This window comes from Nuphar pumila, chromosome 2 (assembly GCF_984573655.1).
Source record: "Nuphar pumila chromosome 2, dmNupPumi1.hap1.1, whole genome shotgun sequence".
NCBI classification, from domain to species: Eukaryota; Viridiplantae; Streptophyta; class Magnoliopsida; order Nymphaeales; family Nymphaeaceae; genus Nuphar; species Nuphar pumila.
The window spans coordinates 40,033,353-40,105,441 of NC_143250.1; the positions used below are offsets into that span (position 1 = coordinate 40,033,353).

Here is a 72,089-nt window from a genome sequence, read left to right on the forward strand (position 1 = left end):
TTTTCGCATATAAATACTTTATTTTGGAGCATTTTTTTTGTTTGTTTTTTGAAAGCAAGTTGAGGTTTGATAATCACATGGAGAGTCTAAGGCAAATGGAGTCTCATAACCGAATATGCGATAAGGAGGATCACGATGACGTGGCTAAGAGGATAAGGCAAATGGAGTCTCGTAACCGAATATGCGATAAGGAGGATCACGATGAGGTGGCTAAGAGGCTAAGGCAAATGAAGGTTATCAATAATAACCAACTCCCAAGAGAAGTTCACGTTAAACATAAAGAGCGAGAATCTAAATATTATGAGAAGAGTTCACAACAATGATAGAAAGAGAGAGAGTTCAGATATGCTTAAACTATCTACTTATAAAAACTATATAAAGACTCTCAATAATGAAACATACTTAAGTCATCGAATTAAGTAGAGTATTTGGCCTGTGGACGTAGGTGATCATAAACACTGAACCACGTAAATCGTGTGTAGTAAGTAGCTCTTTCTATTTGTTCTTGTTTGTTTTCTTGGTATCAGTGCTCTCTTTCTGGTGAGGGTATCTTTTTTTCATTCATATTTTTTTCTCATTATTATGGCTGCCATCTCAATCGAGTCGACTTCATCGGTGAAATATTCGTACATGTTTAACCTGAATGTCACTAATTTTGTGACAATCAAACTTAACCATAACAACTTTCTATTATGGCAAACTACATTTCTTGGTCTTGTTGAAAGCCAAGACATGGCAGGCTTCCTTAATGGGGAATACCCCACACCACCTCAATATATGCAGACTTCAATGGGTGCTGCTATGAGTCCTGAATACATGGCATGGAGGAAATCATATTGTTTACTGTGAGGATAGATCACTGCTACTCTTGCAGAAGAAGTCCTTGGAATTGTTGTTGGATTCCAAACCTCTCCAGAGGTATGGAATGCTCTGATAACCTCGTTCACCCATGTATCTAAAGAACGAGAGTTTTTGCTTGTTCAAAAGTTACAACTGCATCAAAAGAATGAAATGTCTATTTGATTATATAAATAGCTTCAAAAATATATGTGTTGAGCTTGCGGCCATAGGCAAGCCTATTGATGATGACACCAAGGTGTTTTGGTTATTGAATGGGCTTAGAGCTGGTTATGAATCATTTGTTACAATCATACTAAAGCCACCAACCTCGTCATATGAACAAGTCATCGGGTTGTTACAAAAGTCATCAAATCAGATGTGATCTTTATGAAGGAGTGAACAACCACTTGGCATTTTTTAGTCAAAGAACTGGAAATCAAAAATATCAATACTCCAACAAAAAACAACAATTTTCTTTAAAAGGTCGTGAGTTTACTCAAGCAAGTCAAACTATAAATCGTGAAGATAATTCAGCCCAAAAGAAGCCTTTTAATGGTCAAGCAGGAAATCAAATTCAACCAAAAAATAAAGAAAAGGGTATGACCTGTCAAATTTGTTTCAAGCCGAATCACAGTGCTATTAATTGTTGGCATCGATTCAATCAGGCATTTCAGGCAGAAGATATTCCTCAAGCGCTTGCAGCATTAAAACTCTTTGATAGTCAAGATAATGCATGGTTTCCAGATATAAGAGTCACTGCCCATGTTACTTTAAATGCAGGTAAACTTGACAATCTTAACAAGTTTTATGATTCATAAAAAAAAATATGATTGGTGACTGCACTTTGTATAAAAGTCTAGTTCGAGGGTTACAATATTTGACATTTACTAGACCAAACATCTCATACAACGTAAATTATGTTAGTCAATTCATGCAAAATCACATTGAGTTTCACTTTCAAATGGTGAAAAGAATTTTGCGATATATTCATGGCACCATTGAGTATGGAACTCGGTTATTGACTAATACTTCAATTCAGTTATATGCTTTCTCTGATGCGGATTGAGCATGTTGTCCTCTTACTAGAAGGTCCATCACAGGCTTTTGCACATTCTTTGGTGCCAATTGCATATCTTGAAGTGCTAAGAAACAACACACAATGGCTCCTTCCCTTCCTGCACTGAAGTTGAATATAAGGCAATGGCGTCGACTACAATAGAACTTACATGGTTATTATTTATTCTTCGAGACATTGAGATATATTTATTTGAACCGCCCATTCTATTTTGTGACAATCTTTCAGTTCTTCACGTGACCATTAAACCAGCATTTCATTCTCGCATGAAGCATGTTGATATTGATTTTCACTTTGTTCGAGAAAAGGTAGCTCGTGGCAATCTTATCACTAAGTTTGTTCCTTTGTCACAATAGGTAGTCCCTCATATTATCTTTGATCGACTTCGTAGCAAACTTGGGTTGTGAATTCACCACAGCTCAAGTTTGAGGAAGAATGATAATCACATGAAGAGGCTAAGGTAAATGAAGTCTCATAATTGAATATGTGATAAGAAGGATCACAATGAGGTGGCTAAAAGGCTAAGGCAAATGAAGGTTATCAATAATAACCAACTCGCAAGAGAAGTTCACGTTAAACATAAAGAGAGTCCAAATATTATGAAAGGAGTTCACGATAATGATATAAAGAGAAAGAGAGTCCATATATGCTTGAATTATCTACTTGTAAAAACTATATAAAGACTCTCAATAATGGAACCTACTCAAGTCATCGAATTGAGTAGTTTTTGGCCTGTGGACGTAGGTGATCATAAATACTGAACCACGTAAATCATGTGTAGTAAGTTGCTCTTTCTATTTGTTCTCGTTTGTTTTCTGGGTTAAGATAGACCCCTACCAGATATCTATTAAAGCCCCATGTGGCAGAGGGATTCATACCTAGGCCTTCAACGTAGCACAGGACCCCGCTCACCACATGGGATACCACCTTGGTGGTTATTTTGGAGCATTGTTATTAGTTTTGATGAATGATTATTCTAAATTGATTGATTTTTCCTTTCCTTTTCTCTAAACCTTTTTTCCTAGTAGTTTGATAGCATAGACATTTCATACCTTGTAATTTGGTAGATCTTTGTGAATAGAGCAACCAATTTGCATTAAGTGGTATCATAGTTTAAGATCATCCACTTGGCGATCGTAATGGTGCAATTGGAAAAATAATCTTAGATAATCTATTAAAGCGTCTCGATCAAAACATGTAAGATCTGCATAAAAGACTTGATTGCGTCAAGAAAAAAAGTTTGATTGTGGAACAAAAGATCAATGGATTGAGTTACGGTTCAACGTGATGAATCAACAGTTTGATGCAATGGAGCGGGACTTCATCACGATCATGGAGATGTTCACAAGGCGCAGTTTAGGTTGTGCATGGTGCCACAGATGAGCAGCGGTGATCAAAAGTTGGTGATCCAAACAAGAGTTAAGGTTAGTGAACATGTGACGGATTACAAATTTATATGCATGATTCCAAACGAGAGCAGCGGTTAAGGTTCCTTCTTTCTAAACCCTTCATTCTAAATACTTTATATGCATGATTCATAAATCTTCGCAAATCAGGCAACCTTACACTGTCAAGATAGCAATGATATCTTAGGCCTCATAGTTTCTTCAGGCATTATATATATATATATATATATATATATATATATATAGTGAGTGAGAGGGAGAGAGAGAGAAATGGGTAGGTGCCAAATTGACCCATGCTAAATGGGTTTTTCTACCCTTCTGGTGTTTTGTTTTAGTTCTAGCCCCATAAATATGTTATTTACGAGGAATCCACACTTGGATCATGTGTTTTAGATGAAAAAAAATGATATATGGAGCCTCAAAAATTTACAAAGATTTTGGACCGTTGATTTTTTGAACCTTATAAAAACCCACCCATGCTTCGGAATCAAACATTTCAAGAGCTGATCCTTATAAAATCAAGTACATAGATCACATTTGTTTTGTCATAATTTAAAAATAAAATGAAAAAAATCTGAAGAAATAATTTAGCGCCAATCATTTCACATTTACCCATAATGTGTTTTTGATGAAAAAAAAATGATATTTGGAGCATCAAAAATTTACAAAGATTTTGAACCATTGATTTTTTGAACCTTATAAAAACCCACCCATGTGTCGAAATCAAACACTTCAAGAGCTAATCCCTATAAAATCAAGTACATAGATGTACGAACAGAATTTAAAAATAAAATGAAAAAATCTAAAAAACTCATTTAGCACCTATCATTTTATACTTACCCTAGGTAAGTGATAGGTGCTAAATGAGTTTTTCAGGTTTTTTCATTTTTTTCTTAATTCTGATGGTACAGATGTGATCTATGTACTTGATTTTATAAGGATCAGCTCTTGAAGTATTTGATTCCGACACATGGGTTGGTTTTTATAAGTTTCAAAAAATCAACAGTCCAAAATCTTTGTAAATTTTTTAGGCTCCAAATATCATTTTGTTCATAAAAAACACATGATCCAAGTGTGGATTTTTCGTAAATAAACCATGCCCAACACATTTATGGGGTCGAAATTACGAAAAAAAACACCACAAGGGTAGAAAACCCCATTTACAATATATCAATTTTTTCTTTCTCTCTCTCTCCATATATATATCAAGGTTGTTAAATGCGATGAGGGCGTACGCCTCAGGTACTAAGGCGTACGCCTCAGGTACTAAGGCGTACGCCTCTCACAACGTGTTGTAAATGCGATGAGGCGAAGCGAGGCGTTGAGCCTGAGCTTCGCCTCTCAGGCGTAAGTACGCCTCTCACAACACTGATATATATATATATATATATATATATATATATATATATATATATATATATATATATATATATATATAGAGAGAGAGAGAGAGAGAGAGAGAGAGAGAGAGAGAGAGAGAGAGAGAGAGTCATCTGCTCTGCTATCTCTAGGATGGACGTGGCCATGTGCTTATCTATACGACTTTCAAAGCCGTGTTGGAACTTGAAACTTGGAAGGAATAAATAGATCATTACAAAAGCCTTTATTCCAAAACTGAAGAGAGCCTCCTATTGGTTACCAATAGGGGCATCAATGGTAGGGTTTGGTTCCGACCCAGGTGGAACCAGACTTGGACCAGATTTTTTGATATGGTATTGGGTCTGGACCTAGGTTTAATTGAGTCCATTATAAGAAAAATCATAGTCAAACCCGATAAGAACTACATGAACCAAACTCGGATCATACCCGGTAAAACCATATTTTTTAACATTTTTACATTGAACCAAACTCAGGTTGGGTATAAAATTTCATAAACTATACCGGGGTGCATGTATTAATTGGTCCTTTGGGTTTGGACCTGAGTCTTAATCGGGTCTTCTTATTTATCACCATACCCGGACCCTATAGGGTTTGGTTCGGGTAGGGTCCGGGTAAACCAGACAGGTTGACATCCCTAGTTACCAATGCCACTTCTCTTATTTAGACTTGAGAAAATTCCATTTAGGGGGTGGACCTTCTCCAAAATATGTGATTTTTTTTTTTTGGTTTTCTATATTGTCCTTTGAAATTGAAAAATATCCATTCTTCCACAAAAAAATTCTGCTTAACAAAATGTTCTTTTGTCATCGTGGGGGTCGCCCAGGTGGCCAACAGGGTTGTTACGAGGTTGCTGAGATGAAGGCACCGTATCAAACCGTGCTGGCACACAGGTGTGTCCATAGCTTTTAGAGGTGAGCCATGTAAGGCAGGGTGGTCTTGGGGCCCCACCCGGGGTTTTTCTTATGAGGGTTTTTTGTCATAAAAAAATCTTTTACAAAAAATAAATTGAAAAATATTCATTGGTCCTCAAACGCTTTGAACCTTTGATTACAAAGATTATTATTACAATTTGACTTAAGTTAATTAACTAAGGCTTTTGTTTGGCAGCTTTCATGAAAATAGAGGCCCATATCAAGAAATTTAAAAATCTAAGTACATTTTTAAAATTACGAGCAAAAAATGAAAAATTTCCTTCATAATTTATGTCACTTGCTAGAGAGAGAAAAAGAGAGAGACATAGGGCTGCAAACAGATAAGATATGGTTGGATATATAGGATATGGTTGGATATCTGATCTGAGTCTAATCTATTTTTTTTTATATAGATTCTTTAAGTAAAATTCAAATGTGAATTAGGACTGTATTTGAATATAATCAATCAGATTACTTTCAGATTAGGGTCGGATTCAGATTAGCATTTAAAGTCAGATCTGGGGTTGATCCGAATCAAAATACAACTCAATGCATTTTTATATGTAAATAGCTTGTTTTGTTTTAGTTTGTTTCCGGTATTACCATATGTATATCAAATTCGGATCCAATCTAACCTTCTCGGATCTAATTCGGACCCGGATCCAGATTCGGATCTACTGTTTGATTTTCGGATTCATATTCGGATCTGATAGGATCCGGACCGAATCCGACCCGTTTTCACCCCTAGAGCGACGTCTCTCGTTCAGATTTTATACCACCTTGCTATACAGACGAATTTGTGGAGAGAAAAGAGCCGAAAGAAGATCAACATTACCACTCATGAAGATCAACAAAATGTTGAACCCATGAAGAGAGAGAGAGAGAGAGAGAGAGAGCTCCAACAATGGTTAATGATATCAAGGGTAAGAAACTAGCTCCCTTACGTTTCTTAGCCCACCACTATTCTCTTGTCAAGTTCCAAGCCAACTTCATATTCTTCTGACAGGATTTCTTGTTTGTTGAAAAGAAGGAAAGCAAAAACGAGTTTCTAATCTACAAAGAGTGACCAAAACTGATAGAAGAGCCTTAATGGCGTTTCTATCAATTGATTCTTCCAAAAGAAATTTTTGGGTATTTGTTATTTGACGCTTTTGAGTTAGTTTTCTTCATCTTCCTCTCATCAATCTTTGGTATCTCAGGACTTGCCATTGTTGTCATGGGCGTCAGCGGATCCGGCAAATCGTAAGTCCTTTTGTGCTTAATTCTTGTTTGTTTTGTTTCCTATAATCATCTTGTTTTCTACATGTTAACTGATCCAGTTTGGGAATTGCCAATTACAAAAACAAAGCAAGATGATCATAAAATACAACAATAGAATCCAATTAATCCCCAATCCACACAACATATGAAAGGAGAAAATATTTATATTCTTTCAACTTTGCAAAACCCCAAATTGGCGAAACACACTGCTGAAAATCTAGCAAATTCTCTCTAGTGAGAGAAAGAAAAGATTACAAGAGAAGGGGTTTTGATTTTATGCATCTTGAGATGACTTCCTTGAAACAAAGATGTCGTGTTTCCTGCACCCTTCAATCTTCTTCTCTTTTTGGTGGGAAGCATGCCTTTCCCTCAAGGACTTCATAGAAATCTTATGGCTTCCTTCTTCATAGTCCTCTCTGTTTTTTTTCTTTCTATTTTTCTTCTCTTTTTTTTAATTCAGATCTCCAAACCAGATGGGCAAAGAGGGATGCTTGGGACAGTTCCAAGCTCCAACAACCATTTAAAAGAGCATTTTGGGATTCCCCTCTATGATACCTTTTATTTTTCATTAAAGGGGTGTTTGGAAACACCCACTTATCTGGAACGATAGGATAAGTTAGGAACTTGTGTTATGGAGTGCGATGCAAATTTCCAACTTTTCCCACTTTTCTGGATAAGTGATTGCATAGTTGGAGTAGTTGGATCCCGAATCCCTTTAGGAATAAGAGTGCATGCAGGAAGCAGATCAGGTCATGCTGAACATGAGCTTTTTTGCTCATGCTAACATCGTGGCCGTCCGTTTTGTATTTTGAAAAGTTAAAAAATCAAGAGAACAGTTATATGCTACGTGGCATTCATCCAAAATGCAAACAGACGGCCACGATGTTGGCATGAGCAAAAAGCTCATGTTCATCATGACCTGATCTGCTTCCTAAAGTACTTGGCCCCGATTACTGGATCTGCTGTTGTGCAGAGGGAGGATCAAGTGAGATGTGATTGCACAATTTTAGTGGTGCTGCTTCACCTGATCACTCACAGTCTTTGAGATACAGCCTGTTAGCTGTGGGGCCCAACAGCAGATGGTGGGTGATGAGGTGCACGCACCTGATCTCTATTACGTTATGATCACATGGGACGTGTTTGTTACACTTCCATCCAAGGGAAACCACTTTCTCTTGAAAGAGGCACCCAGGAGGGAAAGCGCTTCCCCACGGGAGGAGGCGTGAACTCATTTTAATAGGAAAGAATTGAAAAATGCCTTTTTCATTTATTATGTGAGTCCCACCACATTTCTCATGGATATGTTTGTTTCATCCTCCTTAACAACGACCCAAGAGGCCATGTTTCCTATGAAAGAGTCTAGTCAAACATCTTGGCTACCTGCTTTGGTTAAAATAGAGAAGACTTTGCCAGAGGGAAAACAAAATTTCATTATCATGTCATGCTTTGGATTATGGCTATGCCTGTGACAAAGACCATGTCATGCTTTAGAGAGGCCAAAATCAAGCCTCTCTTTAACTCTGAGAAAAATTCTGATCTCTTTTTAATCTTAAACTTTATTGTAATTGATAGCTTGAGGACGAAAGGATGTCCACTATTCTGGCCTTCATGATTTTGCATGACATAGAAGAAATAATCATTGAACTTCTCATGCTATTAAATACTCGAAGGATATTGATCACTAGTATGATATTTGAAATCATTAGATAGTCTTACCATATTCATATTACTGTGTTTTTGTTGCATGTATTCTTTCTATATATTCTTGACCTCTGCTATGTTTCTATCTGAAACTCTAGTTTTCTTGTGCTGCCTGATTCATAGGACAATTGGTGGGCTGCTTGCAGAGAAAATGCATTGTGATTTTCTTGATGCTGACGATTTTCATCCGAAAGAAAATAAAGGTATTACATCTCTATAAAACCCTACAGAAAGGTCTAAAAAACTTTCAAATCGACCAACTTGGTCTGCGCTGCGCCATTCAAAATAATCAAAGTTTTGTTGAATTCCTACCAAGCTGATTGAGCTACCAGGCCACATCGGCTGGGGAGATCAGAACTTGAATCATGTCGAATATGACCAACTACTTGGTTGGATGATCAAGTTCAGTCCTCATATGAATTAGCTGACTTTAGTATGGAATCAAAAGGACTAGGCCAGTTTGAACTCCACAGTAATTGGACTGGAGTAGTTTTATATTGTGATGAATCGTCCCAATCACTAGTGGAATGTTTTGACTGAGATTTCTGAATTGTATAGTGAAGATGATGATGCCATATTATGATGAATCATCTCAATCAATTATGGAATCTTTAGGCTGAGGTTTCTGAAATATACAGAGAAGATGAGCAAAGGGGTGCCACTCACTGAAGAAGATCGGATTCCTTGGTTGGAAATTCTTCGTGATGCACTCAGAGAGGTGATCGATAATGGGAAAACAGTTACTCTGAGCTGCTCTGCTCTGCAGTTTAAATACAGAGAAATTCTTCGACAAGCGAATCCCACTCATGGTTCTGACATAGTGAAGTTTTTCTGCCTTATGGCACCGGTAGAAGTGATCGAAGCCCGGATGAAGCAACGTGAAATTGAAGGCAAGCACTTCATGCCTGCTAATCTGTTACAGTCACAGATTGATTTGCTTGAGATTCGTGAAGATGAGGGCGTACATGTACTTGATGCAAATCTAAGCCCGGATGTCATTGTTGCTAATATTCAAGCATTGCTTTCTTGTATTTTGGATGGAGGAAAAGCAGATGATAATTAATATTGGAATTGATGAATGATCTTGAAATTTCTCTAGCCAGTGTGATGCAACTGTGTTGCTTACTGGGTCTATGGCATGTGTTCTGTTTTTTTAATTATGGTATTCTCTGCAATCACATTGAACAAGCACAAACTATGAGTAATCTCGGACAGATGGTGCTAAATGATGTTAATATGCTACAAATAGCAGCCTATAGAAAATTAATACAGCAACACAGTATCCTCGTTGAGGTTTTATACTGAGCACCATTGTGCATCATTTAATCGTAACCAGTTGCATGTACAGACATGAACTAGATGCCCTTTTTGGACTTGAAAGTGGAGCTAGATGACTTTTTCAGTAAATTATTATCTTTATCTCAAATCTGTGAGCTTTCTTTCTTCATTGATATTTTTTATTAAGGCTAGTCTCAAGGCTGATTTGCATTCCCTTATGGTATTCCATTTATAAACATCCCTCTCCAATGCCTACAAGGGCTCTATACACCTGACTAGGTGGGTCAGCTTAAGGCATTAGTTTGATACCCGGGGTGCACATCCGTAGCCTAAAGGCCGAAGCAACGAACTCTTTGGTGAACGAAGAAGTGGGGCCAGCCATGGGGTTTTTAACTTTTAACTGCTTGAGAGTGGGTCATGTGGCAGGGTGTCAATCTCTGCAGGCCCCATCACTTGAACCGGGGTGTCAAGAAATCAAATTAAGATTAGGTGCAATGTGATTACACACTTTTAGTGTGCTGCTGCACTTTTATCACCCACTATCTATCGGATACAGCCTGTCAGCTGTGGGGCCCAGCAATAGATGGAGGGTGGTCAGGTGCAGCCGCACGCTAAAAGTGTGCCATCACATTGCACCTGATCTTCCTCAAAGAAATCCCTCTTAAATTTTCTCTTTTTTCTGTTCATTTGGTTATCCTTGCCCTGGTTCCTTCAAGCTGTATGGTTATTTACTTTGCATATATGATGATCTAGGTCTTTCCAGGAAATACCTATCCTCCGTTTCAAATAAGCATCTCAGAGATCTTTTTAGTGCTATCCAGTGCTCTCTTTGTTGTAAGACATTATTCCCTTAGCTTTTCACATAAAACTATATATCTAGCTAAAACTCATTTAGTTTGTTTTAATATGTATTTTCTTTACTTTCCTTTCCTTGAATTTGTCATTTGGCATTTTTAGTTGGCTGCATGGTTCAGCAAAGCGGCTTGTACAAAATGTTCTAAAATTATCTTACAGATGGGAAAACAATTGATGTAAATATTTCATGGAAGGTTTACAAGACCTTGGCTTCCAAACAGTCAACCTTTTTCATAATTAGGGCATGGGCCATTAGAATATGAGAACGAGAGTGTGAACTAGGGATTTCTGATACTTTTTTGCAAATCTGATACAGTAGATTTATTTTAAATGGTCATTTGCTAGGATCATGTTTTTTTTTACAAAAAAACATGGTTTTTGGATGTTTTAATATTTACAAAAATTCTGAGCCATTGATTTTGAGCCTTCAAAATTCTTATGCATCGCAATCAGATTATTCAAGAGTCTATCCCTTTAAAACCAAGCATGTATATCACACTTGTAGGGTCGGGCTTACGAAAAAAACCCCACCATAAATCAATTTACACTCTAGTTCTCATATTCTAGTGGTCCTCAAGGCAATGTTTCCAATTGATACAAAAATTATTATGCAGTCACCAATTATAAGATCATTTTACAAATATAATTGAAGGTCATCATCAAATCCCCTTCAGTACACTTCTAGGGGTGAAAATACTATCCTGAAAGCTGAAGTCCGCTCTTATTATTATTATTATTTTTTAGAAAGGAAGTCTGCTATTACTAAATCAATTAGGTTATTCACATTTAGGCTATGTTTGAAAGCCGGAGATGAGACAGATAAGAGTGGAGATGGCAGCCGAGGTAGAAGTGGGAGATGAAAGCGGATTTGTCAACTAAATCCCTTTTAGGATGTAGTCGAAAACGTGAGATGGAAGGCCATCCCCACTCCCATCTCCCAAATACAGAACCCCAAACAGCAGGGAGTTCAGGGGTTCTCCATCTCACCTCTCATCTCCCCATATCCGCTCTTATCTCTGGCTCCCAAACGAGCCTTATTTGTTTTCCTTGTCTCGGCATACTTAAAATAATAATGAAAAATTTACATGGATAGCTCATTGACATTGTCTGTTCCATACATTTATAATATTTTAGCATATAAATAGCTTGATTTATCCTACGCATAAAGAAATAGCATGTGGCCCATCAAACACCAATTCCATCCACTCAGAATTGTACCAAATATGATAAAGGAGACCTAGGAATTCACCAGAACCCATCAGATTCAGTACCCCATCATATAAAAGGAAAAAGGCCAACATAAATAAATAAATAGTCCAAAAAGAGAACCAACATAACCCACAAAAGCTACTAAAACACAAAAGGAAAGAAGAAAAAGAAAAAAGTGCCTAAGCCATCAACACACTAGAATGGATTTTTCATCAAACTCTCAACTTTTAAGAACAGCTTACAGCTTAAATAGGCTTTCTGAATACAAATTAAAAATAAACAAAAGCCTGATAGGTCAATTGCTTTTAGACATTTTGTTTGGAATATATATAGAGAAGGAGCAGGAGGCTGGACTTGCATTCTTTCCACTTTTTTGTAAAGTTGTCTGGCAGAACCTTTCTACCAGGGGAAGCCACTTTCTCATTGTTTCTCCATGAAAAGTTTGCCGTTGCTGCGAAACTTGGCAGAATGTGGATAGTGCACAACCATCATGGCTTGTGGATCAACCATCATGGCTTGTGGATCTTGAAACCAAATATTCTCGGAACATAGCTCTGTGATGCCTTCTGTGGCTTGAGATTTCCATATGTCATCAGAAAAAGATGTGGGAAGGTTGTTCCGAAATAAGCTCCATCGATGTCTGGATTTGGTTAAGAAAATTTCACTAATAAAAAAGAATACTAGGATAAACAGATAAGACAGTTCTGAGAATAGGTTGAAAAGTGCAAAAGTTTCTCCCCCTTTCCTATATTAGCCAAGTATGATTCAAGAAGCAGAGGCGGGAGAGATCAAGGATTGTAAAACCAAATTCCTAGAGGTTTAACAGATAATAAAGACAATGAGAATAAACAGGACTGCAAAAGCTTCTACCCTTTTGCCATCTTAGCCAAGTGTACTTCAAGGAGCAGAAGTAGAAGAGATCAAGGATTGCAGTAGGCAAAACATTCATAAAAAGAAGTGTCTTTCCTCCTTTACACTGGATAAAGACATGAAGCCCTACAAATGAATGAGTGGAAGCGTGGAAGCTATACCTGCTTCCAGTAGGAAATTCCAACAATGTTCTATCTGATCCATAATATGGGATACGCATATGGCCTTTTGTTCAATTATGCATTTTCTACTAATTTGTAAGTGGATTTTTCTGCATTATGCATGTGTTCATAAATGTGTGGGCAACACATGCAGGTGGGCTGATGGACCCTCGGAAAAAGGCATTAGAAAGAGAACAAAAAAGGATACTTCCCTGGTACTTGGACCTGGGGTAATATATATCCTCGCATTTTGGGCAATAGATCTTCACTGTGCTTGATCGAGGAATGTCTGATTGACCAACAGGAAGACAGGCTTGACCACAACAGTAAACTCTTGGGCATCTTCCAAAATCACAGTTCTTGTATTTGTCCAGCTGTTGAGGATTTACCATTTAAAAAAAAATGTTAAACAAATTTGAAATTGTAGCTAGTTTATTAAAACAAAATAAATAGGAGACTCACCATGGCAGACATTCCTTTGCTAGTTAAAATATATCGGACATGGATCAGACCATAAAGCATCTCCGCTGCTGATTCCACCAACTCATTTTGTTCCTCGGTAAAAATATCCCCTGCTTTGTAAGCACCAAACATGCTAGTCATACCCATTGTCCTTGTCTACGATAGTTTACACACAGAAAAGAAATAGTTATCACTCTTAATTCTTGGGTTCAGGATTCATCTATAAATTAGGACACATTGTTGATTGGAACCATTCCAAATAAAGAATTCATTCTAGGTCGTGTTGAAAAATACTGCAGACGGGGACCAGAACTGTTACATTAGAATCATGCTTTTCAAGTAATCTTAAATTTTTGCTATTCCAAGGAGGAATTTATGTTTTGAGTACACAATTCAATCTAGGCAACTAAAGGAAATGGAAGCTCCTGAGTTGAGCATGCTTCACACTTTGCAAAACACATGCTCAAACCAATGCTCTAGAGTAAACCAGCCTAATGGCAACTCCTTCAAGATTCCAATTCTCCTCTTTAAGCACCTAAATGACACAAAAGGCCATCTCAAACATCTCTTTAAGCCATTAACTTCAAACATGGATCTCAGAACAATACAAAAACCAAAACATTCTGAAGGAATTCAAACTTTACATTTAAGGACAATGGCCGGAATACTTTGAGAGAATAATCCACAAAGTAGCTTTGTCATAATAGGAAAAAAACAAAGCAAAAAACAAACTCAAAGCGACATAAGAATAATAAATAGGGTTTTTTCCAAATTCATCCCTGCCTTATAGGCTAATGCCACTAATCCCACATTCATCCCTGCCTTATACCTAGTCCCAAACGAGTCCCCCACCTTTCAAACCGTTAGGATAAAATCACCCTTCTGTTAGAAACCGTGATGTTAACTCTAGTTAAGAGTCTACCATGGTCAATTGGACTTCCCAAATTACTAAAAAGTCAGTTTTGGGCCTGTGTTTTACATGATGCCCTTCTTTTTTCATGAGACCATAAGGGCCTCTACCGGAATCCATTGAACATCGTCTGTTCTTCTTCCTGCACCATATTTTGGCATCGACGAGGGCTTCTAAGGCGTGTACAAGGTTGTGTAGGTTTGTTCCCCAATAGTGGAGGTTTTGTTCAGGAACAACTTTAGTCCTATGTGGTGAGGTGCCTGTGTGTCCAAGCTTCTCTTTCAACATGGAGAAGTTCTCAAACTCGGTCCAACTGTGTGTGCAAGGGGTTTTTCAACATATGCAACGTTATCTTTGGCTCATGCAAGGTTATTTCAAGCCTTTTGATTTTAACTGGGGTTCTTCATGGAGGGTCTTGATGGGGCTTCGATTAATGTTTTAAATTAGGGTTTTTGATTTGGGATTTTGAAACTAATATGGTCCAACAGTGGACTAGTTAGGTTAGATGGGTCTGGTAAATTGGGGAGGAGATTCACGATGGGAAGGACTTGATTCAAGGCTGGTTTGCATAACAAGATCTTGCTGTGGTGGTAGCAGTAATGAAAATTGCAGCAAAGAACACACAAGGATAGCTAATAGGGTTAATTTCAAGGCAACGAATATTAGGATCAATATTGTGAATAGCATTGAGGCATAGCAAGGCACAAGGCCAGCTCATGAAGCGAGGCATAAAGCGTAAGCTTCACAAAAATATTAAAAAAAAATAAAAAATAAAAAATAGAAAATAGAAAATGCATCATTTATGTGCCAATTTTTTGTACCACAAAAGCAACAAAAAAAACTAAGATGGATGTAATATATATGAACAAATTAGAAACATATCAATTTTAATAAGAAACCTTCAATAAAATCACGATAATCAGCAAGAATTAACATTCTACATATTTGTATAGAGGACAACATAATGCTATATATCATATGGGAAATATATCATATATCATACATATGAAAAATAGATTTAGATATTTCAGTAGAGGACAACACACACACACACACACACACACACACACACACACACACACATGATTACACATAAAAATACAATTACACAATACACACAGCATGCCACTCACAGGCATAGACACTGTATATTCACCTACACACATACAGTCACACATCCACATACAAATGCATAATACACACACCACATGTTCACCTACACACATCATATGCACTCATCATAAAGTACACATACATGTACATCATGGCATTCATCACACAGCCACAGAAAAGAAAAAAGAGGAAACGGAAAAGAAGAAGAAACAAAAAAAAAGAAAACAAACGAAAAGAAAAAGAAGAAGAATAAAGGAAAACAAAGAAGAAAGAAAGAAAGAAAGGAAAAGATGAAAAAAAAACAGAAGAAGAAAAGAATAAAGTAAAAAAGAAGGAAAAAAACAGAGAAAAAACAAAGAAAAATGAAAAACAGAAAAAAAATGGAACGGAGGCAGAGAGAGAACGTACCATTTCTGAAGGGCCGGAATATTGCTGCTGGTTACTGGAACGATGCCGGAATGTTGCTGCCGGTTGAAGAGAGGTGGAGGAGGAGAAAGGGAAAGATGGGTTTGCTCTAATCAATCAGGACCCAACCCTCCCCCCCCCCCTCCTCCCTTTTACGCTTTTGTTTTTTTAAAATGACTTAAAAAGGTCAAATGGTGTGCGCCTCATGCTTGAGGCGCGCCTAGCTTCAAGGCACGCTTTTTGCACCTCAAAGCAAATTTTTAACAACATTGATTAGGATGATAGGACCAAGTTAAAGCAGCCAATGGATATTGGGGTGATAGGAAGGTGGTTCGGTCTTGTAGCAGCTGATCTGAATAGGGTAGCCAAGATATGATGACTTCACATTTACCCACTATTAAGCACCCATGAAGGTCACCTGCTATACATTGAAAGGGTTCATGCCATACAATGCAACAAGCCTCACTCAAAAACATAGCACCACTACGTTTGTCCATTGTTCAGTAAATAGGTAAAAATGGCGATTTGCCCAAAACATGTAATGGTCATAGAAGTGAGCTTTAGTTGTCTCATTTTCTGCATTCACAAAAAAATAGTTCTCATTTTCTGAAGTTTACAATCAAGAACGCATATCTATTTTTTAAGAACCCAAAAATATTTTTTAATGTGTTTTCCAAAATAGTCCTTACCTTATTATCTTTTTCCTAAATCATCCCTCTTTTATGGGAAAAAGTGTCATTTCATTGGGCCTAAACGGTTTCCGTCACTTACTTTGACGGCAGTTGACCTCAAGGATCAATCTGGCACAGTTCTGCAAAAGGCAGGGACTATTCTGAGATTAGGGATAAGGTAGGGATTAATATGGGATTAGCCTATAAGGCAGGGACAGATTTGAAAAAAAAAACCTAATAAATAACCTGTCTAACAGCAATAACAAAGCTTACCGTGAGAGGACTCCACATCCAAGATTAGATCAAGGGCATAATCATAATAAGGAACTTGGTTGCTTAATCCACAAAGGTTGAAATCATCCTGGATGTACTCATCATCAACTTCACAAAAGAACTCATTGCCTCTAAGACTACAGAACCATGAGATCCAAGATGTATCATCCCCATCTGAGCCACTAACATCAGATTCTTCACTATCTGTTTCTGACTCTTCTGCAAACAAGAGGAAAAAGATACCAAAACCATATCATTCAAGAGTAGTCCAACATTCAAATGCTAAAGAGAGAGAGAGAGAGAGTACTCCGCATGCAAAGATTATTCACCACATCATAAGAAAACCCAGGAGCACCATAGAAGGCAAAACATGGCAATTAAATGCTCATTTAACTATTTTTTTTTCATTGTGAACATTTTGGGAGAGAGAGCATAGAATTTGACTAAGGATGGAGAGGATGGAAGACCAGAATCACTACCGCTGTGCACTTCCTGCATGAAATATTTTGTGTAACACAAAAACACGAAATTAAGTCGGACCAGATCCTACATCATTGTTACCACCGAAGTGGTATCCCATGTGGTAAGTGGGGTCCTGTGCCAAGCTGAAGGCCCAGGTTCGAATCCCTCTGCCACGTGGGGTTTAAGAGATATCTGGTAAGGGTCTGCCTAACCCCAGCTTGCCTATAAAAAGAAAAGGTCCTACATCATTGTTATTTATGTACCACAATAAACATCTCCATGCCTGAGATTTTGCGGACAAACACTTGCTTTTCGTGGTCTGAGAATATTTTCTGGAATTTCCTTCTTTTCAAAATTCACTTGTGTAGTTGGCCAAATAATGTTGCCCATGTTTGCTGATGATTCCTTGTAATTTGACATTTAGTTGGTTTCTGATGCTTTATTTTAGACAAGTAATGATTATTTTTCTTCATAAATAATTGGTAATATATCCAAAGAGCATAATAGTGGGATAAAATGTTTGAGAGCAAAGTGGTTAATCATGTGAAAAGGTAGTAATGCTGAGAAGCATATAAAGACTTCTAAATCTCGTAATCTATATTTTAACTGTGATTCACAAATTTTGTAAAAGCAACAGCAAGAAGCTTCATTCATTGACTCGTAGGGGGTGCTGAGAGAGGTGGAATAAATTTGCTCAACCAGTGATTGCCCAGCAACCACAACAGCGTGAAACTGGGGCATAAAAACTAGCCACATCTAAGATATTACTCACAATTAAATTGCTCCAGTTACTAATTATCAGCATTTCACACCATTGGGCTTCCATTACCCAAAAAAGGGTGTCAAAACCAATATTAAATGATCTCTAAGGAGTCAACAATTTGAGCACAAAAACGTTATAAAGGTCAAAAATGCTTTAGAAATGACAGTTATAAGCCATCAGTGTCTCCATGCTATGAAATTTGTGTATTTGTAATCAAATCAATATAGATGGCTGAACCAAGAATTGGTCAAAATTTCATTGATTACCCCACTAGCCACTTTCTGAAACGAGTAGCAGCTACATCGATTCATACACCAAATGAGCTTGTCTAACTTACAGGTGTCACGCAGCAAACCACCCTTTGGTCAAAGATATAGTGCCTTTCACTTCAGACAGTTCTGGTCAGGAACCTATAAATTTTTAGGAATCCTGCAAGTGAGAGGCCATAAAGGTGCACATCGCTTGCACCAGATGATTCAACTTTTTTCCAAGACAAACTTTCAACTTCTTCAGGATGAGTGATGTTTATCAACTGGAAGACCAGAGAAACCAATTTGATCAACACAGTTCTTCGAGCAAAAGAGAGATCTACTGTACCATAAAGCAATACTTTGTCCAGTACAGCCTTCTATTCTCATTCAAGAAGATGACTTAGGATTTCCTTGGAGCAAGGTTCATGCTTAGATATTTCTAATTCCACAACCAAAACCACTTTTACATAAGATCTACTTCAGCATCAATGGTAAAAGCAACATTGTTTGTGGTGTCCTATAGAGCAAGTACGGGTTGCAATTTTAAAGACTTGGAGAACAAACAAAATAAGTTTGTTGAAGGTCGGCCTGTTTGAAGATATGTCATGTCATCTGCACAATATGAAAGTGGCAGAATAAGCCACGTCAATAGCTATTCTCATTGACATGTTTAATATTTCACAAACAATGCTGTGAAGTAACAGGAAGAAGAACTCCTCCAGGTGTAGTCCACTAATGACATGGTTAGACCCCATGTCTCTGAACAGGTTCCACTTCTGATGAAAACATAAGAAAAAATCCAAGTTAATCCATTCCTCCATATCATAAGGCCTTTGGTTCCCTGTCCAAGTAATTAGATTCCAAGACTCAGACCTACCTTCATAGCCCAATCATGACTGCACATTAAGCGATACTTTGTCCAGTACAGCCTTCTATTCTCGTTCAAGAAGATGACCTAGGATTTCCTTGGAGCAAGGTTCATGCTTAGATGTATATAATTCCACAACCAAAACCACTTTTACATAAGATCTACTTCAGCATCAATGGTAAAAGCAACATTGTTTGTGCTGTCCTATAGAGCAAGTACAGGTTGCAATTTTAAAGACTTGGAGAACAAACAAAATAAGTTTGTTGAAGGTCGGCCTGTTTGAAGATATGTCATGTCATCTGCACAATATGAAAGTGGCAGAATAAGCCACGTCAATAGCTATTCTCATTGACATGTTTAATATTTCACAAACAATGCTATGAAGTAACAGGAAGAACTCCAGGTATAGTCCACTAATGACATGGTTAGTCCCCATGTCTCTGAACAGGTTCCACTTCTGATGAAAACATAAGAAAAAAAACAAGTTAATCCATGCCTCCATATCATAAGGCCTTTGGTTCCCTGTACAAGTAATTAGATTCCAAGACTCAGACCTACCTTCATAGCCCAATCATGACTGCACATTAAGATTTTAATAAATTTTGATGCAGGCACAAGAGCCATGAGAGCTACTTCCATCATTAACAAAATGCATCCTTTTTGAGTTATGCCAGGATTCCTTGATGAATTGTGGAACAACAGGGATTCCTAAATTACAGCAACCACCACAGAGGAGCTAGTGTGAATCTCTATCAGGCACATCTTTTGTATTTTTGAGGCTTGCACTGGATTTGGCCCATCATACAATGCATTATCAAATACAACTTAACAATTTAGTCATAAAATGCAATATTCCAGAGAATACTTGCTAAAATAACCATAAGCCAACATTAGACTATTGGTCCCTTTGAAGCCCGTGTAGAATGGTAGACACCCTCTATAAGGAAGTATAGGGGAATTTAGTTCATGAAATGCAATATTCCAGAGAACACCAACATAACCAACACTAGAGGCTGTTGGTCACTTTGAAGCGCTGGTAGAATGATACACAACCTCTATGAGTAAGTGCACAGAGAAAGTTTTAATTTTGAGTGGTAATTCAAGAAAAGAAAAGCAGATCACTAGCAGACAGAAGTCATAGATGGCATTTGTCGAGCAATGTCTTATGGTAATTAACCACCATCCTAAAATTAAATTCAAATATGAGAACAGCCACATACCAAGATTATGCAGAATTCACGGGCAGTATAGTAAAGAAGAAGAAAAAAGAAAGATGAAGACTGTCAAGGTATATGTTAAACAGATGGACTATGTCACTTGGGTGCGGGTACGGGTACGACACGGCAATTCCAAAAAATAAGGGTACGGGGGACATGGCTATATATATATATATATATATATATATATATATATATAGAGAGAGAGAGAGAGAGAGAGAGAGTTTTTGGGTCTAGATCAAGTGTGGATCTAGATCCAGAGCCAAAGTCCCCTTTCTCTCTCTTGTTAACCCCACCCCACCGCCTCTCTCTCCCTCTCCCTCTCTTCATAACCCCCACCCCACATCTCTCTCTCTCTCTCTCTCTCTCTCTCTCTCTCTCTCTCTCTCTCTCTCTCTCTCCAAGTAAGAGAAGAAGAAGAAAAAAAAGAAGGTATATCTCTCTCAGTTCCTCTTTTTCTTACTTCTCTCTCTTCTTCTTCGTCTCTTGCTACCGAGGGTGGGAAGGGAGAGGGTTTAGACCAAAAAAAATAGAGTTGAGTCTTAGTTGGATTTGACCCAACCCATAGGCCCACGTACTCGTGCCGCACCCGGTACTCGTACGCGTGTCGGGCCGTGTCGACACGGGTACGTAGCCTCTTATGTTGTGTCCTAGTGACATAGCAGATGGAGATCTAAGAAATTTATTGAGTTTGCAAACAATAATTTACACCATAGTTTAAAAACTCGCCAGATTGACTCGGTCGACTCAGCCTGGATTGCCCAGTCACCGGGTCAAAAAACATGTTAAAATATAAAGTTAACATGACCCAGCCGAGTCACCGAGTCACTCAAGGACGAGCCAAGTGACGAGTCACCGGGTTTTAAAACTATGATTTACACAAAATATACAATGATGTAAATTGGGTGACTGGAAGTCCATGTTTGCTAGTTTACACAAAAGATACAATGAAATAAATTGGATGATTGGAAGAGCCATACTTGCTAGTAGCCTAGTACAGATGAAAATGTTGAAAAATTAATCAAGCAATTTCCAAGCAACCCTGAGTTGAATTTCAATTGCTACGGCTCTAAGAATACTGATAAAAAGATTATCAATACTTAACAGAATTGAACTCCTTGCATCAATGTGGTTTACTAGCACATGAACCACCTGGTTGACAATGGTCCATGATATTTACTCACCAGGCCAAGCTTGCATAAGAACTCACACCACTGTGCCCTTCAATTTGCAGAGTATACAAGACCACATCCCTAAATTATCTATCACCAGTTTCCAACCAAAGATTTCACCAGTGGATTTTGACCGCTATATCCAGAAGGTAATCTTTCTTCCCCACCTCCGTGCCCAGGACATTGACATGATGTAATCAACAGTTATCGGCATCTCCAGACATATAAATGCCAACAGGATGCAAAACTAGCACGGCTCCCTGACAGTTGCCCTTCACCTTAGGCTGATAGTCAAGCACATGGTTAAGCACACCTGGATTTGAACAAGAGACCCCTCACTCAACATAGTGTTGCTTCTACCAATCCAGGTATCAGACATTGAAAAGGTATGACAATACTCCTTTTCATATAAGGTGTCCATACTCCATAGTTAGTCAATTCGCCTTGAGCACTATGAAAACAATCTTGCTATAAATGGTGTATCACAATCCCACATTTTCATTTATAAGAATAAGCTCTACCGAGGTTCAATTATGGTGTCATCGAAAGATTTGAAGGTGAATACAATGTTCCTACCTCTTCATATCATAGTCACCAATATCGTTCTCGGCAAGGTTTTTGTCAGAAGTTTTTTTCAAAAAGTTGTTTTTCTCAAAAAAATCTTGGGAAAATATTGGAAGATTTAAAACTTGAAAAATATAATGAATAATAAAAAAGATAAGAAATAATAGGTTCTATAGTTTTTTTTTTTGCAAAAATATAAAGGAAATTTTTTTAAATTTTTAAGATATAAAAAACAAAAGAAAAGATGTTTTTTGAAAATCTCGGGAAAAAGTATCGCCATATTTTAGGTGCTAGCAGTATTTTGAAAATCTCAGGAAAATATCAGCTGACCTTGAAATACCGATAATATCAATACATTTTCAAAACATCGGCAATATCGTTGACTATGCTCCATATTAGGCTCTGTTGGGGAGCCCATGATGGGAGTGGCAAAGAGGGATTCATGGAATCCCCATCATCACCATCGATTGGAATCCTGGTTTTGGGATGGGAGACAGAGATCAGGGAGGAGTTTGGAGGGGAAATGGTGTTAAAAATCGGCAGATTTAATAATATCCTCGCAATGATACTGTTGCAAAATCTGCCAATTTTTTCACCCCTACCAACGGTTCCCAAACAAAGCCTTATGGTGCCACTAGTGCTATCTATTTAATAATTTTTTGTCTAATAGTGAAAATGAGAACTAATACACAAATGCTAACTCAGATGTTTGGCTCTCTTTCCCACATCACAATACACAACCTAGGGAGGTACCGGCCAAGTGGTCCCCCATCCCAAAATCAAGTAAGTTTCCACAAATAAGCATAACTTTGTTTAGCAATAAGACAGAGATAGGAACCAATCATACACTCCAACATGCTAAAAGGAGCTGTAAGTCACAGCATCCTCTATATCGAATTGGGTCTTCTTTCTATTGATGCAACTTGCTATATAGTTTAACATAGTCTTGAGTCTTGATTCTTATATCTCATAACATATTCAATAAGAAAGCTTCTTCTTCCATCCATTGGGCCTCCTGCCTTGCATGTTAATACATTTCTGAAGGAGAAATTACATCATCTTCTAGAGTTTGCATCTTGAGCTCCCACAATGCAAAAGTCATGTTCAGTTGAACTTACAATTTCCTTATTGCAATTAAGTCAAACCCCCAGTTCTCATCCAAACAAACACTTATGATAATAGGAAAACCTATACACACCTAAACAACATATACACCAAAAGCTCCTTTCATAAAGGGATGTAGAGTCATCAAACCTGCCACCTCCACATATCAATCATGTCCCATGTTACCTGGATACTGATGTGAGTGTCCATGTGAGACATGGGCACAAAGTGTTAACATGTCAGATATGTGGTTATGTATGTAAGGCGATCACTCTTTTTCTAATTTTTTGACATATTCTGCTAAAAATGCCTTTTCTTTATTTCCTCAATTTTAACATTTTTTAATTACTAAGATTTCCTCAAAATTCACCCTGGATAAAAACTCCAAGATATTGCCTTGTCAAGGATGCCTCCAATGCGCATCAACAACTAAGACATGTAAAATGTAGTCACTGTCCTTTCCTAGCACTTTATTTCATGAAAATATGCATGCTCACTAACTTTGTCTTCTTTTTGTACCATTTCTGATGTAATCAATCCTCAAATGCATGTTGTGATACAACTGTCATTACTCAACTGAGATACTTATTGAACACTCAGTAGATATGCAAGTTATTCAGCATTAGCATGGATCATCATGATGTAAAACTTGGAATGGTACATGTTATTCTTAAAGCCATTGACCGAAGTTTCAAGTATGATATGACCGGCATGGTAGATTGGACATGTATAGACATGGGCAACTCTTGACCAATGCTTGCAACATCAGAGGTCTATCTCTAAGGCAAACTCTTAAAAGAAATACATCCCATCAATTTTCCTCCCTTGTTTCACTCCATTGCATCAGCATCCACATGAGTCTTTGTTAGGCTGGGGTCTGCCATCACTTATTAATTTAGCATACTGTGTGGTAATAAGTAACTATAATGGGACAATTACTCATTTGACAACCTCCACTGAGAGCTCTATACCCCACCCTCCATGAAATTGTTGAAACACAATTCTGCAAATCAGGTTTATAACATACAATATATGCCTTGAGGCACATATGCAACTGTAAGGCTTGTAAGTTATAGTCATGCCTTTGACACATCCTGTACAATTAAAGGCCTTGCCTGATGTGGCTCCCAGCTGAAATGAATTTTGTCAATAAAGATTAATGTGTCACCCAGTGTGGTCATATTTCTGACAGAACAGTTACCATTGGAATTTAATGACCTTCCACCACAAGACAATCCAGTAAGCACTATATTCACCTACCTTGCTAAGAAAAATGTCGTCATAACATGAAGCCCAACAAGTTCCTAACATCTATTTCTTTCATCATGAAAGTGTTGTTCGTTATATGAAACAAGAGAGAGAGAGCATGAATACATTAAACAACAAATTACAATCAAGAATTGGTAGAGCAACCTAGAAATCACAATGCCTTGTCAAGCCCACACAAAATACATAGTTTCCATGATCAGATAAATGTTAAAAATAAGAATAGCCCTTCATGTGCCAGCAGCATAAATATTTTCTTTCAATGCTTGTGCATTATCTCTTTCTAAGCTAATATTCTTCACAAGCATGCATGGGAGGACTTCCAGATTTATGCTAGAAGCTTAATCCAAATACAGCTTATGAGCTGCCATAAGCCTGCTCTACCATTCACTCTGTAACCCAAGGACCACATTCAAAGCTCTCCATGAACAAAACCTCTTTAAAAATGAGATGTCAACCCTCTCTATGTATAAAAAGGATATCACAATTCCATAATCACTTAATAAAATAATAACCAATATTCCCAAGCATTTTTTCCTGAAGAATATGGATTATTTTAACCAGTGTTAAAATTTTCAGCATTTGTTGCAGCCCATGAGAACAAAAGTCACAAACTAGTGCCTTGCAAACTAGATTTTGATAAAAATAAACTAATAGCCTAAATTCCATAATATCTGATTCCTAGATCGTTACTAACGCACACAAGAACAAAGACATCAAAAGTCAAAAAAGCAAGCCATCAAAAATTGACACTCCCCCAACAATCGAACTAGAACTCCTCTGTGAATAAAGATTCTTGAACCACTAATTAACCAAGAACTCAAATGAATGAGATTCTATAAACCGTGGGTGTTTTCACCACCCCACCATATCATTGCATATCAAATATGAAGCGAGCAGTTCCGGTTGGCTCGAAAATCGTATTTTTCTGAAAATTGAGCAGTTTATCGAATTGGATCCGAAGCTGGATCGGATGGGATCCAAGGCATATGATCCGAGTTATTATGGATTTGGATCTTATTTAAGACCTACTTAAATCTAGATTTAATCCAGATCTTGATCTATTTTCATTTTGGGTATGGGTTTGGATTTTTGGATCCAAATCTGGATCCAAATCCAAGCCCCATGATTTTTTCAGCTTTAAATTGAATATAAAGCTTTAATTTGGGGTTTAATAAGGTTAAGGAGCCTTCTGGGTTAATTTGGCTATTTTTGGAAGTTTTTAAATATTTTTTAATTAATTAATTAATGTTAATTCCAAATTTTATTTTAGGGCTGAGTAGGACTCCTTAAAAGAGTCCTTATTCCTACTCAAGAGAGAGTTTTAAAAAAAATGAGAAAAAAAAATATTTCACAAAAGATGAAAATTGAAGTATTTTGAAAAATCATCCAGTATATTTGAAATTTTTTATGAAAAATATGAGGAAATAGAAGGGAAAATGACTATAATCACATCTTGCACAAACAATAATGCACATTCAATACTCTCTAAGAAGCTGACTCTAAATGCATCAGTTTAAAAATGGCTATAGGACCCTAATCCTAACTCTAGGCTCAGATTATCTGTGTCCAATCATGCTATGCCGATATACTCGAGTCGAAACCCGAAGTACGTGGCATAAAAATTTATCTCCGGTTCTAAACATGTGTTTTCCCAACATCCTTGAGCGTTTGCCGATATACTTTGGACTATAGCGCTTGGTACGTGGCAGGGGGGCGTCAGCCCAAATAAGTGGCCCAGTTGTGAGGCTTTGTCCCGAACTATGGTTCTGGAAGAAAGCCCAGCAACGTAAAGACCGAGTAGAAATAAGTGAGGTGATTTTTGAAATATGAGCACATGCAAGCAAAACAGAGGGCCCTAAGACCTAAAGAGATAGATTTTTGAAAACTTTGAAGAAGCAAACAAGGTTTGCAAACACATCCTAGATTGATGAGAGTTGTATGAGACCTAAGTCTATGTGAGCATGGATAAAGTCTCCTCAATTGGTCCTACCAAACCATACCTAGTCTACATTCAATCCATGTCAGTTGGGTTCGAGTCTAGGCTCCTAGGTTGACATGATATCAGAAAGCAAAAGCTGACATTTTTTAGAACACGATTTTGATAATTGAGCTAAGCCAAAGCACATGATTGATCAGGCGAAGACAGGTCCCGTCGCCAAACCTGTTGTCATCGCAAATTTTTTTTCTCCCTCTGCGAGAGAGAGAAACGATTCTGCAAGTCAAACTCGACCAAAGTTTTGAAAATTGACTTTTGAAAATTACTCGCCTCCATTTTTTAAATTTGCTGGAAAATTTCATAGAATGGGACTCGTCTGTCGGTACGAGGTTCAACCGTTCCTGATGCCTTTACCAGGGGTAATTGAACCAAGGATCAAAAGTGTGCTTAGCTAGGCTCAAATATCTAAATTATGCTCTTTTTCCTAAATGCACAGAGAATCAGGCATGTGCTATGAAGTTTTTAAAAAATGCACATTTTGAAAAGATGATGTTTGTTTCTGATACTTGGAAAATACTTGAAAAAATGATGATTCTTATCACCTTTGGTCCCTCCCTTTTGATGGGACCGAAATAAATAATAAGACCAACAGGACTGTAAACAAATGCAAGGAAACAATAACAGAAACAAAAGAAATGCACCATCGCAACGCATATCTCGCACATAGGCATGTCAACGGATCGGATGTAACCCGATATCCGATTAGTCAGATTCAGTATTAATTTTTCATTGAAATTCAAATCCGACAAAGATCTGAATCTGATTAAGTGTAAATATCGGATTTTGGACTAGTTGGATCTGGATTCAGTTCATAGCCACAAATATCGGTATTGGCTATATCATGGTGAGGCTATTTCCCACGATATTATAGGTTTGGTGATAAATCTCGGGGCTTAAAAACTATAAAAATAACAAAAATAAGAAAATATCATGTTTAAACAAAAAATACATAAATAATAAAAGAAATAAGTAAAAAATATAAAAGAAAGAAGAAAAACATATTTAAAATGTAAAAAATAAATAAAAAAGTTAAACTAATTGATAATATCGTGATAATTTCAAGAGAATATCGTGATATGCTCGCGATAATATCAAGAGAATATCGCGATATTCTCGTGATATTATCAAATTGGCGATATTTTCAAAATATCACAATATTTTACCTATATTATCGTTTATTGAATTTACAACGATAATATCATGATATTTTGAAAATATCCAATATCTGTGACTATGATTCAATTTTATCTTTTTCTGTCTGACTTTGAATCCGATTAGGTCAGATCTGATTAAGTCGGATTTGGTAATGCCTAGATCCATCCTATGTAGTCAAAAGCCCTGACCAGGCACCCAATTAGTCCGCCTAGTCAGCTAGGCTAAGTAAAATGCCTATGCTTTGCAATTCCTAGGTGGGTACCTTAAAATTTACCAATTTTGCCGACTAGGCACCTAGTCCACAACTAAGCTGCCTCCGCCTAGGCATGAGGGCAGCTCAAATATATATATATATATATATATATATATATATATATATATATATATATATATATATATATAAAATTTATTTATTTATTTATTTATAATTATATGTATGTGCGCGTGTTTGTGTGATTTATTTTGTGAAATCATGAAAACATGCTTAGTTATTATATTTATATATGTGTGTGTGCTACTTTGCTTTTAGGATTTTTTCTGTGAAACATTAAAAGCATGCACAATTAATTTTAATTGATTATGTTTTTTATATATGTGTGTGTTACTTTGTTTCTGATGAATTTTTCTATAAAAACCTGAAAGCATGTTTAGCATTATGAATTATGTAATGTTATTTATATATGTATGTGTTATTGTGCTTTTGTGAAAGGTTGAAAGCATATTTTGTTGATTATACTGAATATACATGAATATTGAAAATAATATATACTTGTGTGTGTACAATTATATATATATATATATATATATATATATATATATATATATATATATATATATATATATATTCTGGTTATGTATATTAATATATTTTGTGAAAGCATGTGTAATTTTGTATTTGTGTAATGAAATCATCTTATTATTAATAAAAGAATTAAACATATTTTTATGTATATTTTGTGTACTTTTTTTATATTTAATTGAGGTACCGACTAGTCCCGCCTAGTCTTTTTAGAGGATCTGTCCCATTGGCATCCCTAACCACACACATATACAAATGAGATGCACATGAAGACACTTCAACTAGTGGAAAATATCAACTTAATCATTCACTCATTAAAAATGTTGTGTTTCAGTAAATGACTGCCCCTTTGAAAAATCAAAAGGATAACGAAGTGCATAACCATGTGAAGCCACCAGTATCATTGATATTTTAGAGATAACCTTCCACAGAAGTTTGTCCTGAAAAATGTTTAAAAACAAACTAGAACCATGTGTACTTTTAATTAGTAGGCACTGGTAGGGTAAGGTAATATAACATATATTCTCATCAAGATAGCATGAGCAAAACAACATTACATACATAAGTACATGCATCTCTCTCTCTCTCTCTCTCTCTCTCTCTCTCTCTCTCTATATATATATATATATATATATATATATATATATATATATATATATATATATATATATATATATATAGAGAGAGAGAGAGAGAGAGAGAGAGAGAGGTTGCTTATGCCTTGCCTCAGTTTTTGGTGGAGCCCATCGCTACACCTCAACGCTTTTCATAACATTGCTACTGATAAAAAAAAATCAAATCTAAAACTCGCACTCTCTGGAGTCTGTTGCAACATCTGAACATTCAAGGAGCTCGTTGTCATCATGTCATTTCAATGGTTTAAGTTCAACTCTGTTTCAGGCCAAATTGTATTACAGCAAATTAAGCACAAACTTCCAATTGTGGAAAAGGGGAATGGAACATTTTAGATCTTGAGACACAATTAAACGTAATAAATAAAACAGAAAATCAATATAACAATTATTGTAATATGAAAAGTAAAAAAATGACTGAGCCAATATTATGTATAACAATTTTTTTTTAAAAAATATAGCAATTTGCCAAATGGGGAAGATAATAGAATAAAAAAATGAAAACCCTTGAAATGACAATATTATGTATAACAAAGCACTTGTTCTTTGAGAGGGAGCCCGACCGACCGTCCTTGTGATCACGGCCGTCCCCGACGTTCATCTTCGCACTGGATGTCGAGGGGATCGAAATCCGATCCTTATTCCCATTCACCCCTCCCTTGGAGGTCGAGGGAGACGACTTCTCAAGATGCTTGTCCAGCACATCACTGATCCGTTTCCGGTCAAGCGGATCACGCAGAGTGAGGTCGGACTTCGACGCCCCCGTTCTCGCCTCCAATCCAGCACTCCGCTCTTTGTACATGACCCCTCCTCTTTCTTGCCCTCCCTCTCCCTCCCTCTAATCCGCAATCCCCAGAATCTCCGCCTCCATCAACACCACCCCAAAAAATGAAAACCCCTCCCCGAATCGACCCACCTACAAAAGAAGCCACGAAACCAAAAATTTCACACGTATAACGCTAAAACAACGAAAATAAACGCGAACCACACCAAGAAAACGCAATAAAAATCGAGATTTCGTGAGTCTGTGATAGCTCATACAATGGAGGAAGGCCTAGGCCAAAAAGGAAAGGGAAAAAGAGGGGGCGATCGAGTTTTTTTCACTTTCTTCCGTTTGATTCCAATCTTTAGGAAGCGTACCTTTTTCCTGCGATGATTGTGGATGGAAGAAGGAGAAGAGAGGATTTGCAGGGACCAGGGGCGACAGCGCACCCCACAAACAAACACCCTTCCCCGTTTCCTCTTCTTCTTTTTTCTTTTTTCCCATATTTTTCATTTTTCATAATTTGTAAAAAGCCATCTAAGCTATCAGTAATTTACATAAAGCTCTCACTGTTTAAGTTATTACATTCAAGCTCCTTCGTTATCTGATATTGAATTCAATACCCACCTGTGAGTACAAATGGATCGGCACAATCGGATCCTAGATCCAAATTATTCGCAATAATAATATTTATTATTTGGGATGTTAACTGGTTGGATTCAGCTCTACCACAAAGATACAGACAGGTACATGCTCGAAGTGTTTTGGAAAAATAAGATTCGAGGACATGGGGTTTTTTATTTTTTTCAAGAAAATTAAATATAAAATGTCTATTAAATGTAATTAAAATATAATAAAAATTAAATGACATAAAAAATAATACCTATAAAGAAAATTAAAATATAATAACATCTTCTTTCCAAGTGGTTGCGGGTTCGGGGGAGGTGCCAACCCCTTCATCCTAGAGGTCCGACTTCCACCATTTGTGCCGATGTCTTTCACTGACGGGCTCCATAAGGGTTTGGGTGTCAATGGCCCCACACAGAATGCTACTGTCTTTATCAAATATGACTAAATGGATTCGGATTTAGTCAAATATCTAACCCAAAAACCCATCTGTTGACATCCTTGTACATGTAGAGGCTCTTCTATTAAACAAATAAATAACGATGGCATTCTACTAAATTTGTTTGACTAAATAAACGTCAACAGATGATTTTAGGGAGTGTTTGAATACTTAGGATCTCATATCCAAATATCTGAGATAGCATGAGGCCCACTGGCTGCTTTTTCAACCAGAGCATCTCAAATGCTTCTCCATAGAGCACGTTTCAATGCCAAGGAGTAGGGGTGGCAAAACCTCACACGACCCGCCAACCCGCCTCTTAGGCGGTCCAAACCCGTTTAATAAATGGGTCAACCCGCCTAACCCATTTATTAAACGGGTCGGGTTCGTGTTAGGGGTATGCCAACCCGCCAACCTGGCTGACCCGTTTAATAAACGGGTTAGGCGGGTGGGTCAACCCGCCAACCCGACCCACCAACCTAAGAACCCGTTTACCCGACCCAACCCATTTATTAAATGGGTTGGCGGGTCGTGTCGGGTTACCCGTTTATTAAACAGGCTGGGTTCGGGTGAGGTATGCTGACCCACCAACTCATCGGGTCGACCCGCCAACCCGATTGCCACCCCTACCAAGGAGAACCAGGGACACACTTATCAAGGTATGGGCCCCATGCCTTTGATCTGTCTCTCCCTCTTCTATCAAATGATGGATATCAAATCCGATCTGAGATCCTTGTTTTAGGCATTTTTGGCCCCAAGTCCACAATCTCTAATTGGATGGGGAGGGGTCAGACTAGAGAACCTCGTATCTAAAAGCTCCTGATTTTCAAGTTGAAGTACCTCGTATCTCAGATCCAAGGGATTCAAAGGCACTCTAAATTCATGAATCTTTGGCCGAGAGGTTCACCAAAAGATCCATGCAACAAATATTTACATTTTAATATATATATATATATATATATATATATATATATATATATATATATATATATATATATATATATATATATATATATATATATATATATATAATTTTCAACAACGCAAGTAAGCTTTTGACAATAATAAAAACACACCTACGTTTAGCTCTGTTAATTAAAAACACAATTCTGCCAATTTAACTTGAGTTATCAATAACTCAACTTGAGTTAAGAGGTTAAAACTACCAATTTACCCCTACAACAATACTTTCTCTGACAGGGGTTTCATGTTTTTCCCCACCTGTGGAATCATCGTCACAGTTGCATTACTACCCCACAAACCCTACCAATCAATTTCTTCCTTATTCAGCAATGCAGGCAAGCATGCATCAGGTGCTTCCTTCTCTCTCTGTCTGTGCGTGTGTAGAGCTTGATGACAAATTAAAAAGAAATGCATTCATGCTTCGTCTTTCATGGATGAGATTTGGGTGCCCGTAGAATTACTAATATGTAGAAATAACATTTTGCCTGGATTAGAGGACTTATGCTTTTTGTTGGTTCTTTAGCTTTTGAATTATTTAGAGAAGGAGCTAAGCTTACTGCTGTACTATACTTTGATTTGATCATTTCTGATTGGTGATATGAACTATAGGGTTTGTTGATCTTTAAAAAAAGTACAAGGTTTAGTGATATTCATGTCCCTACACACTCTACGCCTTCATCAAATATAAGCAAACCACATAGAAAGAGTTCAATATTAGGATCTCCCTACAGAAAACTAAGATTCACCATCTTCCAACTTCCAGAGACCCTGCTTTTATAAATATTTCAGGTCTGATTTTTTTTCTTGACAGACGGTGCCATGGGAACTCTCAATCCATGATGCATATTGTGAAGGAAAAATCATCTCTACCAAACCATTTTACTCTCATCAATGCCTTAAATCCACAAAAGCTTTTTGCCCTCCTAGAATGACCTTCACCAGACAGAAATGCCTTCATGTCCTCCCAGAATGACCTTCACCTGCCTGAAATGCTTCGCTGCTGCCATCGACGAGTTGGTTTGCCAAGAAAAAGGGTTTCGGTGGTTCTTTTAAAACACTTTTAAGAGGGTAAAATAGTAACTTTCAGCACACATTTGACAGTAACATTAACCAAGGAAACCAAAGAGCTTTTTAATTGACCATTAAAATAGTTAGGTGCACTTTTAACAATATGCAAACTTTAGGTGTGTTTTTTATTATCACAAAAACTTTAGGTTTTTTTTTTTAAATTTCCATATATATATATATATATATATAGAGAGAGAGAGAGAGAGAGAGGGGATGAGGACTGCCGCTTTCCTTCTCCAATGTTTGAGTGCTTCATGGATCTGACCTTATATATTTGTTCTTTATAATTTATTTATTAAGAAATATGCTTTACACAATAACTGTACGACATCCGGACATGTTTTTCAAAATGAGAAAAATCGATAGCTCATAATATGTTTAAAACTTTATAATACAAAATATTGTGGGTCATTGATTTTTAGCGCTTTCAAAAATACATCTAAATATCAAAAATTGATAATCTAAAATATGTTGCTTACGAAATAAATGATAAAAACCTAACATGTAAAGTTTGATCAATAAAAAACTCAATTGTTAGAGAAGAAACACCATCGATCATTATTAGTTATAGATTTTGGGCCTTTTTGGGGTTGGATGGTCCTCTTTTATATATATAAACATGGAATTGTTCTTTGAAGTGTTTGGTTTGCAAACAATAAGTTTATACTTTAAATCTTATAGCTTACAATTTTGAAACGATAATTTCATTTTGTAGTAAGTTTGAGCATAGTTCAATGGGTTTAGAGTTTAAATTCTATTAATTTTAACTTAAAAAAATATAACTCTTTTATGAATAAGCCAAATAAAACTTGGCTCACTTAACTCGGGCTCGCCATGCGCTTGGGCTTGGCTCAGCCCACCACAAGAATGAGTGGACCATTAATTCCCTCTGTTCAATTTGTTTGGCTCATTTGCGAACTCCACTAAGAATGACTCAGATCACCTCAAGTATGAGATATAAGGCAATCAAACACCCCCCATGGTCAAGGATCGAGGCATCTTTAAAATATAAATAAAAGTGCAACTACTGAACGTAATAATCCAAACATTGGGAGCTTCTTATAAATGAACAATAACGCAGGCAATTTTTGTAGATTACTTTGTTAAATCAAAAAATAATTGTACTGTATGATAAAAATAACATGTTTCTTGAAATGTCCTACAATTTATGAAATATGTTCCATATCCAAATTCGCAATTGCCTGACTTTTTTAAAGCCTTTTTACCCTTCACACGAGATATATAGGTACGTTGTCATAATCTTGCAACCTCTCACTAAAAGTATATTTGCACAATGATTTTGCATACCTCACAAAATTCATATAACAAAATTTATGAACCTCCTACAAACTGAAACTTATGTGCCTTCGCAAATATCGTACAAAATGTGCATATATATGACATTTGTGAGCTATCGTATGAATCTCCTTTAAGTAATTGATTCTCAAGGAAGTCCACAAATATGAGGCGACATTCACATTTTAATGTTTGTGAATGTCCACAAATATGTTTGTGAAATATCGTAACTTACAAAATGTGAAGGTCTGGTTCACAAATGTGTGGCAACATTTCAATATAAGTTTTTTGAATGACCCAGACCTTTACATTTTGTCATTGCAAATTTGCTTTGTATATACGAAAGTTTTGACTCAATTGAAGAGTTCCCAAACATTCACAAATTTGAGGAATGACTTGCTTGCAAATTTTCTTAGTTTTTGTGAATGTTCGTACAAACATTAAATGCGATGATCATCAATATAAAAGCAATGGTTTGCATTCTAGTACTATTTTCTCATAAACTAGAGTTTTTTGTGACCCTAGCATTTTTTTCCTAACAAAATGTTTTGGCAACTATTTTTGGTGATTCATCTATGTCACTTCATCAATGACTTTTTTAGAATCATCGATGGTGAGTTTTTCTGATATGCACATCTTTAATGGTTGAATAAGTTACTTTTTGAAATAATGTTATGAATCAGTAAATAACTAAAATATTAGCATGAGTCAGTTATTTTATAAAAGAATTGTATGGTTTTCAAGTTATATTTGCATGTTTAATAGTGTATTCTATTTTTTCTTTGTTTAAATCATTTTCCAGTGAGTGTTCATTTATTGCTTTATTTTTTTAACGATTGGTATGCTTCTATCCTTGAATTTGGTTGTTAACCAGTTATGTATCTTGTATTATAAACATGAGTAGGGAATACTTGCATCATTTTTAAATTTTTTTGTGCATTTTCAATACCTATTCTGTTTATTTTTTGTAATACTTTTCAATAGCTCATTCCTTATCTTTGTTGTCTACATGTTTACCTTTATTTTCTATTTTGTTATTGTAAAAAAATTTAAACTTTTTTATTATAAAATAATGATTGAAGATATTGTCTCTGAGTGGCCCACACTATGTGCTATTATTGGAATATAATAGGAAAAGCTAAATAAGAAAAAATATACATTAGGTGATACTTTCTACTATGACGTACAAAGTAGGCTTGACAAGTGGGTAGAGAGGAACCCAACTTTATGGCCAAAAGCCTCTGACATTTTCTACAAAAGATACAGCCCCAGTAAGCTGAAACCCAATAATTTGTGCTTAAACAAGCAACAACTAACACCCTCAATGTGGCCCAAATCTAGGATGAAGCTAGAAAAAAGGTTGAGGAGTTTGTGACAACATTCATGTCTCACATCCCAGAAGCATTTAAGAAGGGAGAAGGGAAGTGGGAGAGAAACTCATGTGTGCAGTTGTGGGTGAAGAAGTTTGAGCCAATGGCCTAACCTTAATGCCCCACTAGAGGAAGCCGAAGATGTGGCTACCTGCTGTGGCAACAACGAGAGAGGAAGATTATGGAGAATAGAGGAGAAGAAACATATACAAGGGTAGAGAAGGTACCTCAACAAGGAGAGGATGCGAAGCCTGAGGTTGAGGTGATGGTGGAGAATAGAGAAGTTGGAGATGCTGAGGTGGAGATTATTGTTGAGGTGAGTAAGGGCCCTTTGGCTAGATTGGATACTCAACCAAATGGTGAGGTTGGGCTGGAGAGTGCACACTAGGATCCTAAGGGGGACCATTTAGAGGGATCGAAGAAGGATCCTTAGGAGACTGAGGTGGAGGTCCTGGATACTAAGGTGGTAGATTAGCCCTTAAAGGAGCAAGTGCATGCTCCGAGGAAAAAGTCGCAGTGGCAAAGAATGTTTGGTGTTGGTGGATAAGTACTTTCTTCATTTGTTATTTTGTATATACACGTTTGTAAGATATTTTTAATAATTATCAATTTTGTATTCAATTATTAGTTAAATTATCATATATATATATATATGTGTGTGTGTGTGTGTGTGTGTGTGTGTGTGTGTTTGAAGCATGTTTGTAAGATAACTATATTGAGTATTGTAATTTATTGATTAAATTATCATATACATGTTTGAAGCATATTTTTAGAATAACTACTTAGAATATGTATACATTCATTAAATTATCATATATATGTGTGTGTGAAGCATATTTTTAAGATAACTAGTTTGATTATGGCAGTTCAATATTTAAAATGATATATATGTGTGTGTCTGAAGCATATTTGTAAGATAACTATGTTGAGTATTGCAATTCATTGATTAAATTATCATATATATATATATATATGTTTGAAGCATATTTTGAGGATAACTAGTTTGAATATATACATTTATTAACTTGTCATATATGTATATATGTGTGTGTGAAGAATGTTTTTAGTATAATTAGTTTGATTATTGCAATTCAATGTTTAAAATTCTACATATATGTGTGTATAAAGAATGTTTATAAGATAACTATGTTGAGTATTGCAATTCATTGATTAAATTATCATATATATATATGTGTGTGTGTGAGAGAGTGTGTTTGAAACTTGCTTTTAGAATAACTAGTTTGAATATATATATATATGTGTGTGTGTGTGTGTGTGTGTGAAACATGTTTTTAGGAAAACTAGTTTAATTACTTTTATGATAACATATATATATATATATATATTCATTAATTGTGATTGCAAGATTCACAGTCAAAAGATTTAATCCAACATTATGCATGCACCAATTCTATTGGTTACAAGCACACGAATGGTTCCTAACACTAAAGAAGCAAGCAAAAATTTGATTAGATCAGATGCATTTTTTAAAATTCTTGGACGTCACACCATGGAACATCGGTCATAGTCTCTTAGAGTCCGTTGTGCAGTTCTGAAATTTGAGAACCAACACATTCTAGTTTGGAGATATTGAGATAATCATCACGTTGAAAGACATGACATGAATCACTAGATTTAAGTGCCATAGGGAGCGAGTGAGTGCACATCAATGAGAAGATTTCAAGCACATGTGTGATGTTTATTTGGAAGCGAAGGAGCATAAGTTCAAAGGTGAAAGGCTTAAGTTATCATGGCTAAAGAACCACTATGATCCCAACAGGATGAGAAGAATGAAGGAGAATCTACTATGTATTGGTGAGAAGGACAATGCTAGGGTAGACAAGGAGGTGAATATATTCTTGCTCTACTTCTTTGGCACATGCATATTCATCAACATTGGTGGAAAGTCTATCAATTGATCGTACATGCAACTATTGCTATACCTATATTGCATTAATGAATACACATGAAAAGCAACCTCACTGTCACACACACACATACACACACACACACACATATGCAAGTTTGAGTAATGTGATATGTGAAAGAAAAAACATTGCCAGCATGTTGGTGGAGTTGAAGGTATTTGTCCATTCATTGTACCTTAACTTTTAATTTATACTCAAACATGATTTAACATTGTCGATGTACTATATTGTGTATTAATTTATATAAATATATGTATTGATCCTTATAAGCACATATCCACTATGTCCTTGAATTTTCATGTATTGCAATGTGGAGTCTGTCACACCGAAGAGGAGGTGAATGATAGAAGAGGGTTGGGTCCTTAGGTGGGAAGGGTGTTTTGCGCTACAAAGTTGCACAGGCTGACCAGGGCACATGTAAGTATACATGAGAAACAATTTTCTGTATTATTATCAATAATATGATATATGACTAACCATAAATAAAACCTCGTTATGTAGGTAACGTGGTGCTTGTACGAAGATGCAAATGAGGAGGAGGAAGATGTGGTTGTTCAAGCCATGGACTCACGAGGAGGGACATTTTGTTGCACAACACAAATGAAGTTGAGCGCCAAATGGTCAGTGGAGTGGTCCAATAATTTGGGCTTGTTCAATAACCACCACATCGCCCTCGCGCAGTTAGCAAAAATATCTTTTTTTGGTGAAAGATCGAACCAAAGATTACCCCACGATATTCAAAACTAAACTTGAAGACTAGCACGACGACGACAAAGACATTGACTTGTCATCTATGGGACCTGCCTTCGAAGCTGAGGATTTAACTACTAATAACCTGGAGTTTGCAAGCCATCCTTCTGCAAAGAGGGTCATTAAGGAGGAGGAGGAAGTTGGGGCAAGGAGTTTGAAGCATAGAAAGACTGCAAATGGAGTGGATGCAGAGTTGGCTCTTGCAAGAGCTGAAAACTGCATACTGAAGGAATTGCTTCAAGTAAATGAGTCCATTATACAGACTCAAGCAGATTGGTCTCTAACAAGATCGATTATTGAGGAGCTAAGAACACACTTAATGCATCCACGACAATGACTTATGTTTTTACTTAACATTATTTTGTTAATCATTGTAATTTAGTAAACAATTTTTTTTAAATAATTGTAATTAAGTTTTGTTACTTTTGCAAATCATTACAATGATTCTAATCAAGTCATACTACTTTTGTAATTGGATTTTATTTGTATGAATGTTACAACTTTAATGTATATTTCTAAATTTGAATACTTTTGTATTTGCATACTTGTAACTTTTGTAAATTTGAATGGATATACAAATTGGGTTAAGTTATAATGTTTGAATTTAAACCTCATTTCTAAATGTATATGATTTGCGTAAATGTTTAAACTTAATATATATACAGCAGGTGAATTCCTGATTTTATAAATTTATGAATGTATATGATTTGAATACATAACATGTGATTTTTTTAATGTTATATATACAATGACTTCTGAACAACATTCGCACATCATAGTGTGCAAACTAAAGGACAATCACACAATGTGATGCAAGGATAGTGATGTTCATACATAATGATGTGAAAGTACTCTATTATTTATGAAATGGAGGACATTCACACATTGTGATGCAAGGATAGGGAGGTCTATATGATGTTTATGAGAATCTACTTCATTATTTAAGAACTTGAGGACATTCACATGATGTTTATGTGAGTGTACTCCATTATTTGTGAAAGTCATTTTTTAACTTAAGTTACTATATACTTAAGTGAGATATGCAAGCATCTTACACGCAAAGGTTGTCAGATTCGCAACCTCCGCTTGCGAATGTGCATCTCACTGTTCTGTGTGACTATTGGTGCTTTTGCATAAAGTTTATGTGAATATAATCCATTATTTGTGAACTTGAGAACATCCACATCATGTATATACGATACAAATGTACTTCACTATTTGCAAACTTAATGACATTTGCACACTATGCTACGATAATAGAGAAGTTTGCATGATGTTTATGTGAATGTACTCCATTATTTACAAACTTGAGGACATTTATATGATGTTTATGTAAATATACTCAATTATTTGCAAGTCATTTTTCAACATAAGTTATTGTATACTTAAGTGAGATTTGCAAGCATTTTACGTGCGAAGGTCGTCAGGTTTGCAACCTCCGCTTATGAATGTGCATCTCGCTGTCATGTGAAAATATTAGTACTTTCACATAAAGTTTATATGAATGTATTCCATTATTTGCAAGCTTGAGAAACTTCATCATGTATATGCGAATGAACTCAATTATTTGTGAACTTGATGACATTTGCACATTGTGTTGTGAGGATAGGGAGTTCTGCATGATGTTTATGCAAATACACTCAATTATTTGTGAACTTGAGGACATTCACATGATGTTTATGCAAATATACTCTATTATTTGTGAATTGATGACATTCACACACTATGATGCGAGGATAGGGAGGTCCGCATGTACTCCATTATTTACAAACTTGAGTACATTCGCATGATGTTTATGCAAATGTACTCCATTATTTGATAACTTAAGAAAATTTACATCATGTATATATGGATGCACTTTATTATTTGCGGATGTCGTTATCGTACTTAAGTTCCAATGTGATATACATACAAACTATAACGTGTATTTGTGATTTTGTTTCTAAATATTTAAATTTCTTACGTTTGTAGAATACAAACTTGTTACTATAGACAATTTACAGAACATCCAAAATTTGTAAAGCATTCAAATTTTACATAACATTTAATCTGAACTTAAATTAAACAACAAAAGTTTACAAAACATCCCAAATTTATAGAACATCAAAGATTTAAGAAACATCCAACTTGAACTGAAATTAAACATCCAAAATTTATAAAACATCGAACATTTAAAGAGCATCATCCAACCCAAACTGAAGTTAAACATCTAAAATTTACAAATCATTTTAAATTCTATCAAATTTACATTCAATATGTCAAATCTATATCCCAAAAATAAAAAGAAATATTTATTAATAAATTATTTTGTTTTACAATTCTGTCAAATTTACAATAGCATTCAACAATGGTGACCCAGAATTGTCCACAACTCAGCTTCTTGAACAAGGTTATCTGACACCTCATCATTTGATGTCTTCTTCTCTTCTTTTTCTGCTTGTCCTTTGAACCTTTTATTTTTTGTTGCAGTTTTTTTGTTTTTTGCCTCTTCATCAACCTTCTTTTGGGTAGATTTCTTTTCTTCATTTTGCTTTCTCATGCGTTTATAGAATTTGACCATATGCTTCATGTAGTTTGTTGCATCATAAAAAAAAGTTATTAGCAAACAACTAATTATAACTTACATAAAAAAATACAACAAAATAGAACATACAAACACTTATTTTCATATATCAAGTCAAGAATATGTACATATATGAATTGAGTTAACAAACATATGTAAAGTAATTACCCATTTTCTTGTTAAAGAATATCATCTACGGGATAGGTCATCCCATCAGTGTAAGTGTTATAGTCAAACAACTCTGCAAAACAACTAACTTGCAACCTAACATTAGACATACTTAGCTGCATGAGAAAAATAAGAATATTATTAAATAAGTAATGGTATTGTACTAGATGTTTGATGTTCTTATCTCCATGAGTAGTGGAGCCAATGGAGTTGTACAACCTGAATTCCCGTGTATTCATATCCATTTTCTAAAGAACCCAATGTTGGTTGCCCCAGTTCAGAGGAACTAAGATCTACAATATAATTATAGTTGAAGACATAATCACGTAGAATTTACAATGTATTGTAAACATAAATATAAGTATGCAAAGTTGTCCAACGGATACATTGTCACTTTTCTTGAAATGATACAACAATTCGCAACTCTCCAAGAAGAAACGAGATCTATCTCGCATCATTCTTGCTTTAATCATTTGTTGTGAACAGTTAATGATAATCAATTCATTTTTATTAGTCGGTAGCAAAACGAGACAATCACTTTATATACTCATCGAGAAATAAAGGGTAAGGTAAATGATCTTTGGTAGTTTTGTTTCACCTGTCATGTCCTGTGTGTGGTACTATTGGATTCTTTTTATGAATCTATGTTGATGCTATATAAATTCATAGTATGTGATACATTTATGTTAGATTCATATGAGTCTACATACAAATGTAACAAACAAACATGCAAAACTAACACTTATGTCATTGCTCAACATAGTTTTTATGAAAAATTCATGCTAGTTCGACTCTTCTAGTTATTGCCCATTTTTTGGTTCTTGACAACTTGTTTTCATGATCAATTGAATGAATATAAACACATACATATCAGCACCACTGGTTGTATACACACATAACTTATTTTATTATATATCTTATCACAATTGAATTATTGCTTGGGGGTGAGGTTTGGTTTCCTTTCTGCTACCATATTTTTCTTTACTGTATACATCGTAAATTACCTAAGATATACATAAAAGACATAAGACATTGATGAAGTTTATTCAAAACTCTAAATAACTAAATAGAAGCAATTCATTCAACAACTCTTGACAAATATATATTTTGTAACAAGAGGTACTCAAAATACTATTATTTGTGCTTTCGCCTGTTGTGGCCAACCTCACCATATACACTAGACTTGTATGACACAACATCATTGTATTCTATTGTGTATCTGTTCACCTTAGGTCACCCTGATTTATGAATCACTTTTGGTAGATAGACAGAAATAAGAGTCGATGGAGTGTTGTGTAGGATATTATCCACCATTAGAAGGAATGCATATATATTATATGCAGTTGTATAAGATTCGACTTTAAAAAACTTATTGCAGTAATCCTCTAGTAGCTTGCCCTTATACAAAATGCATGTGATTGCATGAAATCTCACTAACCTATCACTCTCTATAAGAGAATAACTACTTCTTAAGATCAACATTGTATCTGTGAGATCAATCGCGATCTTCATACCTAGATGAGTGGCAATACAATACCTGCACACATAGTTGTTGTGCTTTCCTCTTATGTGCTTTTATCTTTTCTTTTACCTCAAGCACTACTACACCTGACATTTTCTACTTTATATTCTTTTTTTTTTCTCGAAAAAAATTATTAGCATAAGATGAAGCCTTTTAATAAGAAGCACTAGGGGCTTGTCACGTATGAGGTGAATCCATGAATTGAAACTTTCTACTATATTAGATGTTAAGCACACATATTTTTTTGTTGAAAAGTGAATTTATCTTGCTTATGGACTTTCCAAAGAAAATAATTGCATTGTTGTCATGTGGTTGCTTGAGTTGCGCTCCACCAAAGTGCACTAAGCGGTGAACCAAAATTCTAAAAAAAGTTCTTTGTCAAGTGCTTTATGCAATATCCAACATGACATCAAAGCCATGTATGAGCGATAACATACTTTAGCCCTACATGCTTATTTGAGATAATTGTCAATACTCTCTCTCTCTCTAAACTCACCAAAGTGTATAAATTCTTCTTTTAGATGCTTCAAAAACCATGCCCATGAATTCTTCGACTCCTCATCTACAATTACAAATGCTACCAAAATCATATCACCATAAGCATCAATACTATAAGCCGACAATAATATACTCGTGTATTTTTTTAGGAATGTGTCATCTACCATAAAAACTGAAGGGTGCCCTTTTAAAAACTCATCAACGCATAGAAGAAATGATAAAAACAGGTACTTAAATTGATCTTTCTTATCAATCTGAATGTACCCTAACATTCCATGGTTATTCTTTATTAAATGATCCAAATAGGTGGGAAGTATCCTGAAGGACTCTTTGAATAAACCATATAACTCCTCTCTCATTCATTTTTGTCCACGCTATGCTTGTTTGTAAATAACCACCACACCTTCCTCACGACTGATGACATTCATGATTTCTCCTAAAGTCATCTTTGGGTGAACATGCAGGCATTTATAAATAACACTTGAAATTCATTTGAAATGCAAGTTTTCCATTAGAAGGTTGCCCAATGATCCACCAGATGTATTTTCACTTTCACACTTCTTCACTTGAAAGAACGATGCTTTGTATACTTTTGTGCAATAAATCTTGCAAGAGCAATCAACCATAGTCTGTGGGTTCTTTCTTGTGCATACAATAGTTAGGGGTGTCAACATGTCGAGTTTACCTGGAAAAAACCCTATAGGGTCCTGGTATGGTGACAAATAAGAAGACTCAAGTAAGAACCGAGTTCAAGCCCGAAAGTTCGATTAATACATGGATCTAGGTATAGTTTATGATATTATATCGGATATGGTCCGGGTCTGGTTCATGTAGTTCTTATCGAGTTTAGGTATGGTTTCTCTTATAGTAGACCCGTTTAGACCCAGGTCTAAACCCAATACCATACCCAAAAATTTTGTCCAAGTCTTGTTCTACCTGGGTCCAAACTAAACCTAATCTAATGACATCCCTAACGACAGTGACTTTGTTACTGTAGCTTTTTACAAATTTCGCTTTATAGTTATTCATGATGACATGATATTTTAAAAACTCACAATAATGCTAAAGATTATTAAACCTTAGGTCAAAAGAAATTTCTCGATTGTTTAAGCCTGTTGTTCGCCAATTGAAAGTCACTGGAAATGTTCTCAATCATTAAGTTTTTTGTTACGCACGTCGTCATACAACTAAGATACTTCTGCTTCAATGATTTTCAATTTCTCTTTATTGTAAGAGAATTCATTGAATGAGAACCTATTCAACCATGTCTCATTACTGTAAAAGCATAAAACAGTTCTACTGGCCAACAAATGCTCAAATAGCTTATACAACATACCAAGGGTTCGACTTTCTAATTATTATTTATGCATCATCTTTATCCGCCATTGTTTGTCTCTTGTCATGAGGGTCTTGGTCTGTCTCAGGCGACATGATATAGTCATTATCTTCAATATCATCTGATTCTCTACTTTCAATGTGATCAATACTACTACTAACTAATTGTTTGCTTGCATAAACTAAATCAAAATCCATTGTTTTTATCGCTTCCTTTACTTTCATGCATGCAACATTCTGGCATTTTCAATTTTCAAGATTAATCATAAAAATAACACCTTCATCATCACACATACATCTCAAGTATATATTACAAAATTCAATAACTTGTACCTAGTTATGCCATCTGCCCTGGAAGGTTGCATGTCATCTAAATTACTATGATGAAGATCAGTAGCACTGGTTTGTCCACATTATTCCACATCCACTATAGTGATGCTCTGATCATGTATAACATCAATTATTTATGGAAGCTTCATTTTCTGCACTTCGAGCATCTATATCCCTAATTGGTTCAGGCAACTGCATGCCCTCCACGTGCCTGAGCTCAATGTTTGGGACATCAATATCACCCACTATTTGGGACAATTGAATGCTCACTAAAGGACAACTTAATGGTGCCTGAGATATATGCACATTCTCCACAAGATTTTCATTATTTCATTCATCAACAACTTTGTGTACATCACTTTTAACTGCTTCTTATTTAACTTTGCAAACAACTAAATGTAAACATCGCCAAATTTTCCTCGTTCACCTCCAGACATCCCCCTTCAGCAGATGCCAACCTTTGTTGGTCAATATAGAAGTCTAACCCTAGGTTTATCCTAGTTTAGGTGTCATTTCACCCCGTTTTGCTAGAAAATTTACCATTTTACCCCTAGGTCACCTTAAATCCCTGTCAATCAGAGTCAACCAAGTTCATTTTCAAGTTCAAAACAGTTAGAATGTCTGGCATTTCTAGCTCACCTGAGCTCACGATGAGCGAACCCTATTCATTTCTGACCATTTCAGCTAAAATTGGTTCATTTCCTCAGAAATGAGCTTAGTTTCAGCTCAAATTGTAGTCAATTGTTCCTGAGTCAGTTAATCTCAGTCGACCCTATACCCTCTGAGTCTAACGAGCTCACCAGAAGTTCAAGTGGCTTGGTTCTAGTTCAAATTGACTGCCCATGGTGTCGGAGTCCATTTTGGCCCATTTCAACACATTTCAGCTGAAATTGAGCTAAGTCCAGTCAGTTTAGCTAGTGTTTGATTTCTGAAATTAGTTCACCTTAATATTTTTGACCTTTATTTCAGCTCAAACTCAATATATTTCTATCATCCACTTCACTCTAATGGTCATTTCTCACCATTTCTCTGAGAATTATACTATTTCTCAATCATTCAGTCGATAAGTTTGTTTGAGTCAGTGTTATTTTAATTTCTCTGAGTTTAGAAACCCTAAGATTCAGTTTAAACCAGTTAAATCTAGTTCAAACCTCATTTTCAGTGTCACTCCTTATCCTATAGAGGCAAAATCATTTCTCAGTCATTTTTTCTGAAACTTCATTTTATCATTCCTCCAGCTGGTACAATCAATAATCGGAACTTAGATCAGTTCCTTTCCTTAAAATTTTAGATATATCTGAGACCCATTTCACATTTGGATTAGATCCAATGTCAGATTTGAATCCGATTATCAATTTTCATCCTCGAACAGAAATGCTCAATTCTTTGTCTCTGCCAAGGGTCCGTGACTTCAAATCCCTCATCCAGGGTTTACATTTTGTAATCATTTCATATCATTTCATGTCATTTCATTGCATTTTATGTCATTGCACGGCATTCTCGAGATTCGTCACTCTTGTTTTTCAAAATCTCAAATCCAGATTCTATTTTAAAACCTTTATTTCGAAATCAAATACAAAAACCTAGGTTTTAAATAAATATTTGTCATTTGTCAACCCCCATGATCTTATATTTCTTTATTTCAAAATATTTTCCTTAGAAAGCGATCTGGATTCATTTTAAACTTAATTTTTAACTAATCTCAATTCTCAGATGGAACCCATCTAGGTGGTGTCACTTCTGGATCACTTCTTTCATTTAGATTTCTTAAAATTTTAGTTATTTCAGAGTTTTAGTCAGATTATGACTCTGTCTTTATACCTTTTAAACCTTTTCAAACTTTCATTTTATTGGTTTTAAATCAGAGGTAGCCTTACCCCATGCCTATTTATTTCATTTGGCCTTTTTTTAGAGTTTCAGTCAGACTAGGACTTTATCTTAGAGTTTTAGTCGGTTTAGGACTCTATCTTTTATTTCTACTCTTACCAGTTTTCAAAAAAAACTTTCAAAATCTTTCAAAAGAAACCAAAATTTTAGAGTTTTAGTCAGATCATGACTCAGTTCCAGAGTTTCAGTTGGTTTAGGACTCTAACCCTGACTTTATTTCTGAGAAAATCTTTTAAAAATTTCTTTATTTGTATTTCAAAAAACCAAATTTTAAAGTTTTAGGACTTTATCCCAGAGTTTTAGTTGGTTTAGGACTTTAGTCTGGAGTTTTAGTTAGTTTAGGACTGTTTAAACTTTCGATTTTTATTTGGTGATTTTAACCTTGTTTTAAAAAACCTTTTTAATCTTTATTTTAATCTTTTCAAAACCTGAATGTGGGGCCCACACAACTGATGCCACATTTGAAGGATTTTCAATTCATTTAGGACTCTAGTTGATTTAAATTTTTGGTTTTTATCTTTTGTTTCAAACCCTTTTAAAAACCTTATTTTTAATCCCTTTATTTTTTAATTTTTTAAATCGTTTTCTGAAAGATCAAATAGGGCCAACAGTAGGTGGCACCACATTTGAGGGTATTTAGGTTAGTTTAGGGTTTAGTAGTGTCCAAGTTAGATTAGGGGTTTGAAAAAGGCAAAATTGATTTTAAAAAGTGAACCTTTATTTTGACATTTTTAAACTTTGTTTTTAAATCTTGTAATTAGGGTTTTAAAAAACAAATGTGGGCCCACAGGGGGGTGGCGCCACATTTGAGATTGTTTTAAGTGAATTAGGACTCAATTAGGTTTAATTAGAAAGGTTGAAAAGTCAAACCAAGCTAGAGAAATTCCCCCCCCCCCATTTAGTCTATCCTAATTAATTAAGAAGAATTTAAAAAAAAACTAAACTCTTTAATTAAGAGTTGGGAAAAAGTATAAAAAGGGGCTATGGGGGTCGACCAATGCATGCTCTCTCATCCTCTCTCTCTCTCTCTCTCAAAACCATGGCTCTCTCTCTTCTTTCTCAACACTCCACCATTGGTGCAAGCAAGGTAAGCTTTTCTTCTTCTTTTATTTTGTTCTAATTTTTTTATGATTTTTTTTGCCATTGTCGTCCCCCTATGTGTTGCTTCTTCTCATTTTTTTGTTCAAGCCTCATGCTCCATGATTCAAGATGATGATACACTGATCATTCATGATTATTTTTATGTTTTTGATTCGTTAGATTCATTGTATATGCGTTTATTATGCTAAATGCTCGAAAAAGATCGAGATTCAACCTTTCGATAGGTCAAATCCCTCTTTTAATGGCTAAATCAAAATTCTAACTGTACTTTCCTATTTTTTTTGTTTATGTCATCATATTCATGTTTATTTTAGTTGTTCAATCATTAAATCATGATTCATTGCATTATTTACATGTTTTTTTATATTTTTAGCATAAATAATCCATGTTATTTCATTCTAGGGTTTTAGATTCGCTATTTGTGATTCTGTTCGTTTGTTAATATATTTATTTTGCCAGTTTATATTCGTTAGAAAAATTTGGATTTTTTTATGGTGAAATCATGCATGTATCTACGGTTTTTAATAAAAAAAATGAGATTTTTAGTGGTCTATAACCTTGTGTTCAAAAATAAAAGTCGGAACCTATTTTCTGAGTCGAGAAAATGCTATGGAAATTCAAGAGTACCTTTCTGAGGTCATATCTTCCTCATCCGAGATCCGATCAATGATCCGTAAAAAGGTTGTTTTCGTATGAATCTCTAGTTTATTTTATGAAATTTTTACAAATTTCTATACTGGATTGCTATTTTATTTTATTTAAGATCCGGATCTGTATTTCTGCAACTGTCAATCATTATTTAGAATTAAAGCCAACTTGTCAGAACGATTTCTCGTTAACCAAAGATCTGATCGATGATCCATAAAAAGGGTTGTTTTTGTCAAAATCTCTAGTATGTCTCTGTAAAATTTTATAAATTTTGAAGACTGTTTGCCATATTTCTCTGCACCCAAAATCGGATTTGTCTGTTTCATATCGTTATGCATAAGCCAGAATCATATCTCCCTAACCAGAGATGCTTTTTCTAATTTGTGAAAATGGTTATTTTTGTTCATATGTCTACTTTCTCTCTGTAGAAATTCATAAACTTTCATTGTTGTTTGATATCTGATTTGGGTCTGACACTGCAATAGGTATGTGAACCCGGGCAAATCGCATACTTTCATGTTTTTATTTAATTTTTATATCAAAATAATCCAAAAAATAACATTTTTTGATTGCATTTTAATTTTAGGGTTATTATAAGTGTCCATGTCAATTTTTGTGTATTTTGAAATTCATTTGATGCATTACTTAGTTATTTCAAAAAAATAGGATGCCCGCGGAGTCCTGATTCAACTAAAACACGGACAAAACTTGATTTTTTTTTCAATATTTTGAATTTTTCATGAAAAGTTTCATATTTTTAGGGTTTGATCATATTTATAATCATGTTAGGGTGCTCTTTATCCGATTTGGTATTCTTTTGAACTCGTTTGATTCCCGAATTAAGCTTTTTATAAAAAAATTTTCTAAGAAACCTTGTTTTAACTCTGTTTTGCAATAAAGGTCAATTTTCTAGGGTATTTTGACTATTTTTTTCCAAAATTCTGAATTTTAAAGTTGTTTATTTTTATTATTTATTCAATTCTACATCATGCTTTATTATGTTTATTTCAGAAAAACATAGAAAAAGGTTTATATTCAGATAAATCCCTCAATTTCATATATTATTAGATAAATCCCGAAAAGCTGACATTTGTCCACTAATGAGTTTGCTAATTTTGCAGGAAAGATCAAGGGTTTATTTCTTTTTTCCTTTTCTTTTATTTAAATTCAATCATTGATGTAAATTTGGAATAAGAATTTACTTTTCTGCTTCAATTAGGGTTGCATTCAATAATATTAATCGTGTGATGGATGATTGATGTCTTCTTTTAAATCGTTGTAATTTTGAAAAGATTTTTACATGTAAAACATGTGAAAACCAGACATTGAATAATAAAAATTGGTTCTCACTAGTGGATGAGACCGGGTCGAACTCAGGGAACGGGAATATTTTGTATTCAAACACACAAATCTAAACTATTATTTATTATTGAATTATTAAAATGTAAAATGTTCGAGAAAGTAAAAACAACTATCTATTACAACAAATGAATACCCTTCGCAGAGGGCGTAAAGTGCGATATTTACAAACCCAATTAAATTCCTAATTCTAAACTGAAAACAAAAATCTTCTATTCTTGCACTTCCGTGTCACGTATGCGCTTCAGCTCCACTCGTGTGCTATCCTGCACAAATCAAATGAACACAAGCAGTACACGAGATAGAAGTAGAAATTATACGAAACAAAGTACACTAAAAAAAATTCTGAAAGATATCATGAAAGAAAGCTAATGACAATTAAGACTATATTAAACTAATGACAATTAACTAATTAATTCTAAGACTAAAAGTAGTATTAAAAACTAACTAACATCAAATTTTTTTTTTACTAAGTAAACTAATTACTAATTGGCTAAATATTCTAATTACAAAGTAATTACCATTGCTAATTATTTCAAATCAACTAATTAAGCCTAATTTCAAAACAACTAAGTAAATGTAGTTACTAATCAACTAGTAGCATATGTTCAAAATCAACACTAATGGTCATGCATCAAATATGTAGTAGCCAAGAAGTCAGACCTGAGGCCAGATATTGCTTAGAAATTGGATAGTCAACCGATAATCTGATTAATCAAGAAACCAGTAGCTATGCAAAGCTCAAAAATCAATGTTCAGGAAGCAAATTATTCATTCAATCAAATGCTCTTTAACAACACTCAAGCTAACATCTTCAGACCTTATACATTCAGAAATCAAATTTGATAATTCAGAATTATCAAATTTTTTATTGATACTCAGATTAGAGGAAATCACTAGTTTGATCCAAAACAGACATTCGATTGATGCCAAAAATCAATCAATCAACCTTCAGACAATAGTCACCAGAGATTAGGAAACAACTACACTTGCCGGAGAACACTTATTTCAAAACAATTCTTTGCCGTGGGAATGAGAAAAAAAACAAGCAATCAGGAAAATTGTGTTTTAAAAACAAACTCTGAAAACTATTTTTTTCAAAACACATTATCGTAGAAGTGGATTTTCACGATTGAATCACAATACACGACCTCACACAGGTGAGGTCGGTTCCCACCGTGGCTCAAGGAGCTGAGCTGCCAGAACTATGGTTAACCGCCGGTAAACTGGGTATAATCCAGTAGTTCTACAAAAAATGTTACTTCCAGCGATCTGAGATGAGGATTCCAACAATCAGAGATCTACACGGCAGATCAAAGAGTGATTCCAGTAGAGGACTGAATTTCAGCCAGTGACTTGGAGGAGATCTGATGGTCAGATGATCGGGATTCCGGTAATCAGATAAATCACAGCTACCTGCAGAGAACTTCCGGCGAATCCTCCTGGTTCTGTTAGATTTCACGGTTGTTCAACAATGAGGATGCCAGATTCATACTTTCACTTCAGATCCCAACATCCGATCGAATTTTTTTCAAAAACACTCACTAGAATTTCAAATAGCAACAGCCTCCACCGGAAATAGCAACAGCCGTGAAATGAATTTCACGGTAACTCAAATGAAAACGCCTATTTCACATTTTCACGATAAATGTAAAGTGAATCCAGCTAAACCAGGGGATTCCAGCTAGCAACAGAGAACAAAGAGATTATGATCGGCTGGAATTGATCCAGTTCTCTGATCAATGCTGGAAATCAAATTCAATTAACTTTGAAAGTAATAGTCTGAAAACACAGTGATAGATCAATCTGTAAGAAAATGTTCAAATCCGATGAATCCACAAACAAAGCTGATGATTTGAATATGATGTTTTCTCCGGATTTCAGATCCAAGCAACTGGAAATAGATTTCACGGCTACCAGATTTCTGATTTCACTGTATGCACACTGCAACGCTTGAAGAAAGAGCTTAAAAACAAACAAACAGCAAACAAAAATAAAAGGAAATAGAAATAATATGTAGAATGAATCTATGAATGAAAAGAAAATATGTTGAAAATTCAGATGCTAATGCTAATACTACCTACGATGAATTCAAAATGTAACATGAAATTGGAATCACACATGCTATCTACTAATTTCAGCAAATCAAATTAACAAAACAGAAAAAGAAGAAGAAGAAGAAGAAGACAAGAAGAAGAAGAACTCACCGTAACTGGAGGGATTAGAAGAGAGGTTGGAATCCTCTCTCTTGCTTCAACCGTTGTCGAAATTCTCCACCGGAAAGAGGATGAGAAAAAGAGGGGAAAATAGGGAGAAGGAGAAGAATAGGAAAGAAAAGGTGGAGATGAAGGGGAAGAAGAGAGAGCTTAAGCAAGAAAGAGAAGACAATTTGAAATTCCCCCTACGTATCATATTTATAATTTTGAAGTTTTGTCCATAAGTCCATCTTCTTTTTAAAATTGCATTTTAACTCTCTTCAAAAAGTTATTTGCAAAACAACTCAAAAATGACTATGTTTTAGAAATTGTAAAACTAAGTCTATTTTAACTCTAATTTTTTTATGATTTTCAAAAACTAAACTACTACAATTATGTCAAACACTAAAATATGCATTAAAATGTAAAATAACACTATTTTTCATGCATTTTCTATTCTTATATTATTTTAGCACATTTACTCGAAACTAATATAAAATTGGGTTTTTAAATCATTTTCTCATGAAATCATGCATATTTTTATATGAAATATCCCTAAAATATATGCATGATCAATGATGATTTATGCATATTCAAATCCATAATGGTCAACATGAATGGCACGTGCACTCGCTTCTAAGGAGTTAATAAACTCGATTGAGTTCATATTTGTGGTCATAGTCAGAATATAAATAATATTCAGATTTATCATCTTCTTTTAAGCTACAAACGACCTACACTCTTAGGCTATTTTCAGAAATCATTGTACATTTTCAAAAGTTTTCTAAGTATTTTCTCCTTTTAGAATCAAATGAACTATATTCAATATATATTCATGGACATAGTCAGGGATATATAGCAAATTTATTTCATCTAAATTCTATAAGGCACAAAGTCTTTTTATCAATGATTTTTCTTAAATTCTTTAGAAAAAAAATTCTCAAATTGCATTCATACATCATCTAGGTTTAGACTGCATCATGAAAAGATTTCACAGGGCCACATGCCCATTCTTTTGATCAATTCAAAAATCCTATCTCAAAAAAATCGATTTTTGCAAAGTCATCTGAGTTTTTCTTAAAATCGATTTTCTCAAAACCCTTGGTTTTTCAAGAAATTTTCAATCTTTCTAAGTCCGATTCATGATTCTCCAAAGTTTCAATACTTCTCAATTTCAGAATTGAAGTTCAGAGAAATCGACTTTCTCAGAGTCATTTGAGTTTTTCTTCAGAAATCGATTTTCTTAAAACATCAGGATTTCTTCAGAAATCAATTTTTCTTTTCTTCAAGATACTTTCCCAATGCAATTCACGGTTTTCAAAGTGTCTCTTTTCCAAGTATTTTCCAAAATTTGAAGCATACATTATGTTTCCAGTCAAAAAATTTCTAAGTTCATAGCACATGTCTGATTCTTTGTGCATTTAGGAAATAGAACATTGTTTTAGACAGTTGAGTAAAGCAAAGCATAAGATTGATCCTTGGTTTGATTACCTCTGGTTATGGTGCCAGGAATGGTTGAACCTCGTACCGACAGGTGAGTCTCATTTCTTGACTTTTTCTCGCATTTTAAAATGGAGGTGAGTTATTTTCAAAATCTTTTTCAAAAGGTCAGTTTGACTTGCAAAAGTAAAATTTTGCAATGATAACAGGTTTGGCAACCGAGATGGAACTTGTCTTTGCCTGATCAATCTAATGCTTTGCTCTATTCAACTTGTCAAAATCGCGTTCTACAATGTCAACTCTATTTCATGTGAACCTAGGAGCCTAGAGTCAAACCCAGCTGACTTGAAAATCATGTAGACTTAGGCATGGTTTGGTAGGACTGATTGAGGAGGCATTATTAATGCTCATTTAGACCTAGGTCAAATACAATCCTCCTCAATCTAGGAATTGCTTAAAAACAATGTTTGCTTCTCATAAATTCTTCAAAAAATTCTACCTCTTTAGGTCATTAGAGCCTTATATTTTCTTGTATGTTGATCATATTTCAAAAACAATTCCACATACTTTTACCTGGCCACCACGTTGTTGGGCTTTCTTTGAGAACCATAGTTTGGGACAAAGCCTCACAACTGGGCCACCTATTTGGGTTGATTTCCTCTGTCACGTACCGAGGGCCATAGTCCAAAGTGTATCAGCAGATGCTCAAGGATATTGAAAAATATAAGCCTAGAACTAAAGAAATTATTTTTATGCCACGTATATCGAGCCTCAACTCGAGTATATCGACATAGCATGATTGGACACAGATAATCAGAGCCTTAGAGTTAGGGTTAGGGTCCTACAACTATTCCAAAATTTATGCATTTAGAGTCAAATTTTTAGGGAATGTTGTATGCACATACTTGGTTGTGCAGGATGTGATTAAATACATTTTAGCCATTTTCTTTTATTTTTTTATATTTTCTATAATTTTCTGAAAATCTTGGATGATTTTCAAATTCTCCATTTATTTTCATTCCCTTTTATTGTTCTCAAACCCTAGATGATTTTTCAAAACCTCTACTTTTCTTCAAAAATTCTAGGCGATTTTCATCCTTCCTTTCTTCTGGATCTTGAATTTTCAGCCTTATATTGAACTTGCCTGTTATTTTCCTCAAGAAAAAAATTATGTATTTTTCTCATGAATTTCAATCCTGTTTTCAAAATCTCTTCACCTTATTTTCCAGTGAATTTCATGATCATGGTGCTAGGAAATTATCCGCCCACCTTCCCTTTTGGTTTACCTTAGTTGCATACTTCCTTCGTCGAAGTAACAACGCAATTGTCGCAATTTACCTTTATCAAGTTCAATGGTTCTGACGATCCTAAAGCCCACCTTGCCATATTTTTCGATGAATGTGCCAAGTTCAGGAGAGACAATCGAGCTTTATTCCTTTGCTTCCCTCACAGTCTGGAGGGAACAACGACCAAGTGATATTCAAAACAGATCAACCCCATTGAATTGAAGGACTTCGACAAGGTGGTCAATCTATTTATCGAATGGTTCTTATTCAATACTGAAGCCTTACCAACCCTCAACCATCTCTGTAACCTCAAGCAGAAAGAAGACGAAAAGGCCAAGGACTTCATTCACATGTGGAGATCCACCTGCAACAAAATAAGGAGTCCAATATCAGAGGAGCATACATTATCAATCATTCTGAACATTTTTTTTAACCTCTGAGGGGCCTCATTTTTACCTCTCTATCACGATCTTTCATTGAATTAACAGAACGAGCAGAATAACTCAAAATAAGGATAGAGAATGGTGTATATGAGAGTCTCACGCTCTCAAAGAGTTGTCAAGACACCAAGAAAAAGGCACCTGTCACCATGAATACCGCTAGAAGCGACAAGGAAAGCAGAAATAACGATATCTTTAAGCAGAATGACAGGCCTCTCCAGCCAAGCTCTCATCAGAAATAAAAAACTCAAGAAAAGCCGAAGCACGACAATTGGAGTTTTAACTGTGACTTTACTCCCCTAGATCAGCCGCGTGAAGAAATCCTTTAGTATATGCTGGCCAAGGAGATGATTAAGCTCCCAAAAGTCGATGATCCTCCTATCATTAAGCGAAGGTTTAAAGATCAATTCTACAAGTTTCATTGAGCAATGAGGCACGATACCGAGTACTATTTCGTTCTCAAGAATATTATTCAAGACTATGTTGATAAAAATCTCCTTATGGAAGGCAAAGAAGAAGACAAAGCGGCCATCACATTAGCACCCTAAGAGCGACAGGGCCAATACTCTCTCATTCTTGCATTTTGCCATTTTGAAGGGGCAATGTAGTCCCATTTCTCTTATCGATTTGTTATTCTTCTTCTTCAATGCGTCGATGAAATTATCAATCTTCCTCATAGCTTGGCGTCATCTTCTTTATTTCTCCTTCTTGGAAAAAGATCTTCTTGCAAGGAGTGACCTCTTTCAGAGTGCCTCCCGAATCAATCAAGAAGCGCATCGGCAATCTTTCTCTTGTTATCTTCAGAGAACGTTTTTCAAATATCAATTATTTATCCTTTCGTCCAACATCTTACTCCCAAGTTACACTGGGGCATTTTTTTTGAAAATTTATCTTTACTTTATGCAGGTAGGATCAAACAAAATCTTTTAACATATATTTGCATTCATCTATATTCATTTGCATTTGTCTGTATTCATTTGCATCAAATTTATTACCCATTCAGGATAAGGGATAATCCTGAGACTTCTGAAAGTTGTCCAAGTGATCGTGGGGGTGAAGATTGAAAATCTCCCATCATAATCATTAAACGCTTTCAAAACACCAGTCTTTTTCAAATTCGACCTTCGGGTCGAGTCTTTTATCAAAACCATTTTCACCGGTCATGTCAAGATTAACCTTCGGGTTAAGCCTATTCCTATATCCAGTTTTCACTAATCGAACTCTCCAAATCCAGTTTTATTAGTCGAACTACCTAAATTCAATTCTTACTGGTCGAACTCTCTAAATTCATATTTATTGGTCGAACCACCTGAATCCAGTTCTTAGTGGTCGAACTCTCCAAATCTAGTTTTCACTAGTCGAATTTTCAAATCCAGTTTTACTGGTCGAACCACCTGAATCTAGTTTTCATTGGTCGAACTCTCCAAATCCAGTTTTACTGGTCAAATCACCTAAATTGAGTTCTTACTAGTCGAACTCTCCAAATCCAGTTTTCACTGGTCAAACTTCCTAAATCCAGTTTTTACTAGTCGAACCACCTAAATCCAGTTTTCACTGGTCGAACTTCCTAAATCCAGTTTTCACTAGTCGAACTTCCTAAATCCAGTTTTTATTGGTCAAACTCTTTAAATCCACTTTTCACTCGTCGAACTCTCCAAATCCAGTTTTACTGGTTGAACTACCTAAATCCAGTTTTTACTGGTCAAACTCTCCAAATCCAGTTTTCACTCGTTGAACTTCTTAAATCCAGTTTTCATTGGTCGAACTTCTTAAATCCAGTTTTTACTGGCCGAACCACCTAAATCCAATTTTTACTGGTTGAACCACCTAAATCCAATTTTTACTGGTCGAACCACCTAAATCTAGTTCTTAATGGTCAAACTTCCTAAATCCAGTTTTTACTGGTCAAACTCTCTAAATCCAGCTTTCATTGGTCGAACTTCCTAAATCAAGTTCTTACTGGTCAAACTCTCCAAATCCAATTCTTACTAGCTAAACTCTCTAAATCCAGTTTCACACTGGTCGAACTCTCTAGATCTGATTTTTACTAGTCAATGTTTCCAAACCCAGTTCACACTGGTTTAGTTTTCCTTCAAAGATTTGAATTCTGAATCGAATTTTCCAGTTTCCTTTGAGATTCGAGTTCCAACTTAGATTTTCTTTCTTTTAAATCCTAATTGGTTTAGTTTTTCCTTTAGGATTCGAGTTCTGACTTAAATTTTTTTTCCTTAAATCCTAATTGGTTTAATTTTTTCTTTAGGATTCGAGTTCTGACTCAAAGTTTCTTTCCTTAAAATCCTAATTGGTTTAGTTTTTCCTTTGAGATTCGAGTTCTGACTCAAATTTTCTTTCCTTAAAATCCGAATTGGTTCAATTTTCCCTCAAAGATTTGAGCTCCGACTCAAATTTTCTAGTTTCCTTTGACAATTTGAGTTCGAACTCAAGTTTTTTTCTTTCAAATTCAAGAATCATTTTAATCTTTCTTTGAAGATTCAAGTTATGATTCAAACATCTTTTAAATCCAAATTTTTGAGTTAGACTTTCCTTCAAAATCCAATTTTTGATTTGGTCCTTCCAAACCCAGTTTCACGTTGGTCCTTCCACCAAAATCCAGCTTCGTGGTGGTCCTTCTACAAAATCCAGCTTTGCATTGATCCTTTTATAAAATCCATCTTTGCGTTGGTCCTTTCACCAAATTCAGTTTCGTGTTGGTTCTTTTACCAAATCTAGTATTGATACTGATCGCTCTCTTATATTCAATCCTCATACTGGTATCACATCAGGATTCAGACTCAATGCTAATTTTCAAACCTACGAGTCAATCAATCTTTATTAGTTAGACCTCCGGGTCACTCATCTTATCTATCAGACCTTTGAGTCTCCCATCTTATGTATCAAACCTCCGGGTCAATCAATTTTGTCAGGTAGACCTTCGAGTCAATCAATTTTATCAAGCAAGCCTTTGGGTTACCAATTTTATCAAAATTAATCATTTTCTGACTCACGAGTCGCATTTTCCAATCATGGTCATTTAAGATTCGATCTTCGTATAGAACTCGTCTGCCAATTGGCTTAATATCAATCATCAATCATTTTTCTTGTAAGGGACCCTTTTTTCAGCGAGAGTTCGAGGGAGCTCGTTCCTTTTAAATGCAATTATTTTTTGTTCGTTGAACCCCTTTTAGGGAGAGTTTAAAGGGACTCGTGTCTTCGTGAACAGTTTGCAAAACAATTTTTATTGTCACACAAGGAACCCTTCTTCTAGGAAGATCTTCAACGGAAGCTCGTTCTCCTTATGCCCCCCCAATGTCTTTTGTTAGGTCATCCTGTCATCGAGTACCCTTTTTTGGGGAGAGTATGATGGACTCGCTTCTCTATGACAATTCATCGACCTTATCCAATCGGCCACATTTTCATAAGAGAAGCCTAAAGTTAGGAAGTTTTGACAAAAACTTAATTTTTCTTCGAAAGTTTTATTTTTAATAGAGAAGAGAGGAGTATTTTTTTATTACCCATTCAGGTAAGAATCGAGCCTAAGTCTCTACTTTGGGGAAATGAGAGGAGAATTTAGTCATTGATATGTCAATCAGATGTAAAGCAATTTCTTTCACCAAGGATTTCAAGAACATTTTGTCAATTTGTCATAAAAATAGTTGTTGATCTCAAAACTTTTACTTCACAAAGAATTACCTCAAATTACCTTCAGTATTCTTTCCAAAAGGGTAGAGCTCTTGCGAAAAAAGAATCAAAATTCAATCTTTCTCTATTGGTCGACCAAAAGGATGAAGAGAAATCTTCAATATGACTAGTAAGAAAAATTCAATGATGTTGAAAAGCCATAAGTGAATTGATATTGCTCATAGCTATGATACATTTTTAAAGATCATTCTTTTGGTAATAAGGCAGTAGAAATATCTCGCGCTATAAAAAGAATTCACTCAACTTCAATATATCTCTTCAATCATTCAAGCTACAATTAATTATCTGCAAAAGGGATCCCTTAATCATTATCGAGTTGAAGACTGGTGAATGAGTTAGACCTCTGGGGCCAAAGAAGACTCAGATCATCTCCAAGTTGAAGGAGCATGCAACATGTCTTTCCAGGAAAAGTTTAAATGATCGTCAAGTTGAAGGCTAATGCGATGAACCTCCTGCCAATCCCTCAAAGTTATTTGATTTATGATTTTTAACCAAATAGACAATATTATCAATTCAATTCTTGGGACTAAATGAGACTCGAATCACCTCCAAGTTGAAGGAGCATGTGATGTGTCCTTCGAGGGAAAATCGGAACATCACCGAGTTGAAGGTTGATGTAATGAAATTCTCACCAAATCCTAAGAGAGCTCACTTTCTATGTCTCAACAGAGTATAAAAGATCATCAAGAGACTTTCAACCCAAGAGACAATGTTATTAAAATAATTCCTAGAACCAAAGAAGACTCGGATCATCTCCAAGTTGAAGGAGCATTTGACATGTCCTTCTCTGAAAAATTAGAACATAGCTGAGTTGAAGGTTCGTGTGATGAGATTCTCGCCAAACCCCATTAAAGCTCAATCTCTACATCTTAAAAGAGTGCAAAAAAAGATCATCATGGGTAACCCCAAATATCAAACTGCCAGATCTGCCAAGAATTATCTTTATTCATGTGAAATTCTTTTATCAATATCATCTTCATTAATTGCTTTTATGAAACTGAGAACAAATTTCATTTCTTTTCATATCAAGGAAATGGATAGCTTTCTTGAAGAAACTCAACAACAATAATTTGATTTTGATTCTAGATTCTACGGAGTTAGTCCGGTTGGAGGTAATACTCTAGGTAGAAGAGAGAATATCTTTCAAACAAATGTGCTTACATTTCAATCATTTTTTAATAAACCATAATTTTTATCATTTTGGTAATATTTTCAAGCTATCTTGACATGAAGTGAGAAGCTTGATGTCCATTTTGATATATCATGGCGTTGTTGTTATCCCTCTTTAGGACTTGATAACAGGATTTTTCAAAATCCTTCTTTTCTTTTTAATATGAGCGTTTGGGCTCTCATATTTGCACACTTCTCTGTGTTTTTCACTATCTCACCATAGACAGTTCATTTTTTTGTTTTCAGTTTGAGGTCAAGCCAACATTTATTTTTCCAGCAAAAGGTCATTTCAAAAGCTATTTAGTCTCAGCAATGAGACACCTAAGATCAATTCATTTTCAAAGCTTTAGGGAACCCCATTTTCTTCCTTTTGCAAACCTCTCTCGGGTTTATTGTGCGAAACTCGAAGGTTCCATCATGGTTTCTTTTTTTGAGGATTCCATTCTCCCCGTTCAGGTTAAGGGCCAAGCCTGAACCTTGTTCTTCCATGAGGTATTTTCTCATTCAGATTAAGGGTCAAGCTTGAATCTCATTCTCCCACGAGTTACTTTTTCCCTTTTAGGATAAGGGTTAAACCTGGACCATCTTTCACAAAAAAAGCCATTTTTCAAAAGCTATTTAGTCTCAGTCATGAGACGCCCAAGATCAATCCCTTTTCGAAGCTTTAGGAAACCCCATCTTCAGTGCCTTCTTTGCACCCCCTCATTTCCTATAAGGTATTTTTCATGGTTTCCTCAATCTTTTCACCCGAGGAATCCACTCTAGCCTCCCATTCAGGTAAGGGTCAAACTTAAGCATGGTTTTCTCAATCTTTTCTCTTGAGGACTCCATTCAAACCCCCATTTAGGTAAGGGTTAAACATGAGCCTCCTCTATGAGATATCTTCTTCCCATTCAGGTAAGGGTCAAGCCTGAGCCTCAATCTAATGAGGTGAATCTCCTTTGTCATTCTCCATTTCATATCTACCATCATCACCACCAGAGTTAATTCTTTCATACCCAGTCAGACCCTTCTAACTGAGGCATTTCTATAACCCAAATTTGGTATATTTTTCTTTGCCACTAAGCTCAGCTTTCAACCGACTTAGTAGCAAAGAGGGGCATCTGTAAACACCCCAAATTTTTCTTGTTCACCTCTAAACATCCCCCTTCAGCAGATGCCAACCTCTGTAGGTCAGTATAGGAGTCTAACCCTAGGTTTGCCCCAGTTTAGGTATCATTTCACCCTATTTTCTCAGAAAATTACCATTTTACCCCTAAGTCACTTTAGATCCCTGCCAGTCAAAGTCGATTAAGCTCATTTTTAAGTTCAAAATAGTTAGAATGTCTGTCATTTCTAGCTCACTTGAGCTCACGATGAACGAACCCTATTCATTTCTGACCATTTCAGCTAAATTTGGTATATTTCCTAAGAAATGAGCTCAATTCTAACTTAAATTATAGTCAATTGTTCCCGAGTCAGTTAATCCCAGTCGACCCTATCCCCTTGAGTCTAACCCGAGCTCACTAGGAGTTCAAGTGGCTCGGTTCCAGTTTAAATCTACTGTCCATGGTGTCAGAGTCCATTTTGGCCTATTTCAGCTCATTTTAGTTGAAATTGAGCTAAGTCTAGTCAGTTTAACTAGTGTTTGACCTCTGAAATTAGTTCACCTCAGTATTTTTTACCTTTATTTCAGCTCAAACTCAGTATATTCTTATCACCCACTTCACTAAAGTGGTTATTTCTCACCACTTCTCTGAGAATTGTACAATTTCTCAATCATTCAGTCGGAGAGTTTGTTTGAGTCAGTGTCATTTTAATTCCTTTGAGTTTAGAAACCCTTGGATTCAGTTTAAATTAGTCAAATCCAGTCCAAACCTTGTTTTCAATGTCACTCCTTTCCCTATAGGGGCAAAATCATTTCTCAGCCATTTTGTCTGAAACTTCATTTTATCATTCTCTCAGCTGGTATAATCAATAATTGGAGCTCAGATCAATTCCTTTCCTGAAAAATTTTAGATATATCTGAGACCCATTTCACATTTGGATCAGATCCAATGTCGAATTTGAATCCAATTATCAATTTTTATCCTCGAATGGAAATGCTCAATTCTTTGTCTCTGCCAGGGGTCTGGGACTTCAAATCCCTCATCCAGGGTTTACATTTTGTAATCATTTCGTATCATTTTATATCATTTCGTGTCATTTCATGTAATATCATTGCATGGCATTCTCGAGATTTAACACTCTTGTTTTTTAAAATTTCAAATCCAGATTCGATTTTAAAACCTTTATTTCGAAACCAACTTAAAAAACTTGGGTTTTAAATCAATATTTGCCATTTGTCAACCCCCAGGATCTTATATTTCTTTATTTCAAAATATTTTCCTTAGAAAGTGATCTGGATTCATTTTAAACTCAATTTTCAACTAATCTCAATTCTCGGATGGGACCCATCTAGGTGGTGTCGCTTCTGGATCACTTCTTTTATTTAGATTTCTTAAAATTTTTGTTATTTCAAAGTTTTAGTCAGATTAGGACTCTGTCTTTTTACCTTTTAAACCTTTTCAAACTTTCATTTTATTGGTTTTAAATCAGAGGTGGCCTTACCTCTTGCCCATTTCTTTCATTTGGCCTTTTTTTAGAGTTTCAGTCAAACTAGGACTCTATCTTTTATTTTTACTCTTACCTGTTTTCAAGAAAACCTTTCAAAATCTTTCAAAAGAAACCAAAATTCTAGAGTTTTAGTCAGATCAGAAATCTTCCAGAGTTTCAGTTGGTTTAAGACTCTAACCCTGACTTTATTTCTGAGAAAATCTTTTAAAAACTTTTTCATTTGTTATTCAAAAACCAAATTTCAAAATTTTAGGACTTTATCCCAGAGTTTTAGTTGGTTTAGGACTCTAGTCTGGAGTTTTAGTTAGTTTAGGACTCTATTTAAACTTTCAATTTTTATTTGGTGATTTTAACCTTGTTTCAAAAAACATTTTTAATATTTTTTTCATCTTTTCAAAACCTAAATGTGGGGCCCACATAACTGGCGCCACATTTGAGGGATTTTCTATTCATTTAGGACTCTAGTTGATTTAAAACTTTGGTTTTTATCTTTTGTTTCAAACCCCTTTTGAAAACCACATTTTTAATCCCTTTATTTTAAAATTTTTAAAACCATTTTCTGAAAGATCAAATGGGGCCCACAGTAGGTGGTGCCACATTTGAGGGGATTTAGGTTAGTTTAGGGTTTAGTAGTGTCCAAGATAGATTAGGGGTTTGAAAAGGCCAAAATTGATTTTAAAAATTCAACCTTTATTTTGACATTTTAAAACTTCATTTTTAAATCTTGTAATTAGCGTTTTAAAAAACAAATGTGGGCTCACATGGAGTGGCGCTACATTTGAGATTGTTTTAAGTGAATTAGGACTCAATTAAGTTTAATTAGGGTTTAATTAGGAAGGTTGAAAAATCAAACCAAGATAGATAAATCCCCCCCCCCCATTTGTTCTATCCTAATTAAGTAAGAAGAATTTAAAAAAAAAAACTAAACTCTAATATTAAGAGTTGGGAAAAAAGTATAAAAAGCTGGCTATGGGGGTCAACCAATGCATGCTTTCTCATCCTCTCTCTCTTTCAAAACCATGGTTCTCTCTCCTCTCTCTCAACCCTCCTCCATTGGTGCTAATATTAAGAGTTGGGAAAAAAGTATAAAAAGCTGGCTATGGGGGTCAACCAATGCATGCTTTCTCATCCTCTCTCTCTTTCAAAACCATGGTTCTCTCTCCTCTCTCTCAACCCTCCTCCATTGGTGCAGGCAAGGTAAGCTTTTATTTTCTTTTTTTTTGTTCTAATTCTTTTTATGATTTTTTTTTTGCCATTGTCGTGCCCCTATGTGTTACTTCTTCTCATTTTTTGTTCAAGCCTCATGCTCCATGATTCGAGATGATGATCCACAGATCATCCATGATTATTTTTATGTTTTTGATTAGTTAGATTCATTGAAAATATGTTTATTATGCTAAATGCCAAAAAAGATCGAGATTCGACCTTTCAATAGGTCGAATCCCTCTTTTAATGGCTAAATCAAAATTCTAATCGTGCTTCCCTAACTTTTTTTGTTTATTTTATCATGTTCATGTTTATTTAGTTGTTCAATCATCAAATCATGATTCATTGTATTATTTACATGTTTTTTTTATATTTTTAGCATAAATAATCCATGTTATTTCATTCTAGGGTTTTAGATTCGTTATTTACGATTCTATCTGTTTGTTAATGTATTTATTTTGCCAATTTATATTCATTAGAAAAATCTGATTTTTTTTATGGAGAAATTGTGCATGTGTCTACAGTCTTCAATAAAAAATTTGAGATTTTTAGAGGTCTGTAACTCTGTTTTCAAAAATTAAAATATGAACCTATTTTTTGAGTTGAGAAAATGCTATAGAAATTCAAGAGTACCTTTCTAAGGTCATATCTCCCTCATCAGAGATTCAATCAATGATCTGTAAAAAGTGTTATTTTCGTATAAATCTCTAGTTTATTCTATAAAAATTTCATAAATTTCTATTGTGAATTGTTATTTTATTTTAGTTAAGAACCGGATATGTATTTCTGCAACTGTTAATCGTTATTTAGAATTAAATCCAACTTGCTAGAAAGATTTCTCCCTAACCGGAGATCCGATCGATGATACATAAAAAAGGTTGTTTCTTTCAGAATCTCTAGTATGTCTCTGTAAAATTTTATAAATTTTGAAAATTGTTTGCCATATTTCTCTGCACCCGAAACTGGATCTGTCTGTTTTATATCATTATGCATAAGCTAGAATCATGTACGTATTGCCAAAATCATATCTCTTTAACCAAAGATGTTTTTTCCAATCTGTAAAAACAATTATTTTTGTTCATATGTCTAGTTTCTCTTTGTAGAAATTCATAAACTTTCATTGTTTTTTGATATCTGATTCCGGTCTGACACTACAACAAATATGTGATCGCGGGCAAATCGCATACTTTCATGTTTTTATTTAATTTTTATATCAAAATAATCTCAAAATATATATTTTTCAATTGCATTTTAATTTTAGGGTTATTAAAAGTGTTCTTGTTAATTTTTGTGAATTTTGGAATTCAGTTGATGCATTACTTAGTTATTTCATAAAAACAGGATGCCCGCGGAGTCCTAATTCAACTGAAACACGGACACAATTTATTTTTTTTCAATATTTTGAATTTTTCATGAAAAGTTTTATATTTTTAGGATTTTATCATGTTCATAATCATGATAGGGTGCTCTTTATCCGATTTGGTATTGTTTTAAACTCGTTTGATCCCCGAATTAAGCTTTTTACACAAATATTTTCTAAGAAACCTTGTTTTAACCCTATTTTGCAATAAAGGTCAATTTTCAAGGGTATTTTGGCCAGTTTTCTCAAAATTTTGAATTTTCAAGTTGTTTATTTTTATTATTTATTCAATTTTGCATCATGTTTTATTATATTTATTTAAGGAAAACATGGGAAAAGGCTTATATCTGGATAAATTCCTCAATTTCAAATATTATTGGATAAATCCTGAAAAGCCAACATTTGTCCACTAATGAGTTTGCTAATTTTGCAGAAAAGATCAAGAGTTTATTTCTTTTTTCCTTTTTTTATTTATTTAAATTCAATCATTGATGTAAATTTGAAATAAGAATTTACTTTTCTGCTTAGATTAGGGTTGCATTGCATATAGTTTATTTTCAATAATATTAATCATGTGATGGATGATGATTCATGCATATTCAAATCCATAATAGTCAACATGAAGGCACGTGTACTCGCCTCTATGAAGTTAATAAACTTGATTAAGTTCGTATTTGTGGCTATAGTAAGAATACAAATAATATCCAGATTTATCATCTTCTTTTAAGCCACAAACGACCTACACTCTTTGGCTATTTTCAAAAATCATGGCACATTTTCAAAGTTTTCTAAGTATTTTCTCCTTTTATAATCAAATGAACTATATTCAATATATATTCGTAGCCATAGTTAGGGATATATAGCGAATTTATTTCATCTAAATTCTATAAGGCAGAAAGTCTTTTTATCAATGATTTTTCTCAAATTCTTCAGAAAATATTTTCTCAAATTGCATTCATGCATCATCTAGATTTGGACTGCATCATGAAAAGATTTCAAAGAGCCACACGCCCATTCTTTTGATCAATTCAAAAATCCTATCTCAGAAAAATCGATTTTCTCAAAGTCACCTGAGTTTTTCTCAAAATCGATTTTCTCAAAACCCTTGTTTTTTAAAAAAATTTCAATCTTTCTAAGTTCAATTCATGATTCTCCAAAGTGTCAATACTTTTCAATTTCAGAATTGAAGTTAAGAGAAATCGATTTTCTCAGAGTCATTTGAGTTTTTCTTCAGAAATCAATTTTCTCAAAACATCAAGATTTCTTCAGAAGTCAATTTTCCTTTTCTTCAAGATAATTTTCCAATGCAATTTACGATTTTCAAAGCATCTCTTTTCCAAGTATTTTTCAAAATTTGAAGCATACAACATGTTTCCAGCCAAAAAATTTCTAAGTTCATAGCACATGCGTGATTCTTTATGCATCTAGGAAATAGAACATCAATTTAGATAGTTGAGCAAAGCAAAGCATAAGATTGATTTTTGGTGCGATTACCCCTGGTTATGGCGCCAGGAATGGTTGAACCTCGTACCGACAGGCGAGTCCCGTTCTTGAGAATTTTCTCGCATTTTAAAATGGAGGCAAGTTATTTTTAAAAGGTCAATTTGACTTGCAAAAGTAAAATTTTGCAATGATAACACTAAATAAACGGCATTGCTAAATAATATCGACTCTACATCATCATTGTCCAAAATATCTATTCATATATCTTGGTTACCTACTTTAAGAGAATAACTATATTGGTAGCTCAATAACTCTTTCACATATCTGGTTTTATGAGACATCAAAGCCATAAATTCCTTAAAGCGACTATATTTGGAGACCAGTATAAATATTCAAATAGGGTGATCAATGCTACGGTAGTACACATTAACCCCTTCAGATTTTCTCTAAATTCCCCTAATTGTTTGCTAATTAGTTTCAAATGTGGGACCCACTAGGGAGTCCCTATCTCTTCCAATTTTTTCTTATAAATAGGACCCAAGGGGGGACGTCCAGCCCATGAAGCAAGGCAATACAAGCCCAGCTCTCTCTCCTTCTTCTTGATTTCTCTTTTCTTCTTCTTCCCTAAGTTTCGCCCTCTCCTCCTTTCTTCTTCTTTCTTTTCTGTTTTCTTTTCTTCTTTTGTTGCAGCTAAAGAGGAACCGCAGGTAATTCCACTCCCTCTTTTCTTTTCTTTTACTATTTTTTATCATTATTGATGCACTTTTTTTTCTTTTATTATCAGCCACGAGAAGTTAGGAACTCAGTTTCTCATAAACCGAGTCCCTCCTTCTAATCGGCTATAGGAAAGTAAATCCCATGCTTTCATTATTATTTTCTTTCTTTTCTTATTTATATGCATCTTAGATCTAGGTTTGCATTATTATTTACATTCATACAACATCAAGATCATTCAGTCTTGTTTCTTTTCCTTTCTTTTATGCATGCTTAGGTTAGGTTTTAATCTTGTTTAATAGTCATGCTTTAAATCTTGATTTTGGCACTCGTGTTAGCATCATTATTTTATGTGATTATTTTTATCATTTTGAGTTGAATTTTTTATGAGGGATATATCCATATGTTTGCGTGAATCTGACCAAGTTTTGTGTTTTTTTTTGTATATTTTGACCCATTTTCAAAAATAAAAGTCGAAACCTATTTTCCGCACTGTTAAAATGTTGTGCAAAATCAGGGTCAACTTGCCGTAATCATATCTCCGTAAACGGAAATGATTTTTCAGATTTGTAAAAAGTGAATTCTTCATTTGCATGTCTAGTTTATTTGGCTAAATTTGGTCATTTTTTATGATCGTCTACTATTTTATTCTAGCAAAAAACCAAAACTTGTCTTTCTATTAGGCCGTAGTTCATAATCAGTGTCATCTTGCTGGAGTCATATCTCCCTAACCGAAGATGATTTTTTTGATATATAAAAGGGGATTTCCTCGTTGTCATGTCTATTTTATTTTTGGAAAATTTTATGATTTTTTATGTTTGTTTGCTATTTTATTCTGGTCCAAAACTGTGACAGGTAAAGAATATGTTGTTCTGCAACCCGTTTCTACTTGTCAAAGCAATATCTTTTTCCTAAGTGTTTATTAAATTTAGTTTTTGATTACATGCTATCTTTACGGTTATTAAGATTGTTAATGTCATTTTTTAGAGGTCATTTGATATTTTATCTTATTGTTTTCCAAGAATCGATTTTCTACAGAATCCTGTTTTGTAGAAATACAGGCATATTCGATCTTTTCTTGTTTATATTATCGCCTTCATAAATAGTTTTTATGGTTTTGAAATTTGATTATTTTCTTGATGATGTCAGGGTGCTCTCCACCCGATTTAGTGTTGATCTGAGTTTATTTAGTCTTCGGATTAGGCATACTTCAAAAACCATTTTCTAAAACTCTGATTTTAAGACTATTTTTGCAATTATTCTAAATCTCTAGGGGTATTTTAGTCATTTTCATTTAATTCCAAAATTTTATTTTTTAAAATCAGTTTAGTTTTAATAGTTTATTAAATCATGCATTTTTATTTAGTTTATTTAGGGATTTTGTTTTATGAATACATGAAAAAAGCTTATTTTGGATAATGTCCTTCAATTTCTAGATATTATTGGATAAATCTTAAAAAACCTACATATTTCTACTAACATGTTTGTTGATTTTGCAGGAAAGTTCAAGACTTTATTGTTCCTCTTTTATTTATTTATTTTATTATTCAATTTCTCAATGTAAATTGTAATAAAAAACAAAAAATAGTAGAAATTTACTTTTCTTCATAGTTTAGGATTGCATAAGCATATAGTTTATTTTCTTAATATTAAGTGCTATGGTTTATCGTGCATATTTACTTTTTAAATTCCACAATGGTGAAACATGAATGACACATGTACCTTTTTCTAAGAAGTTAATAAACTTAGTGAAATTCATATTTGTGGCCATAGTTAGAATACGAATAAAATTCAAGTTTTATTAATCTCTTTTAAGTTACAAAAGCCTAAGCACTTAGGTTATTTTTCAAAGTCATTGCATACTTTTAAATCTTTTAAAGTGATTTTCTAAAACCACTCCTTTTAGAATTTAATGAGATATATTTAAAACATACTTGTGGCCATAGTCATGAATATGTGGCGAATTTATTTCACTTGAATTCTATAAGGCACAAAAACCCCTCTTATCAAAAGAACTTTTTGAAATAAGGGTATTTATCAATGATTTTTCTCAAATCTTTCAAAAATAAATTTTGATCAATTGCATCTATGCATCATTTAGACTTAGGTTGCATCATGCATGGGCCCACAAGGCCACACGCCCAATCATTTGATTCTTTTAGAGAATCAATTTTAAAATATCTCAAATACTTTCAAAATATTCTTCTCTTAAAGTATTTTTCAAGAATTTAGGCATTCATCATGTTTTCAATAAACTTCTTTTCAAAAGCATATCATATGTGTGTTTGATCCATTCTGCATTCTAGGACTTATAATAATTTCTTAGACATTTGAATAAACAAGGCATATTGTTCAATCCTTTGTTCGATTACCCCTGATTAAGGTGCCAAGAACGGTTGAACATCGTACCGACAGGCGAGTCCCCTCTCTCAAGTTTTCCCATATTTTTCAAAACGGAGGTGAGTTTTCTAAAAAAACCTTTTCAAAAGGTCAGTTGAATTGCAAAAGTAAAATTTTGCATGATAACAAGTTTGGCGACCGTGATGAGACCTGTTTTCAAATTGATTGAACTTATGCCTTGTCTTGTTTAATTGTCTAAGTTATTATTCTATAATGTCAATATTTATTTATGAACCTAGGAGTCAGAATCTGACCTAGCTGACATTGGTGCATGTAGGCTTAGGTGTGGTTTGGTAGGACTGATTGAGGAGGTCTATTCATGCTCACTTAGGCCTAGGTCACATACAACCCTCCTTAATCTAGGTGTTGAATGCAAACCCTGTATGCAAGTGTATGCTCTCTTTTTATTTAAAGCTCTATCTTAGGCCTTATTGCATTAGAGCCCTCTGATTGTGCATGATTGAATCATATTTATAAAACATCCCTACACATTTTATCCCGGTCATCACGTTGCTGGGCTTTATCTTTGAACCATAGTTCTGGACTAAGCCCCGCAACTGGATCACTTATCTGGGCTAATAACCCCCCTGTTAGTACCATGGGTCATAGTCCAAGGTATATCGACAGGTGCTCAAGGAGATCGAAGAGTCATACCCTTAAGAACCTTGGAGATATTTTTATGCCACGTACATTGAGCCTTGGCTCAAGTATATAGGCATATCATAATTGGATACAGATGATCTAGAACCCTAGAGTTAGGCTAGGATCCTACAAGCCTTTTTCAACAATGCATGATAGAGTCAGCTTTTAGGGAGTGTTGTGTGTGCAGCTTTGTTACAGTTTTAAATTTGATTTTAGGGTCTTTATCAATTATTTTCTACATCTTTTATGTTTAGAACAGTTTTTGTCAAAACCTTGGGTGTTTTTTCTAAATTGTACCTTTATTTTTAAAAAACTAGGCGTGTATCTTCTCTTCTATTATCTTGGATCTTGATTCTTCAACCAGATCTGATCCTGCCACATCCTATTTTCAATAAATCTTGTTTCTCCTTCAGATTTTGTCATCATATTTTTCTAACTCTCATCATTCTCCATATCCAGTGTATCCTAATGGCTTCCAGCCAAAATGATATTGTCTTTCCTGAGGGTCATATCTCATATAAGATAAGGCAGGGTCTTCCAGAGCATAGGATTCTAGACACCGGTCCTTTTCTTCCCCGATGGTACTACTCTTGGTTCACCAACTTCACTCGTATGTTTCTAGACCATTTGAATGACTGTGGATTGGAGTTAGCATCAACAATGGGCAAATAAACTATCAACGACAATCTTATCCAAGCTCTAGCACAAAGATGGAATCTGCATCCCTGCACCTTTTAGTTTCTATGGGGTGAGATGACTTTGCTTTTGGATGAGTTTACCGACATCATGGGACTACCTGAACCAGCTGGTCAACCAGACGATCCCATAGAGCAACAATTCTTAATCAATATGGGAGGACTTGATCCCCAAGATGCTCTAGCCCGAATGACAGGATGTAGATCTTGGTCACTTATTGAATAATGTGAAAGCCAATATGTCGATTTGTTTGAGCTCTACCGCCGGTATGGGACATACGAGGATGTCAATACTTTGTTTACGACAACCAGAGAAAGAATTCAACACACCATGATCATGCGCACCATAGGATTGGTTTTCTTTCAGGATGGACGAAGATATGTGGATATCAGAACCGTTCAACTTTTGTAAAGATGGAAAAATAAGCAGACCAGTCGCCTCTCTATTGCCATGGTCGCTCTGGCCTTTCTTTACCGTGGCTTGACCCGCTTCACCCTTGGTGATACATTTTTAGTGGAAGGGTGTACCTATGCCCTGCAATCTTGGTTTCTCTAGCATGAGCCAGCTTTTTCAGATACAATGGCAAAGAGCCACAACCTACTTCCTAGTATCGAGCCTTGATCGAGAGTCTACATAAGGACGAGATTGTTTGGAACTACTTCAACCGACATGAGTCACCTCCTCACTACACCTATGGGCACGACAAGCATTATAGGTTGCTTGGGCCATTCTTCTATGTTATTTATTAGCCAAAGAGATGTGTCAAATAGTTTTCATAGAGACAGAGGCGTGTTGACACTCATCTTCTATCGGGCATCATTCCAAAGTTCGATCTGAAGTTTGCTCAGTGGTTCAGGGCATATCATGCTGCCAAATATAGTTGGGGCTCTTTTGTCACTCTTTCTATCTTTCCTAGCCTCAATGTGTCTTCTGACTATCTAGTGGTGGAAAATTATCCACTCACCTTCCTTTTATCCATAATCTTGTACTTCTGAATCATTCTTTCAATAAAATTCTTTCTTTCATATGAATCTTCTTGTCAAAAGGCATTTCTTTTCAAAATGACATTTCATCATGGTTGACGACCTCGCCTAGGTAATAAGGTATCCTTTAGTTGTTTATTTTCTTTCAGGGAATAACAACGAAATTGTCACAA

General features: G+C 35.1%; 2 protein-coding genes across 2 annotated transcripts; one reads left to right on the forward strand and one right to left on the reverse strand.

Moving 5' to 3' along the window:
* Window positions 1–6,402: 6,402 nt before the first annotated feature.
* LOC149845312 (P-loop containing nucleoside triphosphate hydrolases superfamily protein) lies at window positions 6,403–9,675 on the forward strand. Its single transcript, XM_089995685.1, has 4 exons — window positions 6,403–6,535; window positions 6,812–6,854; window positions 8,697–8,776; window positions 9,212–9,675. The coding sequence occupies exons 1-4, from the start codon at window positions 6,517–6,519 to the stop codon at window positions 9,634–9,636; spliced, it is 567 nt and encodes a 188-aa protein (XP_089851811.1). The 5' UTR covers window positions 6,403–6,516; the 3' UTR covers window positions 9,637–9,675.
* Window positions 9,676–12,120: 2,445 nt separating this feature from the next.
* LOC149845313 (putative casein kinase II subunit beta-4) lies at window positions 12,121–30,276 on the reverse strand. The gene is made up of 7 exons (XM_089995687.1): window positions 30,173–30,276; window positions 29,565–29,948; window positions 20,305–20,308; window positions 16,781–16,999; window positions 13,409–13,518; window positions 13,155–13,320; window positions 12,121–12,555 (listed from the first exon to the last, which is right to left on the reverse strand). The coding sequence occupies exons 2-7, from the start codon at window positions 29,832–29,834 to the stop codon at window positions 12,425–12,427; spliced, it is 900 nt and encodes a 299-aa protein (XP_089851813.1). The 5' UTR covers window positions 29,835–29,948; window positions 30,173–30,276; the 3' UTR covers window positions 12,121–12,424.
* Window positions 30,277–72,089: the final 41,813 nt, after the last annotated feature.

What these genes read in the sequence shown, in the direction of transcription:
- LOC149845313 (XM_089995687.1), bottom strand. Translation starts at nt 29,834, where the DNA reads ATGTACAAAGAGCGGAGTGCTGGATTGGAGGCGAGAACGGGGGCGTCG. An exon ending in GGATGTGGAGTCCTCTCACG is followed by an intron (nt 13,519 to 16,780) that starts GTAAGCTTTGTT and finishes CTTACAAAGCAG; the next exon opens with GGGATATTTTTACCGAGGAA. An exon ending in CAGGTCCAAGTACCAGGGAA is followed by an intron (nt 12,556 to 13,154) that starts GTATCCTTTTTT and finishes AACCAAATCCAG; the next exon opens with ACATCGATGGAGCTTATTTC.
- LOC149845312 (XM_089995685.1), top strand. An exon ending in GTCAGCGGATCCGGCAAATC is followed by an intron (nt 6,855 to 8,696) that starts GTAAGTCCTTTT and finishes CCTGATTCATAG; the next exon opens with GACAATTGGTGGGCTGCTTG. An exon ending in TCATCCGAAAGAAAATAAAG is followed by an intron (nt 8,777 to 9,211) that starts GTATTACATCTC and finishes TGAAATATACAG; the next exon opens with AGAAGATGAGCAAAGGGGTG.